The sequence below is a fragment of the Lagopus leucura genome, unplaced genomic scaffold, assembly GCF_019238085.1.
Source record: "Lagopus leucura isolate 7727_CA_CO unplaced genomic scaffold, USGS_WTPT01 Super-Scaffold_100004, whole genome shotgun sequence".
NCBI classification, from domain to species: domain Eukaryota; kingdom Metazoa; phylum Chordata; class Aves; order Galliformes; family Phasianidae; genus Lagopus; species Lagopus leucura.
Genome location: NW_024962264.1, coordinates 32,576,126 through 32,648,214, shown reverse-complemented (window position 1 = coordinate 32,648,214; position 72,089 = coordinate 32,576,126). Strand labels below are relative to the sequence as shown.

General features: G+C 39.1%; 1 protein-coding gene across 1 annotated transcript; it reads right to left on the bottom strand.

The window, feature by feature from the left end:
• Positions 1-25,581: 25,581 nt before the first annotated feature.
• Positions 25,582-66,799, bottom strand: ANKRD50 (ankyrin repeat domain 50). Its single transcript, XM_042871179.1, has 5 exons — positions 66,721-66,799; positions 64,689-65,967; positions 42,195-42,424; positions 30,932-34,479; positions 25,582-28,686 (listed from the first exon to the last, which is right to left on the bottom strand). Exons 2-4 carry the CDS (start codon positions 65,165-65,167, stop codon positions 30,935-30,937), a joined length of 4,254 nt encoding a protein of 1,417 aa, XP_042727113.1. The 5' UTR covers positions 65,168-65,967; positions 66,721-66,799; the 3' UTR covers positions 25,582-28,686; positions 30,932-30,934.
• Positions 66,800-72,089: the final 5,290 nt, after the last annotated feature.

The following is a 72,089-nucleotide window of genomic DNA, read 5'->3' as shown; positions in this document are numbered from 1 at the left end:
CACAGCTCCAAGGTACTCCAGCAGAGTTGATGATTCACTCAGTATACCCAGCTGTACTTTGAATGAGGCAGATGCCAAGTGGTGTATCCTAAAAATTAACATAAACAAAACCCCAAACAATAACAAAATATCTGCAGATTTCCTTTGGGATCCCACGAAAGCTCAGAAACATGATCAGGATTTTGCCTGATTTCCTGCTTTAGGCAGACATCTCTATGATGTGCTGGGCTGTAGTGATGAAGGTCAATTCTGAAGTAAATCTAGGAATTTTCATATGATAAATTATATTTAGTTTCTGCTCTGCATATGTGTGTGGGAGCTTATTTACAACTTTCAAACCACACTAAGTTGTATTTTGAGATTCTTTACTTCAGACATTTGTTTTTTCTACCCCTGCCCTCTAACTTCTGATAAGAACAAAGATGACAGAAATTCACACTTCCCAGCACACATGCTCAGTAATTAAATAGTCTGTTAAGGTTTTTCAGCAAATATTTTTGCACTTTAATGCAAATAAATATATATATATATGCAGAGGTTTCCAAAGCCAGTTACCTAATGATTAACTTGTTATCAGATGAAAATACTTAATGTGAGTCCATATCCATTTATAAATATGAGTTTCTCACTTTCTAAAGTTTCTCACCTTGTGACCTCAGAAAAAAAAAATTGAGTTTCACTGAGATGAACTCTAAGTCATAGCAGAATATTTCCACAGTGTAACATAGCTCTTGCTACCATTTTCTCTCTTGGCATTTCCTGGTTAGTATGGATTAAGAAGCGGTGAAACAACACTATTTTTACAGGTTTGGTTGTCTGGCACATTCACTATTTATTTAAGCTGGCAATTTACGAGAAAGCAATTTCTCTCTCTCTCTCTCACCACCTTGAAGTGTTACTCCCATCATCCCACATCTTTAAAAAATATGTGCATTTCTGAAGCAAGAGATTGTGCTAGTTTAAACTCTAAACACAACTTAATACCCATACTAGAGCGCAATGACAGCAAAATCTCTTCTTTTGGGCACACTTTATCCCCTTGAACATTCAGCCCCAATGATCTTGAGGAAGAATGCCATGCTTCCAGCTTGACCAGGACAACTGCAGTTTTCCTTTCCAGGAAAGACCAGAAACCTTGCTCTACATTAGGAAGGCTTCACCGCATGGGGAAGTTAAGGCTAGCCTCTAGTGAGCCTTTATAAGGGCAAAACTGCTTCCAGGGCCAGGTGGCAAGCGCAAATGGAGAGGGACAAAAGCTCTCAAGGTCTTTCCATCTCACTCTAAGTTCTGGAGAGGCTGGTTTGTTTTATAGTTGTTTTGTTTCTGCAGGAACAGACTTCAATATCCATGGAGATGACATTAGAATGCCAGGAAATCCTAACAATGATGACTATTGTGGTTTGCTCTGAAAAAAAACAGATGTTTACTGAAATGTCAGCCAAATGACTGGTGTGCCACTGAGTCTGAGGACAGTACAGCAGTTCTGCTATGTTTAAAAAGTAATAATTATGAAAAAAAATGGCCACACATTGCTGTGGAATGGTGGCTAGTGGATCCTTACAAGAATGGTCAGTTTTGTTCAAATTTAGACAGTGGAGATATAGCTGGAATCTCAGTAGCTGGAGACTCCTATTTGTTTTAAGTGTTTAGATCCATAGGTCAAAGTGGTTATTTGGACGGGACTGAAATTGATACAGGCTACTTTATAGTTCTGACATTTCTATTTCCCCAATGAATTTCCATTAGAGGTTATTGCACTGCTTAGGGCTGAGTAAGCCTGTAGAGAATGCGCTCTCAGAGACTTTGGCACTAAAATCTGTAGCGTTTCTTAATTTTAGCAACCTTTATCAGATAATTCCAATTACTCGTTGTTTTTGCAGTTTCAGATGGAAAGGGATTTACATCTACAACTCAATTCCCATCATGCTTTACAGTAGAGCATTGCCTTTATTATTTGTCATGTGTCCTTCGCTCTCTCCCTCCACGCTGTCAGATTGATAGTGCTCAGTAAATCACAGTTTTGCAGCCTGACTCCATAAATTTTAGCCACACCAGCTTTGTCCAAATGTCACAGAAGTGCTGAAAGTGCTCTCTGAACCATGAAGAATCAATGTTTAAGCCACAGCCTGATGCAATTATGTATTCAGTAAATAAGACTAAACTGGAATGCACTGGTCAACTCAGTTCCAATTTCAAGAACTGTAGGTGCATGGCTTCATGAATCCACTCTTGTGGATGAAGCACGCATATGTGATTTGGGAGATAAAAGAGAAAGGAACACAAAGAAACAGATTCTTCCCTGCTCATTAGTGAGTAGTGATAGCACCTAAGGAGCCACCTGTCACAACATACTGCTGGAGGAAAGGGCCTTGTCAGAAATACTACATTGCTTACACACCACTTTAAACTTCTCAGATTTGAATTGAATCAGTTGGGCTCCCAACAGTGTATTGGATGCTAATCCCAGACAACTTCCCCAATTGTTTCTCATGTCTCATATAAATATATTCATAGTGATATAATTTCCACCTATAAGTTATCTGGAAAATTAATATACTAAGCTAATACCCCTATTTTTAAATAAAATAGACTAAACAGTCTAACAATCTCAGAGTATTCTTGAGAAATTTCTAAACAGTGATTGACTGGTCCGTTCATCCTTCCCTGGTTAATGCTCTTTGGAGGATCGGTTAATTATGCAAGGCTTTAATGGTCAATGAAGTTTATAGATGGGTACCTTACTCTTATGCCTCACTGATTTGTTTAGAAGCCCCAACAAAAAGAATGCAACTAATATGGTTTTATACTTGTGGAGGAACAAATCAGCAATTACCAAAAGGCAAATATATCCAGATGTGTTTGCCTGACATTCATCTGAGTATTAATGCATAAATAGCTTGCTTGAAGTTACATTTCTAACTTTTGCCAGGAATTACATCGGCAAACAGAGGAATCTTTACAAGTTTGCAATGGATATGGAAAACTGCATTTGCTCTCTATAAGCATCCAAAGAAGTTACACAAAATTGTGCTTATTTCGTTTCTGTATTTTTATAAGCTGGTGTATAAAAACAGGAAAAAAAAGGTCCTGAATAACTATAATAAAGTACAAAAAACTAAGTATGTCTCTGGATAAAGACCCAAAGGCATTTGCAATATAACTAGTTAACAATGAACTTCAGGTGGTCAGTGCATTTGCATGTGATTAAATAGGATTAATTCCAACCCATTCATTGCTTTCTGGTTACAAACTCTTAATTTCCTATAACTAAGTGACTGAGAGCTGCATTGCCAGAAGTCCACAACACAAAGTGTTAAAAATGTATTTTATTACACTTGCGTGGGCTAAAATGACAACTCTGATGAGAGATTTATGTCTGGTGCACTATTCTCCAGAATTCAGGCCAGTTATTAATAACACTAAGTAGACAAGCTTTAGTAGGATTCCAGACTTGATGATTGCTAGAGGTCCCTTCCAACACCTACAGTTCTGTGATTCTGTATGACTCCTTACAAACAAGGGTCAGGCTCCAGCAACTGAGGTGTGTGCAGGTAAGGCTTTCACATTTACTTCTACAAACCTAAAGAGGGTACATTTAGACTAAATATGAGAAAGAAGTTCTTTGCTGTGACTGTGACCTGGTGAAACACTGGAACAGGTTGCCCAGAGAAGCACACTGGAGTCATTCAAGGCCAGGCTGGATGGGGCTTTTAACAGCCTAGTCTAGTGGGAAGTCTCCCTGCCTGTAGCAAAGGGGTTGGAACTAGATGATCTTAAAGGTCCCTTCCAACCCAAACCATTCTATGATTCTATGACAAATTAATGCTCGCTTTCAAAGACTGTCAGAAATGAAACTGTCAAAACAACATTTTCCTTCTCCTTTTCCAAGCTTTCCTGTACCCCATCTGTCAATAGAATTGGGAAGCTCTATTCTCAAGGTCTTGGAAATAGCATAAATCCCAAGAAAAAGCTCAAAATCAATGTTGTGTTCTGTGTTTTTTTTAAAGACAAAATCCTCAATTTTGCAATTTGTCACACAGACACCCAATTATGTGATTACCTTTAACACTCAAACTCATTGGTTTTTAAAAAATCCAAAAAATTCAACTCTAAAAGTCTGTATTTCCGATATCTAGATATATTCAAATACATTAAAAAACATTGTCCCTATCATGGTTTTCTTAACTCTGAAGAACTTGAACAGGTAACTAAGTAGAGGAAAAAAAAATACACCAGTAATGGATTTATACTGAAATTTGAAAGTGTAATAGATAAAGAACCACTGCATGTAAGCACGATTGTATGATATGAATGACACTGCTAGATGATCAGATATTTTAAGGTACCACCTAGGAGGATATTTTAAGAGCCCAACTAGTTGTCATGAGGCTAAGTAGCAATCACAGTTCATAGCAAGATATGTAATTCACATTTATGTCTGATGAAAACGCTAGTTTACAAGTTCTGAGAAGTTCTTCATTATCTTTCATCTACAATATCCCAGGCTCTCCTCAAAATCGAACACCAAAGCAAAAGCTTGTGATTACTACCATCAGTTCCTAATCCTTCGGTTGGTGACTTGGGTCATAATAAAGAAGATGCTCTGCTTTGCAGAGAGAACGAGAGGAAGGGTTAGGACATGGCACCAAGCCAGCATTGCCAATAAAGAAAAGACTATACTAACTAATTTCTTTCCTTTATACCTGTTGTAAAAGTGCAAACTTTACCAGGATAAATCAGAAGAGTGGAGTATGAGAACAGGGCATCATATTTCTTGCAAAATTTAGCCAGGATTCGTTACAGTGCTATTGAGCATTCTCCTGAAAACAAGACATGCCCCTCCTTGTATTTTGTTGTGGCTTTTGAAAAAGAGCACCCTTAGTTTTAGTAATTAACTTGAGAGAAAGGTTCACAGCTATAATTTCGTTTTGGGGTTAAATGCCATACTGTTGCCAGGAATTATTTTTCTAGCTGTCTTTGAAAGATGGATTTCAAGGAAAAATTCTCCTCTCAACCTTTCCTGCTATTGCTTTGGAGACTCCTGGCTTAATGTGCTATCTTTTCTGAATTTACTTGTCAGATATTTAACTGTTCTCACACCTAATACTCAGCACTCAGGAGCTGAGTCCAAGTAGTGGGAGCTCCATGTGTTCCTGCTGCTAATACAGGATGTGTTACATCCCTATGCCTACAGCCTACAGATTTAATGAAATTCTCTGTGTGAATTGGGCCCATTTAGGCCAAAGTTTCTTGATAAGACAACTGCCTCCAGCAACCTAAGTGCTGTGAAAATCTGGGCTCACAGTATGACTGCTGAAAGCTTCTGTGTTTTGAGTCACTAAGCTCCTAATATTCTTCAAGGGAATCGAGGCACTATTCCTGTAGCATGTGTTGCTTTCTTATGAAAAAGTCAGCATGAGCTCCCTCAGAAATCAGTAGAAACTTTTCAAGTAGGATGGGCAATGCCTATTCAGCTAATCTTGTTGCAGCCTGTGCTCAGGGAACAGAATTACTGTTCCCTCTTGTCTCCATTTGCCCTGAATCAGGCACATCAGATTCACTCCTGAAATCCTTCATCCACCTTAGAATATGGATGAATAAAACTTAAAATGGGGTTTTAAAAATTTATGTTAATTTCATGCAAGTGTGCAAAAGCTTACCCATAGGAAAAATGTTTCTGGAGGAAAATTCGTATCCTCCTTTTATTTTATGTGATTTAAAACATAAAAAAGATACGCCATAAAGTCCATTTCTAACAAAAGAAGAGGACATGTATTCAAGTCTCCTTGTATACCTTACACATAGAATGAAATTACATTAGTCCTAAGAGAGAATTACACCTAGTTTATGGTGTTGAGATTGGAATTTGATACATGCATGGCTCAGCAGATGTGTTTTGTGGTCCCAGATCTAAAAGAAAGACACAGATGCTATTATTTTCTAGAACCCATGATTTGGTGAGGAGGCGCCTGATAACATCACTGCAGGAGAGAAATGAATTTGCTTGGGTTCAGTGATTGTTCACTGCAGTGATACATCTTGATTCCTTGTCAAATCATCCTTGACACCAAATATCCAACATCTGCAAGCGTTCTATGCAGAAGAAAGCTGTGACCTAATAGTTAGATAAATATTCAGTCTTAAGAACAATTTGTTTTAATAAAATATTCCCTTATAGATCAGGACTTAAAATTAGGGAAAACTTCAAAACCATTAATATAAGCTTTCCATTTTAGTAATACGACCTGTGTATTTTATTTCAATTTGAAAAAACTTTTCAATCCTCCAAATAATGCAAAGACTTTCAGACTTCCTCAGTCTTTAAGATCACTAAAAGTCACTGAGTGCTCTTCTAGCTGCTACATGCAACGTGATGCCAGCAAAAACAATAGCTGTATTTACGAAATATATTACTGTTTCCAGTTCACAATTCAGAGACTTCATGGCAGAATCTAAATAATGTGCCAGCATGCATTCAGTTGCTATTAATCCATAGTTTGAAATGCAGGACAGTTTTTAGTATGATGTATTCTTCTTTGTAAAGTAGTGAACTATTTTTGTAGATATAAACTAACCTAACAATTTACCAATCCACTAATTTCATTGGCAAATGAGATTGTCTAATCTTAGACTTTGTCTTAGAGCTTATAAACATTACTTCAGGTAAGCTTTTAGCAGTACGTGTATGTACTGGTCTCAGAATTTCTTCCCTCCCACAAATCTCATCTGATAATTAATCTTTCAGCAACATGGCATCTTCCAAAACTTCCTCAGATGTACGACAAAACGATTCTCAGCCTGTCTTCCTGGCTACAGTTTGTTCACTTGCACACAGATTGCACTAGTTTTCATTCTTTACAGACATAATGATTCTGCTCATTAAGTCATGGTTTTGCTGGGGAATAACAGCTTTTTGGCCAGAGTGTGACCTGCAGCATCTCCCAGAGGTGCTCTATTTTGAAAGGCTCTCAGGTAGCCTGTGCAATACCTTGGAAGGAGCCATTTGAGAATACACCAACCTCAGAAGAGAAAAGCAAGAACTGATGACCCAAACTTGTTATCTTATTCTTGTTCTGCCAATAAACATAAGCATCCTGTATCTTTTCTACCAGTACAGCCACCAAATCCTGGAAGGTTTCTGTTTTGAATCAAGGCCCGAAATCCTTTCACTATGGTAACCACTGATAATAAGTTGTTCCTTCAAATGCAATAGTCATACAAACCTCAAAAAATGTGAGAAGTAAATTTTCCAGATCCATTAAGCTATTTCAGTAGTATTACTAATGTACTTCAGTGCTACAAGAAAGCTGTCATTACACTTTTCACTACAAGGAGAAATATCTAAGAAAAAACCACTGAGTATTGCTGCCTTTAAGATCTACAACATTGGTGGTTCACATCAAGAAAACTGAATTCCCAGAGCATTGCTAATGACTGCTTTCTTTTTCCATCTCCTTATCATTATGGTAGAAGTCTCTGTAGGAAAGCCTTAAGTTCAGTGAATGGCAAGTTTAATTGGATATGTACCACTCCAATATTTCTATTTTTGATTCTCTAATTAGGATAGGCAAAAGATGGATCACTTTTCTACTCAGATTGTTTTGAGGACTGCAGTGTTTTTCTTCTATTCTAAAAATCACGTGTCTATTTTAAGATCTTCTTCCTAAGATATTCTGTCCTGGACTCTGACAGAAGCTTTGTGAAGAAAATATACAAATAGTAATTTGAGGTTTTAGGTCATTTATAATCAACAATTCAAAGCAAGACACTAAAGACAGCTGAAACAATAGATGTGCTGAGGAAAAACGCACAAAATGGTATCACTGCTAAGATTTCACTGGAACAGCATGCTGACACTTCCACATTCAAGGTGGGGTTCCAGTATCACAGAGATACTCATCTAGCACCTCCACCTCACTGATCTGAAATATACATGAAATATGCTCTTTAGCTTCCAGTCTTCCCTGGTCTGGGGTGAAAAGAGGCTGTTTCAATTGTTAACAAATCCTTCATCCCATTATACATCAACTAACTTCAGACAACAAGCAGACACTGTCATACAATTTCTTGAGGTCTTGTCAGCCTATTATGATTTGGAAATTTGGCATGCTGTCTACTCCATAAATCTGTGGACATTTGCATTTATTTTTTGTCCAGGTAAGGCTAAAATGCACAGAGAACATATCTTGCTTCTTTCTCACAAATGGGTTATAAGTTTGAAAGTACAGGAGTGTATTGTAAAGTAAGGAATTAATGCCAAAAGTTTGCTCATAGTGAGATACCAAGAACAAAATTTAAAATAGCTTATGTTAAAGAAGGAAAGATAAACAGCCTATTTGATTGTGTGTGTTGCTTTTCCTGGAGGGAGCAGGATGTGTCAACATGATCCTAGTGAGAAATAGCAAATGCATTTGCTCTTCCTTGTGCAGACTGATTTGCCACTGTTCTTCCTCACAAGCCATCATTTGTATTTGCACCTGTGCCTCTGTATAGCCGTTGCTACCCTGAGAGCATGGGCTTGCATGTATGCTTGCTGACAGCACATGAGGGCAAAGGAGGGATCTCGAGAACTATAGCACATAGGAAAGTTACCACTCTGCCAAGATCTCACATTCTTACAACCGAAGATAAATTCCTCATTTACCCTAAAAATCATAATGATGTTACAACCCCTTTCAACTGGGAAGTATGTTGTGTGTGCAGCTGCTGCAGCAAGAAGGAGCTAGCCAGGGTGAGGATCTCAGGACTTTCCATTAAACTATTTGCTGCTTTGGTACAATGAACACCTCATCAAATCTTGCTGCTAAATTACTTGGCTATCCAGTGAGAAAGCTGAACAGCTAATTAACGTGCAAAAATATGGGTTCACTCATTCCTGATTTTGTGGAGTTCCTGGTCTCAGAAAAGCAGTTTTGTATTTCAGTACTGACTCTGAGATAATAAAGAGAATAATAAAAGTATTGGTAATAATTAATGAACCTAAAGATGTTTTATGATAGTGAAAACAAACCTGAGATAACATCAGGCAAAACACTATCCTTGTGTGCCTTATGAAGTCCAGTTGTCCTTTAAAGTACTTTGGGTGAAATCGTGTAGTATCATATCCTGAGTGAGTCTGAAAGAGCATCAGGAATTTTTAAATGGCCGTAATAAAACATGATAGTATCCTTGGCTTGGAATAATTAGACAGATGGAAAGAATCTCGTTAATGCTCAATACTGTACCAAGCAATGCAATTATGTCCTGTAGCTAGGATGCAGTTACTAATGCTTTGCAAAATATAAAGGTATACATAATCAACAGTTTTTACAGCTGTCATAAAACTGTGTTCTTAATATTCCTGCACCTTTTCTAAGATGCTTTGTCCATTTCAGAAAGTAAAAGTTCTAGATACTAGTAAAGAAAAAAATTGAAATAAGACAAAATCTGTTTTAAACCCAAAGCAGACAGCACTGTACTGAGGCCATATGGTATGAAACCCCTAACCTAGCCCACTAAACTGCATTTACAAATGAGAAGAAAATTCTTGGAAGTCTAGGGTTGACATAGTACCACTTTAGAAACTAGAGGTCTTTTGCTAACAGTCATAAGGCCAGCAGAAATCCCATAGCCAGACAGACAGCACCCTGCACAGCCTGGCCAGTGCCTCCCTGTGTGGCGTGCCCCCGTCTTCCTCATTGCAAGTCTATTTTTGTAAAGATACAACCAGCATTTTCTGAGGAGATCCTACAGTTGAAGCACTGAGCTCTGCTTAACCAAGGACTGAAGGCCTATCCTCATTCCTGCCCTCCAGGCCCACATGGGTCTCACTAACAGATGGCCATCCCAAACCAATACAGACATTGAGACAGAGGGATATCTGTTGGGAATAATACTTTATGCACACAGCCAGCAAAATTGGAAACAGATTCAGAGATTACACGCTAGAAAAATAGCTGTGATTATGAAACAAATACATTTGTTGGCTGTGTCATTGACTCCAGATTACAGATACGAATCTGCTGTGTACAACACGCAATATCACAACAGTTCAGTTATGAAAGAAAACTGCATAACTGGCATTTTGACTTGTTGTACATCCGCATGTAAATACAGGTTTGCTTTTTTGCAAAGCATATTGAATTATAATTGTTCTATTTTTCTGTGTTTTAACTGTATTTTTTTTACATCCATACACTTTAAAAGAATATTTTCTCTCAAAGCTCTCATTTGCTTACCACTTGAATTTCATTAATTCAAAAGATCTGCTTTAGAGAAGAGGAAGTCAAGGAAGAGATTAGAAGCTAGGGCTGAATACTCTATTGCACGTGGTAGCATTATTTTTCTGGAAGATTTCACATTTTACTCGTAGTAGTTTTTCCATTAGTTTCAATCTCATAATTGGTAAGCTACAAACTGCTACTTGCCAGAACCTCAGTTACTATGTATTTAAGTATATAACGATTCGTTGTGTAAATTTAACAAATCATTACATACCAAATGTACTACTAGCTATTTAGAATTATCATCTTCCTACATTTCAGTATGCTGATATAATTCAGTTCATAGTGATATAAACCATATTGTCTAAAGACTGTTGCTCAAGAAGTCATTGAACTTGCTCGGATGGCTTTTCTTGGCCATATTAGTTAAAAACTCAAGATCTTAGGTGAGCAAGAATCATTCATATACCTTGCTGTTCTGAATATATTCTGACTGACATTGTCTACCAGTTTATTTAAACAATAGTTTTCCTGATTCATGTTTTGCCTTCCTGTGCTGCCAGAATTCTTGCCTTGAGCAAGCTAAGAGATACAATCAACATGATTTGAGAGGGCAAAGAAATCAGAATACCTCTAGTATCTTCTTGCACTGAACTCTAGCAGCATCTTTATTAAATAATTTTCTAATTGAATCCATGCTGCATTTGTTCTCTTGTAAGAGAATGTCTTTTTTTTTTTTTTTTTTTTTTTTTTTTTTTTTTTTTTTTTTTTTTTGAATTTGTTCTCTTGTAAGAAGATGTCAGATAATTGTGCGCTTCATTCCAGGATGGAAGTGATTAGATAATTATATATTATCAAAAGCAGAATCTTCTGGAGAAATTGTTTCTGTGGGTACTTTATCAGTTGTCCCTTTCTTTTCAGAGTTTTTACTTGGTAGAAATATGTCCTTGGGCTTTTCTTTAACGAGCTAACTGAATATTGCTATTGGAGAGCTGTGTTCCACGCATACCAAGAAGAAATTAAATACAAACCAAAATACAAGGGGGGGGGGGGGGGAAGGGAAAGAAAAGAGAGAAAGATCGCATGTGATGATAAACCAGTAGCACTTTTGCTTATAGTACAAAGCACACCCTGCATTAATGCAATTGCCAAACAGAGCAATTTCTATCATCCTTCAGGCATCTTTATTACAGTTTTTCTTTTTTTGGACGACCTAGAATTAGCTTAGATATCAACAAAAATCAGAGGTTTTAAGTCAATTTCATTTGCAGAGATTAAAGCAAAAAGATTAAATGAATGGCAAACATCACCAAAATTAAAGCTAGGATATTAACATTGTCATTCTTGCAAACTTTTCCAGTACTATAAATCTTCCTAAATTACACTCAAAGGCATTTTCTTTCTTTATTTTTATCATTGGCTTGATGAAAGTTATCAGTACTTTCTAGATATTATAAATTGTGTAAAATAATTGCTAGCCTTGGGAATTCTCATCTCTTTGAATGACATTTAAAATCTATGAAATTTAATTAAAAATACATATATCATAATTGCTTTGCTTAATTTTCTTCAAGACTTGGCTTTCAGATCTAAGCCATCTCATTTTCTGTTTTTCCTACACAACATTTCTCAATTGGCTGGCTTGCATAAACTATTATATTTAAGTCAGAAATAGCCAGTCCAGCATCACAGTTTTTTTCTCTGCTAAATTAAGTCACAAGCTTTTTAGCACAGTACAACTGAGAATTCACATATTTTCAAAACAAAAAAAAAGTGTGACTTTGTATAAAATGCACATCTTCATTATGATGAAGAACATGTTTTGTAGCATTGGAATTAGACAATCTCTAAGGTCCCTTCCAACCCAAACCATTCTAAGATTTATTCTGTGTTTTGGAGAAAGCATGCAATATCAGCACCGCTTTCTCTGTTCAAGGAACACTGACTTCACTGCAGCAAAAAAAATCCAAAGATTGTAGTGTTATTGAGCAGTATAGATAACAAATCTGAAATATATTTGAAAATCTAACCTAGATTTCAGTTTCTGATCCACAAATATCATTTCTTTCCTTGTTTTAGACTTAGAAACCTTCTCAGCAATATTAGCCATAATCCACTTTCTTAGGTTACTATGAAGTCTCTTGCATACATATCAGAAAACCTAGTAATCCTTAGGGTTGTAAAGACTCCATGGATGCAAAATGGGTAGAAATCACACTAATATCATCCTTCCTTTCATACCAACCCAGTGAGAACTAGGTTGATTGCTCTTACTTTTTCTCTTGCTCCTTTAGCCTTATCATGTCTGTGATGGATGCTGTCCCACAGCAGGGAGGGAGCCCAGGCTGCCACGTGGAATGCCTGGTGGACTTCTTTTCCTGGGTTGCTGGAGCAGTTCTCAGTATCTCACCTCCTCCTCTGTGCCTTGGGTTTCCTCCCTACAACACAAGAATTTCAGCGCTGACCTCCTCTAAGACTGGTGTTGAAATCAAGCAATGCAGTTACAGCTACTGGCAGAACCTCTTCAAAGCTGAAACGACTTTGCAATTTAGTTGATTTTTAAAAGATTTTTGGAAACAAAAGAATCTTTCCCTTTTTTAGCAACACACACTCAAACTCTTATGAGTTACTCTAGCTTAAGTTGTCAAAGTTATTGCATCCCTTTCTTAGCAAGCCTTGAAATGGTTAAGATATTTGTTAGGCATTACAATGCAACTAATTAGGTCTGCTTTTTAAACAGCTATCTACTGAGATGAAAATTGTTTGATCTCCTAGTCGGGCATCAAGCATATCACTGTTCAAATTACATACAAGATCAGGTTTATTTTACATTAAATGTCTCTATTTTTATATAAACTGTTTCCAACTAACCATTACAAAGGAGCTCATATTATCTCAAGCTTTTATTTAAGACATAATCAAAAGACTCTTCCTTCAAATGAAATCTGAGCCTAGCTATAATCGGAACACTTCCCAACTTTGTTTTTGTTATATTAGTAAATACTTGTTAAGAAGTTGCCTTCAAAAAGACTCCCTCTGGAATATCGTGTGTATATTTAAAACGAGGGTTGTTTTCATTCTTGAGGAAAAAGGCTCCGTACTTGTTAGCTTAAGGCACAAGCTAAAGCATATTACTTCTCTGAGAGATGTCCTAATTAAAAATATCCTCTCAGAACAACTTAATCAGGAGAGGACTCCTGTTCTTTAAAAATATACTCTATTGGTTAATTGTTTTGTTGTTGTTTTTAAAAGGCTGCCTTAATTACAGTCTGCAGTAGCTTCTCCCCAAATTAAAGGTTATTGTAGAACAGTCTCTGCAAGACTGTTCTAAGGCAAACTGAAAGGTATAAAAATACACCCCAGAGTTCACGCAATTGAGACCCAGAGGCAACAGGCCCAGTGCTATTGTGAAGAAGAAATCACTCTCATTAACACTTATTGTGCCTGCCACTTTCTGAATGAAGCCAGTAATGGCCCTGGCGTCTGTATAATTAGCTTCAACATCTTCTTTAGTGAGACAAAGAACCAGGGGGAGCTATAACGGTTTTTTGGGTCCTACATGCTTAAGAGGCCGATAAATACCTAGACACTAGTACAAGAACAAATTCATTACTAACAAAGACGGTCATAATACAACATTACAACGTTGATAGCCACCAGGCTTGCATTGGTAGAGAAATTTGTCCCTTGGGAAGTGAGCCACAGCTCAGTACACTGGAACAGACTTCTTAGCGAGGTAGTTGGTACCAGAAGCGTTCAAGAGGTATTTGGACAATGCCCTTGGTTATATGCTTTATGTTTTGGTTAGTTCTGAAGTGGTCAGGCACTTGGATCAAACGACATCTTTAGGTCTACTACAACTAAACTGTTCTGTATTATTATATTAATTCCATTCTACTCCATCCTATTCTGCTCTGTGAGATAAAGAAATGATTCTATGATTCTATGAAATGAAAGAAAGGGTCTGTTCTCTACACCCTTCTTATTGTAGCTGTGCTGTATACAGAAGATAGATTAAGATTCACCCATCTGAAGAGACCTCCAGGAAGAAGCATTCCTCTCTAGCTTAGGGTCAGGTGCCTTTGCTTGCAGCAAACTAGGTGTGTTTTTAAGGACTCCCACCCTAGAACATATCTGGTGCAACTCCACTTGATTGTGAAAACTGATCACAGTGCAAGATGATATGACTTCAGGCAGTCACGGCTCTAAGTCATAAAGTAAAAAAGATCATAGTGCCATAAATAACAGTACTGGAAGATCCGTGTAACAACTTCCAGTCAGATTAAAGCTGCACTAGGTTCTGAATTTGTATGATCTTCTACCAGTTACTTTAACTATTTGGAATCTAGTATTTATGGAGTCTGTACAACAAAAGACTAGTCATCATACATACTAAGATCATAAACTAATTGTTTGATCTTCTGAAATTAGCTCTGAACAGATTACTGTGATTGTACAAATAATTATGTTTATTTTAGAGAAGCAAAGACATTATTTTCCATCATACTAAATCCAATCAGTGGAGTTCACTATAACATTTGCCAAGAACATGAGATTACCCGATCTGGTGCCTAATTTAGTGGTTGGCAAGTCTGCCCACAGTAGGAGGTGGGAACTAGATGGTCTTTAAGGTCATTTTCAAACCATTTTGTTCTATGACTTTATTATTCTGTGACTTATTCTATGAAATTATGAGCTAATCTATTCTGTGGAAGAACACATATTTCATTTTACGTGGAGCAGAAGCTCTGAAACTTTATACATGAGTAGATAAAGGACCCATGCTCAGAGTTGATATCTACAGAGTCTTTGGAATGATTAAATCAAGAGAAAAATATGCAGGAGGAGGAAATGTGTTTCCTCACCCACGTTCTTTTTCCCTTTGGTCCTGTCTCAGTAGTTTCTGAAACCCCACCTCTGCTTCCTTAGAGCCACATTGCATCTGTGGTTTTTTAATTCTCTCTAATGGAAAGCAGCCAAAGGAAAGTCAGAGAGCAGAATGATGAAAGACTGGAATATGCTTGCTCATACTTCTGAGTGATTTTCACAAAAGAAAAAAAGCAAACTGAAAGGAGGCAAAAGCCTATATTGGCTTATACTTTAGGGTCAGCACCTGAGTGCTAATGTGACCTAGAATCTAAAGAAGAAACCACCTCAGACCAGCTAAAAAGTCCTGTCTGCTTATTTTAGCATTTTACACAATTTGCTCTCTTTTACTTCTGTTTTTACTGTGAATTTTACTTTAAAAAGGAGAGGTAGTCAAACTACCAAAGAAAATGCTCCAGTGATTTCGAACTACGGAGAAAACTAAAATAGGGTGTTTCTCTAAATATACGCCTTTGACTGTACAGTTTCAATTCAGATAAATTGCCATTTCCAGGGGAATTGTTTAAAGAAAACAGACCTTCCCTGGGTTTCCCAGCAACAAAACCTGTGTGATATGTGAAGCCTTCCAAACCTTCCTAACTATTCTTGAATCAATAGAATATGAGGGACAAGGGAGCTAGTCACTTCTATGGAGAGGTACCATTTAATTGTCAGAGTTAAAATGCGTTACCTTAACATTGCTTGTTGCTGAATACAGACCAGGAAGAGAAATGACATTTATCTTGGCTGGTCATAAGCATCTCCTCAGAGCATAGCATTTTCCAGAGCTTTTCAGGGAGGTTGCAATGTGTTGTGCCATCAGTGCAACAAGGAAGAGCTGATCTGTTCTGCAGTGCCCCAGCGTCTGCATGGGATACTTGTCAAGCTAATGTGGAACATGCTCAGAAGCGAGCTTGTATCACAACAAACAAATTAATCACCATTTGTTGGCATGAATTTGAAAACAATTTCTTTGGGTTTGCATTGACTGCACGTTATATTTGGCTTTGAGTCTCATCAGTACTTAGAGCACTCAAAATACTGTAATAAAAACATAATTTAATTGGGACAAACTTTCATTAGATCTAAGTTCCATGGAAATAAAGCATGTTTATCATTGAAGTAGACTCCAGATTAAAGCAGCAGTAGTTTCCCATACCTTGTTGTTTCAGAAAGTTTGCAAAGCAAGTGGAGCAACACCAGAGTGAAAACGGAATGCAATACTGATTCAGCCTGTAATCACACCCCAGGACTGGAGCACACCGCAAATTAAGCACTGCACCATGGGCGGGAGTAACTAATGAGTACAGTGTGAACATACTTCATCTCTTACACACAAGCATCTTCTCTTTTTAAACGCAGCTTGAGCAGAGGATGGGCCCAACTGCGTGAAAGGACAGCAGCACAAAAGTCTGCAATCAGTTTTGCATCTGTCCCTTGGGATAAAAGTGGAATATGTGAGTCATTTTCTTTTACAATGGAGAAAAATGAATCTGACTCTATCTGGTTAATACCAAGGACTGTCCAAACCCCCTGTAATTTGTCACAGACTAAAATGCAATTGTGTTTCTCGAGGTGCTTTGCCATGGCTTCTGAACTCAGCAATAAAATATCTTTCTTTCAGTGGAATTTCAGTTTCTGAACTGACACTAGTGACTAGTAATAAAGCAATTTCATCACTAAGTGATAAACAGTTGTCATTCTTTCTGTGCCTATACATAGAACAACAGCACATAGAAGCACAGGAACAGAGCCATTCAGACAGGTTCCAAGTTTATAATTTTTTTGCCTTTTCACATTCACGTTTCAGAAGCCACTATTGCAACAATAAAAACAGAACGAGGGAAAACATTTGGGAGTCAAGCCCATGTTTAAACAAATCATATTGCATTGCTCTTTCTGACAGCCATGCAACCTGGTGGGAGAAAAGGGCTCTGGGCCTCGCTATGTGAACAGCTTTCCTTTTTTTGTCAGCCTGTTCCATGCCTGTGCAGATGTTTTGCCCCTTGCCGGCTGGTTGGTGCACAAGCAGTTGGCTATGTCGTTTTCAATCATGCTCCATTTAGAATGCTTTAAAAGTAAACTAATTCTCACTTTGCAGTAGACTTGAGCCTGAGCAGATATTTTGGGATTAAAGTGGTACTTAAAATGAACAGATATATTGTTCTGGTTTCCTCTAAACAACCTAATGATAGAGAGAAAGCTGTGCCAGCAAGCTGATAGCTACCTACCTCAGAAAGCAAGCATGGACCGTACTAATCACAGCACTCCCTATGGCTGGAAGCTAATTTTACTTGTGAACCACAAAAAATGGGCGCAGCTAAGACAGAAAGGCCCAGTGCAAAGCTCATGAGATGTGGGCCACACGGCCTCACTCTTCACAGGCCCACCGGGCCTACAAGGGGCCCAGTAATTGCAGGGTCACTCAGGGCACCCCACAATGCTCTCATCTCAAGATCAGTGCAGCCAGGTCTCAGGTGTAAATTTGGTCACAGGACTGGGGCTGGCTGGCAGGGGGGTGCAGATGTGATAGGGCATGCTCGCTCAGGAGGGCAGAGCACAGGTGGTCTCCTTATGGCAGGGTCTGTGCCCCATATCAGGAGAAGAGTGCAAGGGTGCTAAGAAACAGCGAGATCCCACAGGCTTACTAGCCCTGCATGGATGCCTCTTCATGGTGGCAATGCCAAGTGGGAGCAGTGAGTAATAGGGAATGGCTAAGCCTGTGGCCAGGAGGCTGCAGGCAAGAGAAAGCCAGCATTGCCTCAGGGCTAACAAACGTGCCCAGATGATGTGTGTACACTGCAATTCCCAAGTACAGGCCACAGCATGCCAACTCAGTCTTTTATTAATCTCAGCTAATAGAGAATTGATTGGGGTATAAACAGCATTTTGTATGCAGAACTAGGCTCAAGCTCTTTGAATAAGCCCTGAACAAACGGACTTAGCCCTGTGCAGTTAACCTTCCCCACAGCCATGAGTACAGGAGGTGTGCTGGGAGTAACCTGTAGGCAGACAGAACATACACCTGGAAAGCTGCCTTGCTCTGGCAGAAGCAGCTTTGGATGCAGTGACCCTGCTACAGAGCCAGTCACATCACATAGAATAGGCTAATTTCAGTTGCACAACGGATTTAGCCTTAATACAGAAGAAACCCACTTAAATAGTTTTGTGCAATTTCAGACTAATGAAAGCGGGGACTAAAGCCCACATCCCAAGGGAGCAGTCACAGTATGCTAACCTGCTTTCCCCTTGAACCCTTCAACTCAGACTTTTCTTTTTTAGGTTCCTACTTTGTGACTCTCAACAAACTCTTGGATACAAGACCTTCTCTCAGGACGTAGAGTGCCTCTGTCTTGCACCTTCTACTATTTCCATTTGCAGTAATTGTTCAATGACAGTTTTTCTAACGTAGCTCTTGCTATGCCATGAATTTGTTAGAAGGCATCCCTTCCTCTGCCATATTAAAAATAATCTTAAATCTTCAGCTCATTCTTCTGTCCAGACTGTACCGCCCACTGTGGTGCTGGATGTTCAAACAAGCTATTCTCTCATAGTTGGGAAAGTAATAAACATCCACATTTAAAAAAAAAAAAAAAGACTTCTTCCCTCCACAAGCCTTCTTAATAATTATTTTTTACACTGAAGAATTCAAAATTTGATAAAACTTCAGCTTAGAGAAAAGAAAAAAAAAAAAAAACAAGACAAAAAAAAACAAAAACAACAAAAACAAAAAAAAAAAAAAAAAAAAAACAGACATCAGTTCTGTTGGCTCACTGTTTCCTAGCCTAGGAAATGCATATGTGTTGCCTGAGGTTGGTACTTGCTGTTGTGGTGAGCGACAGCGTGCTGCTTTGCTTGTCCAGCTCCAAGTGCAGCAGCACTTTGCCTCATAATTGGTATGTCTAAATGAAGAACAGAGCAGATTTAACAGAGAGGAGGAAGAAAGCTTGGAGCAGCCATGGAATACTTTGACCAAGACATTATTTACATTGTAGAAATTTGTTCTATTTCAAAAGGAGTGAATTGCAAGCATTAATGTACTGTAAAAGGCAGAGGATACTGCTGCCATTGACCAGTTTTCAGATCATCCAAGAAAAATATTTGTCACAATTCAGTAATAAAGAAGGAATATCTTACCCCTTTCCACGGATACCAGGTTCAGTAGTAAACTCACAGAGGCAATCTCCAAGTAGAGATCCTTCCCTTTCAGCTGCCAGCTGTGGTTAGGATCCCCCAGTGAATTGCTTGCACCTGTGCTCCCAGGGCTGGCTATGCCCCTTCACCAGGTGCTCAATCATTGTTTCAGCCTGTGGACCTAACCGTCCCAGTATTCCAGTACAATGAGGGAACATCAACTTTAAATCAGCTTGACAATACTTGTCAACTTCTAGTCACTGTTCTTATAATCTGCAAAAATCAGAGTCAAGTGAAAACAGAGCGATAAAACAGTCATTATTTCTGCTGGATAGCAGCTTGATCCTGGCAAAAAGGCTTGCAAACTGGCAGCTCAGGAAATGCAGGAGGGAATAAGCCTGCTAGATTCCTCTTCATCCAATTACTATTGGGTAGCAAGGTCACACGGAAGAGAAGCATTTCAGCAATGTTTTCTTGCACCTGTGTTTCCCTTTGTGCCCAGGACTGCTGCTTTATGGCAGTCACAGGCTTGACTTGTCACAGTGACTCTGCTCACTGCTGGCTGGGAAGTGAAGCAAGCACAACTGGTGCGTGTCTCTGCTGTTCCCTAGAAGATCTGCACTTCATTTCATGGTATTCAGCTCAGCTTTCATGCACTGGTGTTTCACTTGCATTGCTCAAACCATAGGGCAAAATACAGAGAAACTCATCCTTGATGGTTGAGGTATTTATAAAACCTGGTGAAATTAGATAGTCTCCCAGTAAGAGTATAGCAGACTAATGGTCTTGTGAGAACTATTAAAGAGTGGTGGAAAGAGCACACCAAACAAATCTGTGGACAGCAGATGAGATTTCAGATTACTGTTTGAAACTGAGAGCACTCCTGCAGCTGGCTTAAGCTTGACCAGCTTCTTCCTGCTGCCAACCCCACTAAGTGAGGTTGCAGGGCCAATGAAGGGCCAACATTCTCAAGTGTGCCAGCAATGCTGGGCTGCAGCTTAAGAATACTGGATCATTACTTAAAAAGCATTCTGCTCCCATTTTTTGACTACAAATAGCGCTATGTTTCTACCAAACGCAGTTCCAGAATGGGACATCATTAAGTAATGTTAAAGCTGAGCTATGGGTATTTTTTTCACTTTTAATTTTGGAAATACTCATTTCACTGATGTGTTTGACTAAGAGGTGGAGAAACAATATTGAAACTTGTTCTTGTTGCTAACAGGTAATAAGGATACAATAACTGATGTTTTCACTCTTGGGTCTGTCTTGTCTCCATGCAGAAAAACCTCTTGGCTTCCCTACAAGGATCCATGGTAATGTTTTTTCTCGCTTCTTGCAAGAAAACACTTTCTGAAAGTGTTTTGAGACATTCTTTTGTCTCAAATAGTATCTTTAGTTTGTTTGTATAATGTTAATATGAATTGCTACTAATATGAACTACATTTAGTCCATACTAAATGTTTTTCTTTTCTTTTCTTTTCTTTTCTTTTCTTTTCTTTTCTTTTCTTTTCTTTTCTTTTCTTTTCTTTTCTTTTCTTTTCTCAATATAGAGCTCTGATATCAATCTACCTAGGGCTTTAATCTTATCTTTTGTGGCTGATTGTTCAGCAATCTTACTCTTAAAGAACAAACATTACATACTTCTTAACAAAAAATAGTGTTCTTTTTCCTTCTTTGCTTCTCTGATTTGCTTAATATTGACCAACATATAAAATATTATAGATAAAGACACAGCCTCCCCGTTTGGAAATCCTCAAACCACGGATTGCTGGAGGGCGCTCAGGACAAAAATCATTAGAAGTTTACCCTGTTCTTACATTCTTTGCTTTATAACTAGTATTGGTCATTGCTTAAAACAGATTGCTGGGCTGGAGAGATCTCTGATGTCCCAAAGCAACCCTTCTTAAATTCATCATTCCATCTTGGCAAAGAGAGACTCACCCTTTATAAAAATAGGCTTCATGTAAATGAGCTGGTAGCACAAGCCAAAAAGCACTGCAACAGCAATCGAGGAGCAGATCCTCCTACCTCTCTGGCGAATGTGTGTGCCCGTCAAGTTCTGCGACAGAATCAGCAAAACTAAGTGTAACTCCAGGAAGGAGTTTCTATGCCATGTAATTAAGAATGCCCTTGAATAATTTTCTTCATTAATTGCACATGTAAAAAAACTAATTAACAGAATCTTTTAAAAAGCAACTTAATCCCACCCTCTCTCAGGAAATCTCAACCAAAGGCAAGCAGACCGAATTAGCAGTAGGTTACCGCTGGGCTAACACCGTAACAGAGCCAGAGGGAAGGCATTTCTGCCCTGTATCTCATCTGCAGTGATCACCTTTGGTGGACAAGTGGGGACTCTTGCTCTTAATTACTCCCCCACTAATAATCCCAAGGTTTGTATTAATAAGGAAGTTACTGGATGTGGCAACAAGTGAATTGTTGTTTTGAAGACTTCTGAGATATCTGTCTTGCCCTCAGCTTTTCTCCCATGTAACCAAAGCTTGTACCTCAATACTTCTTTTGCTTTCTGCTCCCCACCTTTCAAAAAAAGTGCAACTGGAAAGACACGCAGACAGCTTGGTCCTATCAGGCTTGTGAAAAGAACTCTTTGGATGTTGTACACACAAAAGATCTCAACTAGAGTCAAGATGATGACCTTCAGAAATAAACTGACCCATTAGTTTGTCGAAAGACTGACAGTTGCCCAAGGGAGACATCAAGTTAGCAGACACAGAATCATTCACGGTGCGTTATATTCAATTCAGAACATTACATCAGAGAGGAAAAAAACAAAAACAGTACCAAATATGAAAGCTGGGATGCATGCCGACTATTGCTTCTCACAGCATTTGAAAAGTCTGGATGTTCCTACAACTGTCAGTCATGTTCCTGGCTAAGTCTGATTTTTTTAAGAGGGATTTCTGAAAGAATTGCTTGTAGCAGCATAATGAATGCAACTACATACAGAGCTCTCTCATGTGCTGTGTTTCTCAAGCGCATGCCAGATCTGACCTCAATGTCCCATAGCTGCAGCAATGCATCAGAGTGCCCAACCTAATACAGATCTGCTGTCTGAGAGGCTCCAAATCTGAGCTGACTCATCTCTGATGGCTGGCCAGAGTGTTAGAGCTGGCTGTACCCAGCTGTGTGGATAGCCTCCAGTGGGTTATGCTTCAAACACAAAGAAAGCAAATAAAAAAAGGAGATGAGTTAATGCTAGACAACAGGTTATTCAAGGCAACAGATCTGCCTAGTGCTGGGAGAGACCCAGCAGTTTTTCCTGGCTTTGTTTCTGGTCTGAGAGAGCAGGAATTTCTTTACCTCAATACTGCTCTTTTCTGCAAAGTGTTTTGAGATTTACTGGTAAAAAGTAACATCTTATAGAAGAGCAATATAGAAAATCACCGGTGTAATTATTACACCATGCTTATTAGAGCAATCTCAAGCACCAGCATGGCATTTTATCTAGATAAAACTGCTGAACAGGCCTGGACTCTTCTTTAGTTGGGGAACACAAAAGAGCAAACTGAATGTCCAGTATAATGAAAAATGACAGAATAAATCATAATAAAAGTCCACTTTATCCTTAGCATATATGAACAAAGCATAGAATTTTAAATAGTCTCCCTGAGAGGTTGCTTATTGTTTGTCAAGACACAGCAAGCACAAAACAGCTGTGCATGAACCAAAACAGAAAGGAAAATAATAACTATATTACTTGATTTGTATTATTATTATTTTCTTTCCCTCTGGGAGATGCTGACTGAAAACAGGATGCATTAAAGAAAGTAAAACAAACAAGCAGCCCTCCCCACTCAAGAGCTTATTCTGTTTTGTCCCCAGCTCTCTCCTCTGTGGAATTTCGCTATTTTCAACTTCATGGAGAAACCTTTAATTTCATTGGGAACTAAGTTGTTTGTTTTGCTTGCACACTCCTTAATAAATACACCAAACAACTTCCAAAGGATTGTCCCCAAATCTCCTGCTCCCTTGGCAGTTCCAAACGTTGCCTTCTCCGTACTTATCTGACAGTACATCATCACCAACCTAGCAATTTAAAAATGGAAACTCTCACTCTGACAATATTGCATTACAACCCTCACCAGCTTATTTGACCACCACTTCTCTGTGATATTTTTCCTTGAGAAAACTAGCCTTGCACACAGAAATGACCATGTACAAAACAAAGTGTCTACAGTCTGCCCTACGTCTGTAAGTAACAAGATTTAACTAGAAATACAATTAATTTTAAATTCAATCCTAATTAAATTCAATCCTAATTTTAAATTCAATCCTAACTCAACTGCCAGGTTCTGAATGGACAAGCTGCAATAAGCGCCCAGGAGAGCAAATTAGTTTGTTCCTAAAGTAACTTGAAAATAAAATATTTCTATCCATAAACACCTTACTTTATTTAGCTGGAACTTCAGAGTTGTGGCTTTCTGATTTGCAAATGCCTAAGGCAGGTTCCCTTATGAGCGTGATTCTTCTTTATCATCTTTTTATGGACCACTAAAATTCAGTCATGAATCACGAGAATTTTGCAGACCAGTTTGAAAATCACTGTTGATGAGGCTGCACCTTACCCACAATAAGCAAGCCAGACTTCTCATGTCAACTCTGAACCATCACCCTTTCAAAAAGCACAGGGACAGTAAACAGTGTACCAAGGGTTTCCTCACCAATTTAGCATAGGCCATCAGCAAGGAAAACTGAAGAATGTCCGTAAGAGACTGCCAAGTCAAGTTTTTTAATGGTATGCACTATAAATGGCTGAAACCTATTGTGGCTCTGTTACCCCCTGCACAAATACTGGACTTTGGGAAAAAGCCCCCAAACGAAAGTACAGAACAGATTGGAAAGTCAAAGATGAATTGATGAGACAGAGAAGAAATAAAGGTCCCGAACTACAAGATCCTTTATTGCATTCTTAATCCATGTGAAAGGGTTTCAGAACACAAATCAAATTCCTCAAGATTATATCACAGGAGACTGTTAGAAGTTGTCTTTCTCTAGGTTAAAATCTGCCTGTATCTATAGTTCTATAACTTGGCTGGTCTAATACAAACTTAGTAACTGTTAAGCATAAATGTGAAAACAGAGGGTCTTTCTGGGACACCAGTAAATTAAATTTTCACCATAAAGGTCAATTTGTTTGTATTATTTCCATATAACTTCAGAGACTTTTTTCAAAAAGATGATGTGCCAAGTAGATTTCTCAGTCCCTTGCCCTACTACTGTGACTCTTTGTAGTGTACAATAGTCAGGATTTAGACCAATGCCAAATTCTCATTGCTGTCTACAGGGCCTCTGACTGCAAAGCCATGCTCTTGTTCGCTGTGCCAACTAATCCCAGATTTCTTTTGGAAAATATATATAATACACAAGCCAAACTGTTACAAAGATTCTCACAGAAGATTTGAAGGATTATTCAGCCTGACTGCTTATATTTCATAGGATTAGAGATTAAAAAGAGGTGTTGAATAATCATTTACATATTATTCCTGTGATTATCTGAAGAAAATGTCTCTGAAACATAATATAGTACATATTTGTCTCTGCCTCTGCGAAAAACAGCCACTGAACAAATGCATCTCATACTTTGCCATTTCAGACATAAAGAACTTAACAGAAGTGTGTCAATAGATACAGTGGGAAACCACAAAAATACAATACAGAAAATAAGTGAGCAGTCACCGACATTTTCATGTCACTCTCCTAATCTTACAAACCAGTCTGCTGCTGGTGAGCGGCAGCAGCTACAGTCAGTTCGAACCAGCATGTGTGGAGATAAACCTGAACCGTTCCCTCAGAAAGTACAGGCAGACTCTTACTCCACACTCCAAACTCTGCAGAGAGATCACCATCAGTATATGATCTGAAGTAAGATGGGTAAATGAGATTACAGCAGTGAGTGGAAAATCTCTCCCTTCTCCAAGTATTTCTACTACTTCTTAGTTACAAGTTCAAGAAAAGATGGTGCTGGCAGAAATCCTGCAAGTTTTTGCTAAAAGTGACAGTACTACAGACAGACGCTGAACAAACAGATGATTAATAAATATCATTTGAGGTGGTAAAGAACTAAGAGCAAATGAAATAGTTAATTTATTGGCCCTTCTGCTACAGCTGGCATAAGTTGTCATTTTAACCAAAAGAATTGCTGCAAATGTTGACTCGCTTTTAATGGGGAAAAGAGAAAGGTCAGTAGGGTGATAAGCAGGGCTGTAGGAACTAATCTTGGTCTCTGAGTCCTGCTAGTCCAGACAGCCTGACGCATACATTGTGTTTTACTAAGTACCACACAAATGTTAATCAAGTTTAATAGCCTTTTCTTGAGATATCCCAGGAAATGAGGTAGTAAAATTAAAACAGTTAGATGTCTGCTGAAAAGCAAATATATTTATTATGCACTTTCATATACACAGGGATTTTCACTTAATATAATACAAGGAATAAAATAAAAATTTTACAATGTGAAATTCGTTCAATGTACATTAAAGGCTATTTACAACCCACTCCAGGAAAAAGTCTATCTGCAAACCAAGTTAACTGAGGAGTTCAGATGGGGAATATTAAGTATAACAGACGTTTGCATAGCAGAGTAACTGAGGAGGGAAAATACCTTTTTATTTTTAAATAAATGGTAATGTTTTCAATACTGATCACAGAGAGGACAAAAATGCATCATTGTGCCTCTATACTTCTTAATAAATTTCTCTTTTGAAGAGTTTTTCCACATGCATGCAGTATTGACATCACTGTCCACAAAACAGTCTTTTCCCTAGCTTTCCCACCACTAGGAGTTTCAGATGTTTTGTGGAGATGACCTTGGAGGGAGCAGTGAAATGTGACGAAGAGAAAGAGGATTCATGTTTTATTCGTTTGTTTTTTGTTTTTTTGGGGGGTTGGGAGGACCGTCACACTGTCAGAAGAAAACGTGCTGAGTCACAGCTATGCAACTCCACTCACCTCTGCCGGACTGTACAGATATAAAGGAGCAGAGCAGAACAGAGAGAACAACGGGGGAACAGCAACTTGCCTTTGGACGCAGAAACCTCACAAGCAATAAGATTAAAAAACTCACACACAACAGCAATGTGGAATTACACAGACCTTCTGAGAAAGTAGATGCTTTAAAGCAATTCATGCTCTGTTCCAAAGCTAATGTTCAAAATCTGTAAGAACCGTTATTTTCTTTCTAAAAACATTTTCAAGAGGTCTGCTTTCTGCTGATTTGGATACAGGATTTCTTCAACAGCTGTTTCAAATGTAAATATTATTCACACAAAAACCATCAGGCTATCTATAAATGGTGGCCCCTTGTGAAACTGACCACATTTTTATGTCCTCTGTCCACAAGGTGCAATTAATAACACAATAAAATTAAATAAATATAATCCCAATGACAGCCAAGGTCAGTAGAAAAATGACAGCATTCCGGGATCCCTTTCTACAGAACAAAACATACACCTAACAACCAAAAAAAGTTTTATTCTTGACAGCATTGCAAATGCACTGTACTTGAGGTTCAGAACAATTGTTGAGAACATTTTGGTACTCTCCCTTTACTGAGCCACTAACTCTCTCAAGTTTTTTTTTCCAAGACTCCTGTTATGTTTATGTTATAATTGTCCCACAGGGACAAGAGATTTAATGCCTGAAACATACAGAATAATCAATATTGCTGTGTGTCAACTTTCAACATTTAATCTTACTATGCACTGAATGCCTGACTATAAAAGAGTTTTTTTTTACATTTAGTAACAAGCGAATAATGGAGGTGCAAGATATAAAAAACCAAAAGCAACAAAAACAACCCACAAAAAACTTCGGAAAATGTTCTGACATGAGAACTGACATGGAAATGTTAATTATGATAACAAAACACAATGACCTTTAGTGCTTCATAATATGCACTACATATATGCACTACATATACATCAAGGGCCACTGAGCAAAGTTCAACAATAGCCACACATCTAATTAATCCTCTATGAAAAAATAACGCCAGGTTTGTACCATCTTCTTTGTGGAATGATCAGAATCAGAGTATGAAAAAGACAAATCTCAAGCCTTTAGAAGAAATACTGACTTACAAAAATAGGCTTATTTTCTAAAGAGCAGGACCATGTCAAGGTGAATAGCAGAATATAGATTACATTTTTAGGAGAAAATAATCACTTGTTTCACTCTATCACTCAGAGCTGTGCAAGTAAGATACACACATTCAAGGGAAAAATTCAAAGTGTTTGCTTTCACGACGACCGTCTTCTTGACTTTGCTCTCCCTTATATTTGTAATGCTTTTCAGCTGTGAGAGCAATGAACCAGGTCTCCATTACTTGTAGAGGGACTAGGCACGCTGCTGATTAACCATGCTCTGTGTCCAGAGAAGCACACTGTCTCTACCTAATCCATCAGAAGCAGTAACCACATTCATACAAGTTTGTGCTTTAAAGAGTTACTGTCTCAGGACAGGGATAACTCAGTAATCTTTCTAGTCCACAGACAACGGTATTCCTAACCTTTTCTTTCTCCTTTATACTCTCATTGTGTATTCTTTCAGCCTAACAAAGCTTCTGTGTTTTCCACATTGGTTTTATTGACATTTTCAATGCAGTCCTTTACCTTGGAAAAATAAAGAGCTGTTTCTAATGTATAAAGACATACAGGAAAGCAGGATCAGACCTTTTACTTTAGCACCTAAGAAATACCCATATTCAGTTACCTCATTATTGTAACAATAACTGAGGCTATTGAAGACCAGGAGTCCAAGACCAAATTCACCTATCACTTTCAGTGGTCACAGTCTGCCATCCAGATTTGGTGCTGTAGTACCAGACACTGGATTTTGTTTCTCGAAAATCCCAAGGACACTGCAGAGGGCTGCAGTCCAACTCCTTTGCTACCACTGACCAGCTATTACATAGACAGAACATACAAGTACAGCATTTATAAAATCCCACTACAAGGTTTGTATTTCTCGAGAGAACTTTTTGAAGCACACAGAAAAGACTGACCATACACTACATCAATGCAAATGTGACAAAGCGTTTGCATTTCTTTCCTTTAGCCACAGGAAAATAAATACAGAAAGCATGGCCTTCTCATATACAGTTCACTCTGGCACAAGCACCTTTGCCAAGCATTCTGGAAGAGGAAATCACAATTCCTCGTTCTTACTATTTTCAGCTGTTTTCAGGGAAATATCGCATGTATCTTTCTGCAATTAAAAAAAAAAAAAGTGCTCATTCTGTGTATTAAATATGAAGTACACAAAATAAACTTTTGAAGCACAGAGGGTAATATGGTGGAAGGCAGCCCGAAAATGTAGGCACGTTACAGTAATTAAGGTAACTGTACTGTAGTATTCACATTCTTGAGTTTTTTAGGTGGACTAAACAAGAACTGTTTGCTTCCATCCCAGCCCGCTGACAAATCACTTGGAGCAGAAGCGCTTCTGTTCACGGCATCATGAAACTGACCTAGAAGTATAAAACAAACACACCAAGTTTTGAAATATTCCATAATACATGCAGTGCTGTCAGCAAGACAGCTGTGTAACTTCTAATTAGAGTTAAAAGCACACAACAGCATGCCAATGACGGAAAGCATTTCCTGACTAACTCAAATCACATGACGGATTTCCTGTGCTTGCAGACATCCAAAGCAGCAACAAGGTCCCTGCAGCAAGAAAGCTTCTGAATACAGCTTAGAGGCAACAACAGGGGAAGGAAAGCTGTTTCTCAAGGTGCTCTGGCAGAATATTGCTGATGTGATTCTGCACAGGTGACTAACATACTCAGGGGTCAAGGAAATAACTGCCTTTTTGCTCAAGACTGGGCAAAAGAGGAGGTAAATTACAGCCTGCACCAAGCAATCCATAATGCATACAATTGTTTTACACTTCTAGATTTAAAATTATGTGAAATCATTAGAAAAAAAGCAAAAGAAACAATTCAGTTATCCATTATATCACCTGTTTCTTGCAGAAACAAGTGCTTCATGCAGGAAAACTGGCCTTTTTAAAGAAGTACTATTTGCTACTGAAAAAAAAAAAAAAAAAAAAAAGCCCAGCTTGAGTTGTAGAATTGTATATAGAGTGTTAAAAACTCCCCACGCTTTCTGTTGTAAAATCTAGAGAGGAAAAATGCATCAAAACTAGTATTTTGATGACAGGTCAGGTCAAATCAATACATCTTAGGTCAGAAGTATAAAGAGTATGTCCACATGAGTGCCTGCACTGAGTATCAGGTGCAGGTATGTAGAAGGGGGAAAAATGACACATTTAAATGCTGGTTTAGACATGATGTAGAACTGCATGAATCTGAAGTTCTTTTTACTTTTCCTAATATCCAGGGCCTGTCTCCTCTTGCTTACTCCTCTCTCTGCTTCCATAGTTCTGCCTCTTTGCTATTTTCTGCTTCACAGTTCATCTGACCTTTTGGAAAACAACACTAGCATTTGCATGTTAGACTGCAGTATATACCTTCTTGAAACACTGCATTGTTTCAAATATTTTCATTTAACCAAGATACCAGCCTCACAGTCCAGCACTCTGCAGTTCACAAGAGACTGCTGGTACATCTAGAGAGATGAGTTCCATTAAAGTGAATTCTATTCACCAGATACTTTTTTGGGGAAAAAAAAACCCAACCCAAACCAAAAAACCTGCCAATACATTTTTCCACAACTCAAAATCTCCCATCTGTGGATTCTGCACCATCTGCAAATGACTTATAAAAATGTAGCCTTCAATGACCAGCAGCAGAACAGAGTTGGCTACCAAGAACATTCTGGTTCTAAGTAGCAGCTGTCTGGTCTGGAAAAATGGCAGCATTTACACAAACAAAAAAACTGTTTTCAAAATAAGCAAATAAGCAAAGAGAGCTGCATACATTTCATAAAGATGCTGCTTGTTTGAAATTCAAATAGTGCATATTAATTATGAATAATCCAAATACGCTGAGATAAACAAACTTCATCAGGATAAGGCAGAAAAATAGCCCAGTTTTTGCTGACTTGCTGACAACTTATGTTTGAAAATGGTACACAACACTTCTTTCTCAGCATATAATTCAGTAAAAGAGAGAGCGAAAAACCAAAGTGAACTCTGCTGATTTTCAGCTCATACTACAGAATGGCGAGGAAATTGATAATAAGAGAGACTCTCATTTTGCTATCAGGAACGTCATCTCTTTCATAGGAGATTACTTTGCGGTAACAGAAATATAAATTTAAAGCCTTATGGTACTATGCAAATTTGTAGATACATCTGAGATTTCCCATTCCAAATCCAAATTCACAGAAGCATAATGCTTGTAACTTGTGAGAACCTTTACAAGCTTCCTGAAAAGCATCTTTACAAATATTAATAGTTACTCAATATAGGTGGAACTACACGAAATAATGACTATACCTGAAAATACCACACATTAAGACTCCCAGCTATTCTTACCTTGGAGAATTCCGGATTTATGCTACTTGAAACTTTGCATTTTGTTCTGTTGCATATCAAGAACAGCGGGGCAAGATTTGAGCAATCACTACTGAACAGAAAATATAGCCCTGAACCAATCCTTCCAAAGTTGGTGCTTTAAATTACAGCAAAACAGATACTTCATTAAGAAAACAATTACAATGTTAAGCTAAAATGAAGTGCATTTTCAGCTTATTTAAAACACATGTGACGAAATACACATTTTACTCCTTTGTGAATGGACTGATTACCTTTTATAATGGTGTTTCTTTCTTGTAGTTGAAGCTTGGGTCACCACCTTCAATCTGCAGTTTTAAGGCTTGCTTAAGGCTGAGTTCTGTCTCTGCAGAAGGGTAGCCTTCCAGCACCTCCTGATGCCCCCGATCCTGCACTGTTCGTGGGACAGAAACCCTACCAAGAAAAACCTGATTGCTTTGAAGATGATAATTGGGATTTGTCATGATTCCATTCCTCTTCTTCTGTTCTCCACTCTGTTGGTGAATTAGGAACTGCTGCTGAGATCGACCGACCTCTTGCTGAGCTGGTGGCACCAAGATTTTGCACTGTGGGTCTGGTGGCATGGATTTGAGTGGCACGCTTGTCCCAGATTTGGCAATAGGTACTCTTTTATCAAACTGAGTCATTTCATACTCTAACACTTTTGGTTGGGAGGAAATATTTTGTTTGATTTTTTTCCCAGCTGATCCAGACTTGCTGGAATTATCTGTTTTCCCCCCCTTGTTAGCTTTTGTTGATTTCAAACTAGGTTTCACTTGGCTCCATTCAAATTCACTACTTGGAGAATTATGATTTTGACTTAGGGAGTGGGTTGTGGAAGAAGGAGAAACAATAGATTGCCTGCTTCTGCTGCGTGGCAGGGAATGCTGCTGTATTTGTTCCGTAAAGGAGAGGCTGTGGAAACTATCAATGGGCACAGTCTGAGCAGTTGCTGTCGACGACGTGGTACGGAGAGAAGAGTTTTTGGAACTTTTCAGGGAATTATTTGATAAAGATGACTTCTGACGGTCAACCGTAGAATCGGGCGACTCTGAAGGAGAACTGAAGGCATGAGCAGGCCCATTAGATAAGCCCCGCATGCTAGGCTGCATATCTCCACCAGTACTCCCTGAACTATTTGACTTCATTGTTAAGGACTGCATTTTAGAGGAGACTGACTGTAAGGGTTTTTGCTCCATTGTGTGGACTGGAGACGGAGTGCAGCCATTCAGAGTAGATGCACCATATTTTTCCAGTAATTTAATAATCTGAGTGTGCCCATTTTTAGCTGCAACACGCATTGCAGTGCGCCCAAACTGATCGGCGTGATTTGGATCAGCACCATGCTCAAGTAATATCTGGACAACATCAATGTGCCCTTCTTGGGCTGCGATGCAGAGTCCAGTAGCACCTTGGTTACATGTATGATCAACCAGAGCTCCATGCTCAATGAGAAGCTGCACTACCTTCATGTGACCTTGCCATGCAGCAGACTGCAAAGCAGACCTCTTCTCATTATCTGCAGCGTTCACATCAGCATGGTATGTTATCAGCACCTGTACCATCTCCAAGTGGCCCTGCCAGCAGGAAACATGGAGTGCTGTTCTTCCTTCAGCATCACTAGCTTCTACATTTGCACCATTTTCTAAAAAATACTCAGCCATTGTAAGCTGGTTTTCTAATGCTAAAATATAGAGTGTTGGCCGGCCATCAGCATCTTTATAGTTTACATCTGCTCCATGGCTGAGCAGTAGTTCAACTATCTCTCTGTGACCTTCTAAAGCAGCAACACGGAGAGCATTTCTCCCATCATAGCCTCTCTGATCAATGTTGGATTTATTTTCCAGCAATATCTGCACACAATCATAGTGACCTTCTTGTGCAGCTAATATGAAAGGTATACGTCCATCGTTATCAATCTCATTTGTTCTAGCACCTTGTTCTATAAGAGCTTCACATATCAACCTGTGACCTTCAAAAGCTGCCATATGCAAAGGTGTCCAGCCTGCATCATCCCTGTGATTTTCATCCAGCCCCCTGTCCAGCAGAGTCCGTACTACTTCAACATTGCCTTGTGCCGAGGCTATGCTCAAAACTGTTCTCCCTTCACTATCAATGCTATCAACAGCTGCACCCCAAAATAAGAGAGTATTTACAACCGAGGCATGGCCCATGGAGGCTGCAGCCAGGAGCGGTGTACGACCATTGTTATCTGTGTGATCCACATCTGCTCCTCCCTCCAGGAGCAGGTCAACAACGTCCACATGTCCTTCGTAAGCAGCCACCAGCAGCGGCGTCATGCCATCCTTATCGCAGTGGTCAACTTCAGCACCTCGGTCAATGAGAAGGCTTACCACTGACGCGTGCCCTTTGCTGGCTGGAACACAAAGTGCAGCAACTGACAGTGCCGTCCTTCCATCCACATCCTCGTGGTTCACCTCTGCACCATGGTCCAGCAGGTGCTCCACAATCTCTTTGTGCCCCATATATGCTGCTGCGATTAATGCTGTTCTGCCTTCATTATCAGCCTTATTCACTTCAGCCCCATGCTGAAGCAGATTCAGCACAATATCTTCATGTCCTCCCCAGGCTGCTGCTCTCAATGCAGTTCGGCTGTCAGCATCTGCACAGTCCACTTTGACTCCGGCATAAAGGAGAGCAGAAACTACCTCAGTGTGCCCACCCCATGCTGCGGATCTCAATGCTGTCCAGCCATCATGATCCGTGTGATTTACATTGGCCCCGCACCCTATCAAGCAATTCACCACTTTGGTGTGCCCCTGCCGTGCAGCTAAGGTAAGTGCTGTTTGACCATGAGTGTCTTCTACCTCTAAATCTGCTCCTCTGGAAACCAGCAAATTAACCACATCGAGGTTGCCGCTGTAGGCAGCGTTGGCCAGGAGCGTTCTCCCGTTTGAGTCACACTGGTTGACTGATGCCCCATTGTCCAGCAAAGTACGGATGGAGTCCTCTCTTTCCAGAGCCTGCCTCACAATGCAGGATGTACGGTCATCCTCACTGTTGACATGAGCACCAGCTTTCACTAGGAGCTGTAACACTTCCTGTTCTTTGGGAATTAAGGTTGACAGGGATTCTTTGACAGGTGTGCCATTCCATATCATCCACAAGGCCAGCTCAGAAGTCTCTAACTGTAAATTGGAATTAATTAAATGCAATGCAAATTCTTGAGCTTCCAATGGTGTTAAATCCTTTGCTCGGCAGGTGTAGCTCATGGCTAGCATTCTGTGCCCCTCAGCTGCATTACACAGGTATTTCTGCGTGCAGTGCTTCACATCCAACAACCATTCAGCAAAACTATAATGAAACAATATTTTTGTATTCCCAAGTCCATCAATAAGAACTTTGGACAGGACATCCAATTTGCGCTGAAAGTCTTCCATAGTCAATGTCATGTTTTTGGTCCACACCGCATGATACAGCTCCGTCGTGGTTAGCGGCCTACAGGCTGCAAGAATCACATTAAGAATAGGCTGCACCTTTGCAAATTGTTTTCTCACGAAAAGTCTCTGGCAGAGCCAAAGGTATAGGCCGTTCAATGTTCCCGGAATGTCACGGATCTCTCGTAACATAATAAAATTCTCCACGACTCCATCTAGGACACGTTCCAGATACAAAAAGCAGCCGCTGCTTTTGATGTGAAGCTGATTCAGCATTTCGGCAGTTTCTTTTGTTAGATGTTGTCTCAGTGCTTCCTCCTGATCCAAACGATGCAGAATATATTGCTGCACGTCCTTCACAATGTATGCCTTCCGCAGATCATCTAGACTTATTTTTCTAAAACCTATTGGAAGAGAAGAAAGTCATTAGCAAAAAGACACATTTTGAGGTAGGAAACACCCACTTATATTTTGTATGCAAACATACTGAACGTAAATCATTATTAATAACGGCAGAACACTTTGATACAAAACAAACACATTTTTTAATCATAATCTGCTATAATGCAAAATACACAGTAATAAACAAGAACATTTAAAAAAAAAAAAAAAAAACTTGAGTCAGACACTTTGTGTCTGCCATGGATAATACTGAACACCTAAGTAAGACCAAAAATAAAGTATAAAGTAAAATCAAAACTGCAACTTAAGATTAGTAAATCTTACTATATTATTACGGAATAATCATTTACCCAACATGGTCAACAGTGGAATTCCAAATAATTTTCAGCTACTGAGATTAAGACAATCATTATGTTAATATAATTACAGAAGATATTATCCACGTGTGGTACACATTCATGAAGAAATGAACATAAATCACTTTAACATGATTACCTTTGCTTCTTTCCAAAACTCTTATGATCTAGGAGAGAGAGACACACTCAAAACTACTTTAAAATACCTATATATCTGTGTGTTATGACTAGTACATATCTTTTCAAATAAGGGCTGATTTTTAGATAAACAGCCCAGTTCTCTGACAGCTGGCACACTGCATTAAGGAAACAGTTTTTCTGAGATTCATACGGTCCCATTGTTCTTTCAGCCTGTTTACTTCTAAGAGGAAAAAGGGAAATTATTTCATCTGTGTATGCTGTGTACATCTCCTCCCTGCATACACACTCCCACAACTCACAAAGTACAAGCTCTTGAGACCAAGCAGGAATGGTATTTACGAACGATGTTACTGTGCCATGTTATACACAGCTATATAATTTAAAACATTGGAGTTCGATGGAGACCTACTTTCTATGTTTAATGAAATATTATGTTATTTGAATGCTGCTTTTCTGGAAGCTAGAGGAAAACTGCAGAGGATGCAGTCATAGTGTCTGGAATGACCAGGTTTGTAACTATTTTAGGCCAGAATTGCACCTCGCTTCTCCAAGGACAAGCTCTCATCTCTTCCTCTAGCATAGCAGTTTGCATAAAGTTTCTTTAGAGTCAGCTCATCTAGTCCAAAAAAGCTTTGCTTTGCAAACCAAAGCAGTTACAAATCCCCAAATTATCCTGAAGGAAAAGAAACCATAGTGCAGCCCAGTCAATGCGATCTTGGCCTTAGCTTCATGGAACAAATAATTGGAAGTGACACCCTGAAGAATGTCATTTTCAGTTCTCTGTTTTTATTATATTTGAACATTCTGTGGATCAAACTGCTCAGTCTGGAAGTTTGCTCCAATAACTGAGCTTTGTTTTTTGTTCCCAAATGTCTTCAGCAGAGATTCTGAACAGGATATTCAACAACTTCTGCTAATAGTTTAGAGCGATATTACTAAAAATATATATTTCTTTTTCCTTTATTAATTATGGTAGCATGACAAATCTGACCAGACTAAATCAATAGAGCATTTAAAAGTATGCTTCTCAAAATAAAATCAGCAGACAGAATATTTTTGGCGCAGTTATTTTTCATGTTAGAAGAACAATAAGACTTTCTACTTGTAGGTATTTGCATTTAATGTCAAGAAGGTAGAAAACAAGATCTGGGAGGATCTCACCGTTCTACAGGTGCATTTCCTTTTTTTCTGGCTTTCCAAAATACAGAACTATCTTTATCCACTGCAATTTGTCACCACAACTTTGAGCAATGTACTAACTTGACCCACACAGCACAGCATAATTCACTGATTGACTGTGCATTTCATTAAAATATTCTGTGCGCAATTCTGCAGAGCCCATAATTCACACAAGCCAATTCACATAAGCCAAGAGATGTTGCTGAGTAAGGATAGCTGGTGCCCTCCAATTTTGCAGGTGCCAAGACTTCTTTTTGAGCTCCCAGACTATGAGCATTCAGAAGACAGAAAAGCAAACAGTGAAGTTAAAAAGAGAACAATGCTTGATGTATGCATTCACAGCCATACCTATGTGCAGGCTGCCCTCAGACAAGCATCACTTAGATTAGCCCATGTCACGCTAAGGGAACAGCTCAGATTTGCTCAATTCAGTGCAAATGCCACTGTCATTCACTCACCTGCTAGTTTCTTACACCTCTCTCATATGAGACAAGTAAACATTCCTGATAGTCAGATCTACACCTGAAGAAAAGCAGGCATAGAGCTCTGCAAAGTTCTTCCCAGTGTATTTAGCCCTAGGACTCCTCACACCAGATCCCCATCTCTCACAGCCATCCCATGCCCAAGTCTTTCCTTCCAATACATACGCACCTAAATTACTTTTATTTTTTAAATAACTGCTGCTTTTGCAATTTGTAGAGCAGCTGATATCATTTCAGCCATGCCAGAAAGCCTCTGACAGACCCATTGGACAGCAATGCAGATACATCAGCCAGTGCTCAGGGCTGGCTAATGACTGTTCCTCACACCCCTCATCTCCCAGCCTTCACATGTCCCAAGGACAGTACGTTCCTTAAGGGCTGGGATTAATACACTTCTTTTGTAACAGCCTTTTGAACAGAAGTAGACTGTTATACTAAACCACTGTACCATGCCATAGTACAGTAAGTAATCCAAAGAGAAGTTTTACAGATAGAAGATATTTAAAAAATACAAAACCCTGATATTCTTCTTGTGAAGGAGCAAAATAAAACTGTGGGTTTTTTTTTTTTTTTTTTTTTGAAGCTTTTGTCTAAATAAGTCATTTTACATTTCCGAACAAAGATTATGCAAACTTGCTTTCCCACCCTACCAACCACAATAATTTATTTTCAAGGACAAGAAGCATCAAAACACTAGGAGAAAGCTCATTTGTTTCAGATGCATTCCCATGAACTACTTCAGCTCAGCAGAACAGCAGCATAGCAGACAGAACTCGCAGTCCCATGACACTGCCTTTTGCATTGTTAAGATTTTTCTTCCAACACATCACTTTCAACCCAATGGGTGCTCCAGTATGGGTCTTCCTGATTTATTAAATTCCTGGCACTTCTGTAAACAAATCAGTTCCAAATGTGTTTCTTGGCAAGGTCTGTGGTCATTTAAAGGGAAAAAAAGTATCTAGGCTATATAAATACTTTTGCACTATATCAACCTTTTCAAACTTTAACAATAAAAAAATAAACTATTAGCAACCAGGTTCCACTAAATAATTGTAAATCTCTTTCAATTTCTGTATCTTTAATTAAATACATCTAATTGCCCTGAAGGTTTAAGTACTTTGATATACCCCATTTTAACTAAACTGATAACTTTGAAATAACCTAAATGATTAAAAACATGGCAATGTTTTGACATTATTGATTTACACTGGTGATCTAAACATATATTAAGTTAGGTATTTCTACGGCCATTTACGCACACCCACTCAAAAAGAATAACATATCCAGAAAAGTAAAAAGCACTTGAAAACTGAAGCAGCATGCTTAGTCTGTAGTGTATTTGCAGTGTACAGTCCATTACAAATTATATCATATCCATCACAGACACTAAGAGACACAGGACCAGCCTTGGCGCTGAATCCTGCTGCTGTCATTGGTCCACTTTGCTGTATAGAAAATTTACATGAAACCTTTTTTTACGAAATAATAAAATCCCTAGCATCACATTCTTGAAGTGGTAATCCAAAGAGTAAGAAGAGAGGAAATCTTAAGTAGACATGGCCACAACAACAACAAATTATTTCACAGCTTTAATAACATTGAAGTAAAATGTACAACTACATAAGCATATTTAAATGTATCTAAATAACCTTTTATTGTCAAAATTCAAACTCCTACAAAGACTTTAAAGTATGTGAAACTGCCTACATAAATTCTAAAGCATGGTGAAACTTAAGATTTTCTTTATTTAAAGCAATCTCTCCTAAAGCAGTCTCGTGCTATTTATTCTCTGGAATGGGAAGGCTGAAAAAAAAGGTGCAGTTCCAAATTTGGCAAGCAATACAACTAACCAAGCAGCTTGTATTTTCTGGTGCAGAAACCGAGTTGTTGTTTTAGTACATTTTTCTTAGCTTTTCACATTTTTGCTCATTATTTAATTTTAAGAAAGGCTAAAAGAACAATCCTCTATATTTATTCCAACCAGAGCTGGCAAACTAAAAACATCACAGAAAGACTGATGCTCTCAAGATTGTTAATTCGGAGTAAATCTGGATGAATATCTTAATATCTGTGCACTTAGAACTGAATGATAGGCAAATGCAAGAGTGAAAAAGGACAAACGGTCTGCTTCTGCCTGTGGATAAGTGGGTGAATGGAGTATAAGCTGCCCTGAAGCTGCAGTGAATGCCTGCATGTCCATTTTTCATTCTTTTTATTCTAGTTTCTAGTATCTAACTTTATACTAACTACAGCTCCCTAAGACATGCCATTCACCTGGGCTGCACAACTCTGGTGCACGCACGTCTTAGGTGTGAAAAGGAACTATTGTGATCAAGAACGGCAGTGCTTAATTGAGTGGTATAACCAAGCCAGATGCAAAAGACAATTTCTTCTTTTGAGCGACATTCATGAAACAAATAAGTGACTATTAAAATGCCTCTTCAGACCAATTAATAGAGCACTTGTACATATGCAATTCTGTTTGCCTTTATGCTATCAAATGAGGAAATACCTCATTTTTACTCTAGTTTACCTAAGTAAAATTTCCAGAATTTAAAATGCCTAATATCTTTAACTTTTATGATAGAACTTAGAAAAAGAATTTAGAATTTAGTTTTGCAAGAATAACTGATACGCTTTTAATATTTAACCTCATTTTGGAGGAAACATTTCTATTTGCTAGTTAGCTGAAACATAAAACCTAAACAAGTTGCATGCCTATGCAACTTACAAAAGTTTTCTGAAGTTATTTAGAAAAATAAAATTTCTTCTAACAAATAATGAAAAGGTTGGAAAGACTGTGCTTAATGCAGCTGCCTGACTGCTCACACGTGTGAGTAAATGATGTCGCAGAGGACTATCAAGATAACACGGACACAAAAAAAAAGAACAGCAACCTTCAAAACAGATGTCTGTAAGAAAAGTAAATAGGCGTGATGTGACAGTTGGTGAAGTGCATACAAGAGGAGGCAGGAGGACATGTATTATCTGTTCTCTTCCTTTTCTCCCCAGCTGGCTGGCTTTTGCTCATTGTGGAGGGTGACCGCAGACTCATGCAGGCATCAATTTACATTTGGTTCATATTTTTGAGGTTGTCTTTGCAACCACAAGAGGTAAAAAACATTTTATTTTAAATTATTGAAAACTTAGAATCTGGTATGAGAGGAAAAAAATTTGTAGTGCTCTGTGCTACTACAGAAACTCTCAATACACCCTTGAACACGGGGCTGCAACAGATGCAAGCACAGCTATTCAGCTTGCATAAATAAGTCACCTGCAAAAGGAAAGAAATGGACTAGAATAAATCTGTTCCTTTGCTTGGTATCTGGTAGTGGGGATGATGGATTCACCGCTGGCAGCAGCAAGATGACAGTAGATGAGAAAGGCTGCACTCTTTCTTCCATGTCCGTGACTATTTTTGGCTGGAGAGATGCATGCAGAACTTGTCCGTATTCAACACCCAAAAAAGAACATTGTCAAGGCCACACTACTGCAGCAACCCTGCTCCCAATCACTCACACCACATGCTGACTAATGGGTTTAGCTCTTATTTCAGCACATTTCTGGAAGATTTCACACATCAAAATTTTAAGTGAAAGCCAATAAAAAACAAATTATTAAATAAATACCGGCTAGTACATACATCACATCTTATTCTAAAACTTTTAGCACAAAAGCCTACAGATGGACTTGTTTTCCTAAAGTAATGCTAAAAATATTCCAGCCTATCTTACTAAGCATAAAACCAATTTCTTTGTTCCAAATGGAAGAAACACATTTGAAGACGTGCAGTGATTATGATGTTACACTTGTGACCATTTGCTGAGAAATAAGAAAGCATTAGAAATTCAGTATAATGGTGTTCCAGAGTACACTGCACATTATTGTACACATCATCTCTTCAGCCACGAGTGCAAAAAAACGCTTCTCATCAATCTTGAATTCTGCATATTCATCAAATAAATAACTTTAAAAAGAAATTTACTTGGCTAAAAGTAAACATCCACATTGTGCAAAGGGGAAGAAAAGCGTACCCCAAAAGAAGTGTTAACAACAGCCTATCCTTTGCAGGTTAAAAAAAAAAAAAAAAAAGAAAACTAATATTATTTCAAGTTTTACAACACAAAGTTCCAATGTATCTGAAGTTGACAGAAGCTTCAATCGTACTCCTCACATACTTGAAATTTTCCTTCTTATGTTGGCTATAAGGAAGAAAATCATCCAGTAGTGTACCGTGGGATGTAACATCACAGTTTGCTATTTGAAAAACAAAACAAAACCAAAAAAAAAAAACAACCACCACCACCACAGCAGCAACAACACCCCTCACCACAAGTAGGCCCTATAACTTAATCTCATTTTGAGTTCAATTACTTTGGTAATAATTTTTTTTCTTTTTGCACCTTTTCTCACAGCGAAGATAGCAATATAACATCACAAGCCAACTCTCTTTATGCTATTCATCAAATCATTCACTGTGTAAATGAGAAATTTAGTCTTTCAAATTAAATTTATTTTAAAGGCATACCATTAATTCTGCTGAGTTTTGCTGTCAAGAATTCCATCTGGAAGCATACTTAAAAGACAACAACAGTTTTTTAGGACTAGTCTGAAACATTATATGATTCAGTGGAAAGGAAATAAAGCTGCTGTGAAAAAAGTTTTGTCAGTATTTTTGGCAGTGACAACCTATCTAATCAGCCAAGCTCTGATGAAACTATTCCCATACGAACATCCAAAAGAGCCCTTATGAAACTACTCCAAAGCTTCCTTTAGTTCTCACATACCCCTAAATACCAACGTTCATGTCTGCTGCTGATTAATACAGGACTACATTCCAGAATGCAATTATCACATTGACCTTTTGCCACAGTGGAAACGAGCAAGCCTATGGGTCTATGTTCTATAATCACATTTTTGTCCTAATCATTGCCTTAATGCACACAGGCTTTATACATAGGCCTGAAATCCAGTCTAGATATTGGCCTTTATTAAATTTCAGACAACATCCAGAAACAATGTGATTATAGTGAAGAAATGTTCTCATGACACTGTAAAGACTGGATGAAGAAGTTGTAAAGAATTCTTTACCGAGTAACCTTTGCCAAAAGTATACGCTAAGAATCCACATGGACAGCATTACCCTCTCAAGTTCCACCTTCAAAGGTTATTCACTGCTTTCTGAATATAAGGGGAAAAATTTTAATAGGAGATGAAAAAAAATCTTTTGAGGTTGTGAAGAATGGGCATATACAGCCAACATACTTATGTACTTACGCATTACCTACATGTTTTCATAGCTTTTTAGAAGCAGCAAGGCAAAAAGAGAACTGAAAGCCACCAACAGCTCTATTGCAGAGACATAATTTACCTCTAAATGCCACTTCAGGCTTTTGATAGGTAAACTGGAACGTGAGGTTTTTAGAATTACCATTTTTGCCATTATCATTTTTTAGAACTATGCACACATTAGTTCTTTCAACCATCACCAAGGGTTTTGTAAATACCAGTTCCTCATTGTAGACAGAGTTAATGATGCTTCCCAGGGTTTGCACTTACCTGTAAACATTTTTGTAACAGCTTTACTCTGCTTGCGGGCAGAACACAGAAGGAGCAACCAGGGAGGGAAGAACTCAAAGTGGCCAGCTAACAGTTCTGCTATCGTTCCAGATAGACTCGTAGAGGTCTGTTCACCCTCAGAGATGTTGCAGCCCTCATCCACTGAGTCTACGAGCAAGAAGAGGCTCTGCTGAGGGGGCTTCATTCCCAGAAGAGGAAGCAGAATGCACCTGCAAGGAAGGAGGAACAAATTCAATCTTGTAAATGGAACAATATATCAAATGCTTGAATAAGCAGTGATGCAATTTTTGCTTAGGCAAAATTACATTTTAATGAACTTGATATTTCTAACAGTGCTTTAAAACAGTGTAACATAGTTCAATGTTCATAAGAATACTTAGAAAAATCGTAGTTTAGTATGCCAGAATTTACTTGGCCTAAAATGTAAAAAGTACATTACTCTTTTTTTTTTTTTCTGTCAAACTTGTTATTATTGCTTATCAGAAGCTGGTCATGATATCAAATTAAGTAAAAAGACATCTGAAGTATCAGAGCTCAAAAGTTTAACCCCAAGTGAGCAAATTTTACAAAGATCTGAATTTCTGCACTTGTACCACACTTAAACAAAATGCAAATTAATTTCTTAGCAAACAGGCTGGTGAGGTACTGCTTTATATTTATATTGGAGTTGCCATGTCCCCGTAACTGAAAAAAATATTATTTGCATTCTCAGAACAAGGAGCTGAATAAATGCATTGGCACAGCTAATATCCAGAGTTTGTCTCATATTTGCATGAACAGTTATTATTTTTAGTAGTACTCGTTAAAAGATATCTAACTCTGTGCTTATATGTAACTGCCACATGCCTTCTAGTATTTCGATGCAACACTATTTTTTTGTGGACAAGTTTCATTTAGGCCCTTAAGTTCCACTGAATACATTTCCCATCTCCCATTGCTGGAGGCATGCAAGGCCGTGGCTGGATGTGGCAGCCTGGTCTGGTGGTTGGCGACCCTGCATGTAGCAGGGGGGTTGAAACTAGATGATCATTGTGGTACTTTTCAACCCAGGGCATTCTATGATCTTTAAATACATTTGACAAGTAATGTTTGCCTTTAAAGCAATAAGACTCAGAAAATTAAGCATGGTGTGAAATATATTCATTTTCTGAGTGTATAAATACACACATGCACATGATAGTTCCCTCTTTTTGCAGACTTTATGCTTGTGTCCAGATGGCACAGACATAACAACTACTTTTGACTTAAGGCCATAATAATAATAATCTTTCATTTGTTTTACTGAACAAATTTATCTTCAGAACACTTTGGCTGATGACTTAATTATTACCTATCAAGCATGCAAATTAGAACAACGGCAAATCTTGCCTGTTGATGGAAAGACACACCCAGAGTCAAAAACGATTTGCAAGCATCACTAGTACAATGTTGCTTTCTGGTTTTCTGCCTGAGAAAAGCGCAAAATAGAAATGTAAAGTGGTGCGCTGTTGACAATAACAGCAGGATCTAGCAGAGCCAGCTAGGCAATCTATTGCAGTTGGTGACATTTTCCCAAAGGAATAGAAAGGATGAGTTCTGAAAGCTTTCAGTATTAGTTGCATTTAAATACTTAACTCTGGCCCCTCACATTTCCAGAAAAGCAAAACTATTTTGGATTCTTTGTTACTTCCCAAAGCTGCTCCCTCTTTCAGAAGATGCTTGCAGCACAGCTAGAATCTCTGCTCTCTAAGCTAGGAAGTTAAGCAGCTACTAACTTACACAGCAGGAAATTAGTGTAGCCATAAGGCTAAAATTACTTTCCAAAGTGATATCAACCCCACAATGAAAGGAGGCAGCCTGAAATTGCATCATTTTCCATTTTCCACCTCTTTCCCCAGCAGAATGCAGTGTTGTAGCCTCAGCTATTTACTTTGCTTTGAGATGTGAATAAATAATATCTTAATGCAAAATCACACCTAAAATCTGAGTGACTGTCACAAAACACCTATGCAATACCTTAGGTGAATCTGACAATGTTCTCGTGTGTTAGTATTTACCTGGGGGAAATACCAAGAGAAGCTATCAGGTACATCTGGGAAAGAATCTCAAGTTATTCTGCTGAATTATTCTACAGTATGCAATAGTTGGCCACAGTAGGTCAAACCAAAAGCTCATCCTGCCTCCAAACAGGGTTGGAAGAAAATGTCCAAAGAATAATGTATTAAAAATAAGTGGCGCAAGTACTAAATCACATTTTTCCATATCTGAGACTGCAGTGGTTGCAGGAGCTTTGAGGAACAGAGATTTAGTTTTCCACTTGGCATCCCTTCCACTTCACAATACTTTCATTTCTGAGTGGTAGCATAACTTCCATTCCATTGGGGAAAAGACCCCTATGTATATAAACATACACATACAAGAACATATTCAATGAGACATGACGACATCTTCTAGCTCACAGCTATATTACTCAAAGTGTGGCACTGACAAGACACTGATACAGCTTTCTCTGAAAGTGCTCACAGGAACCACTTGATAACCTCACTTCTGTCTAGACTTTTCTATCTCTGAATTCAGAGTAGTGCCAGATAATATAATAGGGAAATTTTTCAGACGTTCAAGACCTAGTAATTCCCACTCTCCCATAACATCTTTCTTGCATATGGAAATCACATCAATCAACATGGAACAAATGTCTCAAATGGACTTCTGTAAATGGTGATTCTTCTACAGGGCACTGTAATAGATTGCTTAATTTGCAGTGTACCTTTCAAAAGATGAGGAGTTTTCTTTACCTTCTGAAAGGATAATAGCAAACAGCCTTATCTTCAGTACTTTTACAGCCAATACAGATATAAAAGTGGTTCTCATTACATAGCAGTTCCCTGTTACAAAATAGTTCTGAAATAGAAATTGCTAAGTAAATTACAATATCTTTAGAAAAAGCAGCACAATTAGGTATCTTAAATAATAGAATTTGCTAAACAGGAATGTAATGTAATGACTTATTTATGCAGAGCTATGTTGTGTATGCTCTCAAGCAAATAGAGAGTCCTTAGAACAATGAACCCTCCCACAAAATTCTTCAGACTGCTACCGAGTTGACTGAACCCATGCAAATATGATTTTCCACATATGGAAGAGATATATAACAGCAAGGCTGAAGTTCTGCAAATGATTATCCCTGAGATTTTTAGATTGGATCCACAAAAATGCTGAAACACAACAGAAGAAAGTAGAGGGATAGCAGCAGTGTCCACAAAGACCAAAAGTCACAGTGGAATGCACATACTTGTTAAAAAAAAAAAAAGCAAACATGCCATGTAACAATGAATGAGCAGTTCTAGAAGCAGAAGGGTGATAAAGCCTACTTTGTTATAAACGCCCTTAATGTGACGATTCTGGTGTACAGGAAAGTCAGAGTTACATCCCCACTTAAATTCTCTGACATCTGTTAGAGCACAAATAAAGCTTATCCCTCAAAAGGGTCCCTTTCCTCTAGCCAGCTTCTAGTGCTCACTACTGGCAAGCACACAGAAAAATAGTATAAAACTCACCTCCTAGACAAAGTAGCAGGAGAAAACAAGAAGGAACAGAAATCCAATACCTGTCCAAGTCTAAGCACTGCTACTTTTAGGAAAATGCAAAATATTTCAAATTTCATAATGATACAAATGAATTTGGAAACTGTTTAACTGCTACTACTGTTCTTGCATTTCGTTTTCTGTATCAGTATGACATTTCTTTTACAAATTGCCTTTCAAGCCACTTTCTTGCCTATATATTAGGGTTCAGCACTTGCATTTCAGTTACAGTCACTGCTGTCACAAAGAACTACCACATCAATACGTGTGACATATATAGTATACATTACATAATATGCCCATTATACGTTTACAATGTTTGTTCTTTTAGAAAAGAGTTGTTTTAAGAAGCAGGTAATAGACTTATCTTTCAAAGAGAGCAATGACTGGGCACACACACTGCCTCCCCAGCATTATAAATTTACTTCTATACAGGCTAACCAAACCGACTTCTCATGAGGGTTAGAGAGCCTCCTGCTTTCTCCCAGGCTTTGCTGCTACTTTTGCCAAGTGTGCAATGAGTCTCCAAGATGGTGCAAACAACATTAGCATAGCACTGGGCATCTTTTGCTCGGGTAGAACAGCAGGGACATAGAGGAACACATATATACACACACGTACACAAAATGACACTACAGGAAAAGAGTACAAAAAAAGCAATTCTTCTCCAAGTGATGCGGAGCTAAATGCTCAGCAGTGATGTTTACTGTCACCTGGCAGGTAAGGCTGTTATCCACTCCTTTAGCAAATCTGTCTCCTCCATTCAGTTAGGAGTTGTAGAATTTTTGTAAATTGTTATTCTCCTACTTGAAACCACCAGCACCTCACTACAGAGATCTCTGCATATTTTCTTCTTTTCCAAAGATATCTGACATTTCAAAAAGGAAGACAATAGTCATTGTCACTGAGGTGGTTTATACGTGGTACTTACAATTAATTTAACACCAATGCCACATTGCTTGCAACTATTCTGAACTGCAAGAAACCACACTCCCAGTTAGTGATCCCACTAAGTACTGGAAAATACCAGCCAACTTCAGATAAACAACTTTGAGAACTGCATTCATTGAAGAAAAAAAAAACAAAAAAAAAACACACACACAAAAAAAAACATTTAATCATAATACCACAGAAAACTAAGTTTAGTAACTACAAGCAACATAATGGAGCTGATCATCTGGTATCGGCAATCAATATCACACTGAATTTCACCTGAATTTATTGTTACATTGGCAAAAAACTTACCAATAGAACCCCATAAAACGTTCTCCTAACATGAAAGAGACTACACAGTGTTGTCCTTGGCAAGAGATAAGACTGCCTTGCATATTTCCTACAAAACTGCACATTTGCACATTTTATCTAAAGACTTACTGAAGACTGAAATAATTGTAAAGGATGCCTATATATAAACTGGATGGATAAATACCTCCCTATATACTCACGTACACACATTTCAATAGCTAAGTAGACATTTCTTCAAACATCAGCGTTCATCTCTGGAAAAACAAAGAATCATCATTCTTCTTATGGATGACTTACTACTTGATATACCACAGCAGCCTGCTATGCTACTTTTAAGACGCTCATTTTCATTTACGCCATATCAGAAAATTCAGGAAGACAAAAATACATAAACAAAACTTTAAGTAAGCCAATTATGCTTACTAAGTTAATGCTGTAACAATTTTTGCCAGCAACGTAAGAATTACTGGAATTTTTGCCTAAAAATCACATGCAGAAGCCTAGTAGGCATCCCAACTCAGCTCCTGGTGGCTCTATCTGGTGGAAGATAAACTCCATCCTCTCCAGCTCACAGCTGGAAGGAATTATTTTATAAAATCATTTCAGGGAGAATCCCAGGTCAATGCACAATACCGAAGGACACAAGTGCCAAAGGATATAAAGCTCTAGGCAATTAGATTTTTATTAGTTCCATTGGAACTGGAATAATCATGCTTTAAAGTGCACTGATCCACAGTTTCAGAATAGAAGGCAAAATTCAGAATTCCAGATCACTATTCTTTAAATCTCTACTTAAAAAATTTTCACATGTGACAGCAAGTGGCCCACCTCTCTTCCCACTGCCTCCTGTACCCATTTGTATACTATATTTCAGTGGTCAACTAGCAGAATGTAAACTTGTGAGGTTGTCAGTATTCTGGTTTCTAATTTGCAGACTGAAGATAGGGAGGACAAAGCTGTTAAATATTGCTAGACATCTCAGCATATGCATCCATAAAGCCAGGTGCTGAATTTTTCTCTTGTTTTCCAAACCGTATAGGGGACATGGGTCACAATGAAAGAGGCAAAGGGAAATTTCACTTCTAATTAAACAGACAGTTTTAGCTGGTCAGTTGGTGAAATATTAACCCCTTCCTGAGAATACTTGCAGCAGCTGAACTCACTCAGAAGAAAAAGAGCATCTTCACAAATCACCTATGGTGTTATTTCTAGATCAGCGCACATTTTCCTCTAGGTCCTATGGATCACAACCAGCAGCAGCTTACTCATCTGGATCATCACACTTCCTGACTAGTTGTTATATGGTTTCTGAATTACAGATTGAGGCTCAATCTAATGGTAAAGTTCAACAGATGCCTTCTGTGAAAGTAAAATTACCTGGCTTGATTTTGTGTGCACACCTGTGTACATACTCAGACATGTGGTCAAGTTATTGAGGTGGCTGTTCAGCCATATTTCAACATGATAAAAGCATGCCTGCAACTGATTATGACTTTCCTGACAAAGCACAATACTGAAACTATACACACCAAAGAACGATAGTATAATACCTGTGATTGTTTCAAGTGAATTGGTAATTCACAGACTGCACAGAAAGATAAACCAGCCCTAGCGGTTCTAACCAACTGAAGGGAGATTTAAAAAGGAAGTCAGTCTTATGAAGCAGAAAGAAGGAAAAAAAAACTGCAGAGAATCACCCATTAAGTAAGCTCCAACGTTTGCATGTAAATTTCAGGTCCAGGCTTTTCAGACTGGCAAATTAGAAACGGCAGGCAAGGCATGCTGTGCAATTCAGCACCTGATCCTGCAGCGCCTTGGTGTAACCTGAGTTTTATCTGCCATTGTAAAGCAGAGCTGCAATCCCACAAGGAGAGCACAAAAGCTAGCTCCAGGGTATAGAGCCAGACAAAAGCAGAGTTTATCATACAGCCAGCACCATCACTCACACAAACACAGCATGCTGGACCCCTGCTTATTGATTAGAGATCTCCCACTGTCTCATACAAATATATAAGTAATTTTCTTCTACACAGCTCTGCAGGTGGATCTACTGGTAGATTTACTCAGAAAAAGAAGCCTTAAGAGCAAATATTTTGGTTCTAATAGTTGGACTGCCTAGAACAGTTTGCAAACAACTCAGCTGTATTAAGGAAAGACTAGTGTGGCTGAAACCCACTCACACCTGCTGCTAGGAGCAGGTTGAGTCTTTGCACACTTTTTTTATCTGAAGGTATTTGCCTTATGTTCTTACTTACACAATATGTTCTAACTTCTCAGAGTCTAAATACAAAAATCTGTGTCTCTATCAAAGGGAAAGAGGAGGAGAGCATGAGAACCCCTATAAAGAATTTCCTGAATAAACAGTATAGAATTGTTATTTATCCTACACAAATTCTCCCAGACAATGCTTCAATGGCTGAGGTCACTGAGCTCACTGAAGGGACAGATGCAGGACAGACAGCAGCGATGCCCAACATGACGTGCAGTGTCACTGTGAACTGCTCCTAGTTACTCCCAAGGTACCCAAATCCCTCCGAGTGGAGCCAAACGCCAGTCTACCTAGAGCACTGCCTGTTTGCAGCAGAATCATATAAACATCCCCAATGCCTATCTGAAGTAAAAATGTCATTCATGGTTATCCCTTACCCACAAGTACTATTATTGTCCTGTACAACAAGAAATTAGTTAGATTTGTAAAAAACAAACCATGTCATGCCACGTTGGCTGTCATTTCGACTCTTATCTTCCAGCCACTTGCAGATAGCTTATTTGTTCCAGCATTTTTTATTCAACTGACAAGCCTACAATTCTCTAATGTCTTTTTATCCCTTTATAAAGCAAAACATTAAGTATCTTTTTCTTTCAAGACCACATTTTCTGCCATCTTGAAAAAGATAACCTGTCCTTTGAAGACAATAGTGACAACTCATAGACTGTTAAAGATCATCTCACCTACTCTATATTTTTTGTTGTTGCTGTTTCTTCCAGGATGTTTTTCTGCAATCTTAAATTCATATTCAGTAGCTGATCTACTTTCCTGATTTTGTTCTTAGGTTTAACATATGATGAGGAGCTTGGTCTCACTAAACTGCTATTTAATACACTGGGATTTGAGACCTTAGTATTCTTTCCAGCTAATTCCTTCCTTTCTTTATACTTGCAGTCACAAGACCTCACCCACAAATTACCTGAGAGCAAAGTCCACTGCTTTTAGTTTGTTCTTTCTCTTCTAAAAATCACGCAATTAAGATCATTTCACAGTCACCTTCAACAAAAGCTGCTCTTCATCTTCTCATCTGATTCTTTCCAATCTGCTGGAAGCAGATTTCTGTCCTTCTATTCATTATTTTCTCCTCTCTCACACTAGAAATCTATCACTGACAGACTCTTGTTTCCCAGATGATGTTCATCTCCTACCTATTGTGACAATTCAATATTTTCTGCCACATAGACATTCTCACCCAAAGCCTATGCTATGGACAACTCATTTGTTCTCTTAAAGAAAGTCAGTTTACTTGATCTTGTTGGTTTGATAGAGTAAAACATTCAGGTCTTAGAAAAACACAGTTGAGAGGTAAGGGAATTTCTCAGTTACTGACCACAACTATAATCTGCCAATACAGATAATCTTAAAAATAGACAAGATCGTCTAATAGGGTAGGTCTATTTTTTCCAATGAAAGTGCTACCTTCATCCTTTGCATAGATATACATATGTACAAAACTATCCCCACATGAAATGCATTTCTTCATTGACAGACTTTACAGTAATTTTAAATTTAGTTTATTCTAGAACTCAAAGCAAGTTTACAATATAGAAAGCAACTCCTAAACAAGCTGGTTTTTTTTAAACACCAGTCACACAAGTTATCCTGAGAGATCTTTAAAAGCATTTAAATCAACCTTGACTCTGTGTACTAAGATTTCCAGTTCTGTCTCTTTATACCCCATACCTTTTTTTCTATTAAAGATATTCATGACAGTTGATTAACTGCCTCATCTTCTTTGTCTGTCCTATGACCCTACCTGAATACCCTTCATTTCTCCCCTCCTCCACCTCCAGTTTTTGAGCTACTGTCCATGTTACTCTTATTTATATTTATCCCCAGGATTCGTCATCAATTGTGTGTGGCTTAAAAGATGCCTCTTGTTAGGCTAGAAAATCATTGCTTTTCTTCCTGAAAAATCAATTATATTCTCACTGTCTATATGAATAACTTACTTTTTTTTTTTTAAAGTCAAAGAAACTGCGTTTTACATCAAATGCATGAGAAGAAAGTATCAAATCAGGCTCACTGTAACTTACAAGTTGAAATGAGAGAATTACCCATAAGGCACATTATTTTTTTTTTACACCTGTGAAGTTATGATAATACATTTGTATATACTCAGAAGTCTCCAGTTGAAATGCAAAAGGTAACTATAGGGTACCATAATAACAAAAACTAACAAGCTCATATATGCAAGAGAATATATTAAAATTGCAAAGTAAGATTTAAATCATTTATGAAATGAAAGGTACAGCAAACTAAAAATATAGTCTTCACAGTTTTTCTCATCAATCATTTGGTCCTTTAGTTCTTTCATATAAAAATTAACCTCTATTTGTTAATCAAATCTAGCTTCAACTAGAAGTAGCGTTATCTATAGAGGTTAATGTACAGCTGAATACAAATTCTTGTAGCCTAACAGGCATTTTAATTTGTTGGCATTATTCTGTGTTTTGGAGGCAGACAAAATCCATTTCTTCCTTGTACCTCAACTTATGCAGAACATAAATAAACAGCTGAAGAGATAGACTTTGCTTTCCATGTATACAATTTTATTTGTTGACATGAGAGAAGTGTTATCCCTAAAAACTAAAACAAAGAAAACAACAGAGGATACAATTAGAAAACTACACTGGATACACTCAACTGAGTGGCTTCTGTTAGGCTACATCCTAGTTTACCTCCAGCCACATTTATTTTCTGCTACCCCATAACTGTGTGACAAAAAACAACAGCTTAGCGTGGACAACACAAAACCAGTCAGTTACTACAATAGCTAACAGTCACCCCGACAATCACAATGTTATTTTTCCTACACACCTGATTTCAGATGAAAAATGCATTATTAATCAGGATGCACAAAGAAGAGGTGCTGCAAGGGCTGTAGGGATGAACTTCTTCAAGTGGGGATCCTGAAATGGTGGAAACTGAACAGTGAAAACTCTGAAGTCTCTGCCATTCCCTGGTGAGCTTGCTATATACCCACCGTTCTCATTTCTTGCACCCCCTACTTCGGATCATTGTACTGATCACCGGATAATACTGACCTCATTCTCAGAAAATCCTCTGCACAAATACTAGATGAAAAGCTGTTAAGATTTTACCTTATGAGTCATGCACTTAAGACAGCTTTCCTTCTATATTTGCATTACCATGCATCTTTTTTCCAAATTATTTTCTCAAGTTGAAGGGATTGTCCTAACCCTTAATTGCAGTGTCTTATCTGAAGAGGCACCAGATGGAGCAGCTTTCATGTGCCCCAGTCAAAATTACTCTACCACACTCCCAAAAGTAGAATACAAAGCAGATGTACCTCCTATATCACTCAGAGTCCATATTAATAACCTTGTAAAGTTGTTGGGCTTTTTTTTTTTTTTTTTTCTTTTGCCCTTTCTCACCCACCATCCTCCAAAAGATACAGCTTCTCTTGACTTTATGCCTCCTATGGATCCCTTTTAGCTCTTTGTAATTTGCTTTAAAAACACACTGCCAGATTAGCGCCACGTTCACCTGATTCTATTACCTCACAGCAGTGGTGCATTTAACTTTGGAACCAATTCTGGAGCTATATATTTAATTAGATCTATTTTTGGTCTTAACTACAAAAGGTAATGCAGTTTATTTCACTTGATCTTCTTTTATCCGTAACACTCTATACACCAAAAAGAGCTTACTGTCAAAAGCATCTTTAACACAAATTAAAATACAGGGCACTAAGAAAAAAATAAAGTACACCTGAAGTTTTAAAAATTGAGCTTAATATTAACATGCAGTACATGCTATAAATCCACTGGAAGAAAAAATTCTCTTTTTAAAAACAACAAATTAAATGGATCAAAGCCAAAGCAAAGAACACAGCAGCACTATCCAATACAAAGTAAAACTACTGAAACCAAACAATTGGCAAAGGAATGCTGTAAAAGTTGGGAAAGTTCACCCAAGCTTCGGCAGGTCTGTCAAAGCTAGGATGTGTTGGTACAATTCCTATAACTTACACCAAGACAACTGTAAGGCAACTTAACATTTTTTGCTTTGCTGACTACTTAAGCACATATCTGGTAGAGAAGACAGTGTTAATACTCCTTCACTTATACAGCATAACATATAGTCATAGGACAATTCCTCTCACCTCACCTGACCCACAAATACACCTTTTTTCCACTGTCCTGCTGAACGGCACTTCTTGAAAGCACAGAAAAAGGATAGACAGACTAATGATTTATATCACTACAGGAGAGTTAATGCAGTTGATCCAAGATTTGTTAATTAGCTGGTTTAAGACTGAAATCATGTTGTAATCCTTTTCTCAGCAGTTTTCCCTTGTGAGGTTCATTAATATCCACTTGTTAAAGCCACCTCTACACAGCCACTATTTTCACTAACAAGTTTTCTTTTTCCAAGACAAATCCATGTCCTGGATGCTGCTTCCTACAAACTTTTCATTTAAGACAACCACAGAACTTTAGCACACAAACTTGCTTCTGTGCAAGGTGGTTGGCATTTTTTTTGTCCTCTACATGTGCACCACTATAACCAACTCTCTTTAGCATGAGACAAAAGTGAGAGGAAAAAAAAAAAAAGGAAAAGATGCCACGATGACCGCTGACCTGGAAGTCCACTCACGTACAATCCTTAATTCCCACTCCTGTCCACTGAAACAACAGCAACCAAAACTGAGCCAAGAGTAATCACCTTCTATCAAAGATACTTTGGTCCTTCCTTTGTGTGAAGGCATTTGCAAATGCACTATGGAGAGAACTCTGATTGCAAGTGTTCTGCACCATTTGCTCCATCAGCTACGTAAAATTTCCCTGTTGGTTCTCTCCACAATTTCATTTTCAGTTCTTTCATGCTATTCTACTACATTCTGATGTCATTCAAATGTACCAGGAACTCACCCACCTACATTCTTTACAATGTTTCCCCCACAACACCTTTGAAATAAGGAGATATACATATATATATATATATATATATATATAGGTGTTCAATCATTATTATTTTTAAATCACTTTTTTTCCTTAATTATTTCTTTCCGACTGGTGATTCATCAGTCCTGGAGTCTTTCTGCATTAAATATTTAAAACACACCTTCTCTTAGCATTTGGAAGGTTTCTGAACATTCCCAGTGCATTGTACACATCATCACATAGAAGAAACTAAAACCTCTTCAATGCACTGCTTCACTAACACTTTCAAAAAGAGATATTTCAATGCTAACTTTTCCCAGTATCTTAGACACTAAATCCCTTCTGCTCCACAATCCTCCAAATCCTTTTCATTTTTTTCATTAGAAAGGAACAAAAAAGAAACTTAAACCCTTGCACAAGCTATGAACATGTGCATAGAAAACTGGAGGGAAGGGAAATAATTAACAAGTGAGAATTGCTATGAAGGTCCATCTAACTAAACGGCTTATAGGGAAACCTGCAAGATTTAAGACTGAGCCACATAGATTAAAGGCAAAATGTTAATGCCTATAGAAGTAGAAGACAAAAAGGCCTATGTAAGTTGTCATTATTAAAATGCCTCAGGGAAACTTTCTTATGTTAATTCAAACTGAAAAGGTTAAAACCTTAAATGGTATTACTTTCACCTTGTATGCTGTGCTTCCATACAGTGAAAGAACAACATACAACTTACTCTTGCAGAAACACCAGCTGTTGCTATGTGACCCACTAACTCCACAGATTTAAGGGAAAAGCCTAAAGAGAAACATGCCGCAAAGTACTTAAGCTTCATGCAATGCTCAACTTTCTAATAGTGTAGAGCATGTGAACACAGAATCTCCTATGAAACCCAGCAACAGCAAAAGCCCAAAGCATCAGTTAAACACTACATGGACTACAGGAATCAGAAATACTTTCAACAGACTGAGCTTCCAAAACACCAATTAACCTTCCAGAACATCAATTTCAACACGGTGGAAATACAAGCTGAGTTAGCAGACTGTTTTAACCTCTTGTGCAAGTTCTTAGAAAAACCTCATTTCTCCCTATACCCATAAATTGCTAAGAACTTCTGTTAGTGTTCTGCTCCTACAGCATTTCTGAGCATAAAGTTGTGCTACTGAGTAATTGAAATATAGACAGATTTTTTTATCTTTACTGTAAGTCTCCATAAGGTACACAACGAAAGTATGTAAATACTTCTAAATTAACAGATTCATACTACACAAAACTGAAAATTGGCACAGAAATTAGTAATTACTTGAACTGCTGTAATTGGTAAGCCACACACTGAAGACCAGCAGCATTTTACCACACATTTAGTATTCATTCATTGTAGTTGCTTACATCTTCAAAGCACACCACCACACAGGAGATTGTACTAAAGTTCTGTGTAAGATTTTCTTATGCTGTTCCTTACTTCTTTCATACAAACTGTCTTGTACACCATTTTTCTTCATTAGATCTCAAAAGATCTTTTGATCTTGCAGATATCAGCTTACACGCAGCTGCTTCCTATGAAGAGTAGTAAAAGACTTTGGGCTGTGAAAGCTGTCTGCTGTTTTTAATACTTTACATCTCCCCCTACACAATCACTAAGTTTAAGCCCCACAATATGAACAATACCCTACTAGGGAGCTAAAGTCAGAAAAAACATCCAGACTTTCTGATGAAACCCGCAGAACTTGTGCTGTTTAAGCAGATCTTTAGTAAATATTTTAATTAAAGAGTCCCTTAGCCACTTGATTTTGAAGATAGACACTTCTGACGTTAAGTTCCTTCATCAGAAATCAAGTATTAAAAGCAAGATCTAATTAAAGAATCATAGAATTGCTCAGGTTGGAAAAGACCTTAAACATCATCAAGTCCACCACAATCTAACTATAATATCCTAACCCTAACAACCCTCCACTGGGATGGTGACTCAACCGCCTCCCTGGGGAGCCTATTCCAGTGCTTAACAACGCTTTCTGTAAAGAAGTGTTTCCTGATATCCAACCTCAACTTACTCTGGTGCAACTTCAGGCCACTTCCCCTCATCCTGTCCCCTGTCACCAGAGAGAAGAGAACAACCCCACTCTTGCTGTAAGCGCCTTTCAGATACTGGAAGAGAGCAATAAGGTCTCCCTCCCCTCAGCCTCCTTTTCCCCAGACCAAACAGCCCCAGATCCTTCAGTCGCTCCTCATACTCTCCAAGCACATATTCTTCAAGCCCTTCACCAGCTCTGTTGCCCTTCCTTGGACCTGCTCCAGCACCTCAATGTCCTTTCTGGTATTTATTCCATTATGGTTGAGTACAAAATACCAGCAGCGGTAGTCTCATAATTTTCAAAAAGTAGAAAGACTGAAGTATTTTCACTAATTCAGCCTGTAGTCACAGAGTGGAGAACCTGTCATTCCAACACCCAATTTCCACAGAACTTCAAAATTAGACTACATGGGACAAACCACCAAATTTAAATTTTAAAAAAGGATAGGATTCAGAAGGCTACTCCAGCTACCTTCTGCATATGCTTTGCAAATTAGGAATTCTTTGCCTAGAACTCTTTTCCAGCCTTTAAGACCCAATATCTATATTCTGAAATACATAGGGTGAGGAAGATGTAACAACAATAGTGATTTTTTTTTTTTTCTGAAAAAAAAAAAAAAAAAAAAAAAAAAAAAAGAGTAGGAAAAAGCTTTCTAAAATGCTGGAGGGGACAGCAAGGGAATACATGGCTTTCTACAAAGTCTCAATGATTAGCTGTAATCAGAATCAATGCAATGACAGCAGAAAGGTTTCAGAAGACAATTTTTTCCATCATATTTATAAACTTTATCACCATTAATTAAAAAGTCTATATCCCTCATGGCAGCAATCAAAATTAATTCTCCTCCAAATTCTCTGAAAAGTAGATAGAAGCAGTGCCATATTGTTTCCCCTAGTTGAGTAAGGGAAAAAGGTACAATTTCAAAAGAAATAAGTTTGTTGAGCTCCACAACTCTTACAATCACTGAATCACCAAGGTCGGAAAAGGCCAAAATCATGTAGTCTGATTATTCATCTACCACCAATATTTCCCTACGTCTCTTAAGAACCACATCTCCACATTTCTTGAGCACCTCCAGGGACGGTGACTCCACCACCTCCCTGGGCAGCCTGTACCAATGAATCACTACTCTTTCTGACAAAGAATGATTCCTACTATTCAACCTGAACCTCCCCTGGTTATTGCTAGTTATGAGGGAGAAGAGATTGACCCCCACCTCACTGCAACTTCCTTTCAGGTAGTTGCAAAGAACAATAAGGTCTCCCTTGAGCCTCCTCTTCTCCAGACCGTACAATCCCAGCTCTCTCACAGACTCCCCATAAGACTCATGCTCCAGACCCCTTGCCAGCTTTGTTGACCTTCTTTGGGCATGCTCCAAGGCCTTGATGTCTTTCTTATAATGAGGGGCCCAAAACTAAACAAAGTACTCAAGGCGCTCTTCTTCCACTACCTCTTGGAAAGCAAAAACATAGTAGGAGGGCATGTAGCGACAGCACAAGGAGAAACAGTTTTAAACTGGATGAGAATAGATTTAGATATCAGGAAGAAATCCTTCACTATGAGGTGGTAAGACATTGGAAAAGGCTGCCCAGTGAGATTGTGAATGCACCCTCCCTGGAAGCATTCAAGGCCAGGTTGGATGGAGCTTCGAGCAACCTGGTCTAGAGGTGCGCCTGCCTATAGAATGGGGGTTGGAACTAGATGAGTTTAAAGGTCCCTTCCAACGCAAAACATTCTATGGTTCTGTGACTCTTAAGAAACCTGCTTCTCCTTTGGCAAGTTACAGGTGCTAAGATCTTGAACAATTCACAGATGTATCAATCCTTGGATGATTACAAAAGGTACCCAGGACAAAACAAATCATCTCTGAGATTGCTTTTAACTGAAAAGGTTATGGCCACTATTTTAAGCAGAATTCAATCTTGTACCAGTTCAAGCTTCTCTGGGCTAGGATCCAACTCACTTCAGGATTCCAGTCAAGCATAAGGGAATGATATAGGAACAGACACAATTCTGAGAATGTATAGAAGTAAAATGATATACACGTACACATCTAAAATTTTGTTAATGACATTTCCATCTAGATACAAAAAAAAAAAAAACCCTTAATTTAGCCAAGGAATTTTTTTTAGTGTCACATTCTTAGGTGTGACCTTTGAGGAAGCTCTAACCCATGAGCACTATAGAACTTAATTATGAGATAAAAGAAATTAGATGGTATTCATATAGGTAAAAAGCTGTCACAAGAAGAAGGAAGAAGGAATCTATTCTCCACATCTCTGGAGAATACCATAATTAGTAACATTAGTAACAAGCTCAGATTAGAGCAAAAAAAGCTTAAGTTAGGCATATGGGAATTTTTCTCAGAGTAGATGAAACAAGCATATCTCTCAGACTTGGCTGCTTCTGCCTGGAACAAGGACATGGACTTCATTTTCTGAGGTAACCTCCAACCCTCCCTTTTCTATCTAGGTGGAAGTCAGTTACTTGTATGTTTGAACTTTACATGTGGTAAATGAATAAACACACTGTGAAGTTCTTAAAAGGATCCTGTAAATTAATTCATTATGCCTTCAGATTTTCCACTGAAACAGGACACAGGTTTTGGCTTCATTTCTATTGTTTATAGCTACATGAAATTAGAGTCTGACAAGATCCACGTTCATGGTACCTTGCAATTGGGGCAAAGCTATAGCTACAAAACTGTACTGGTGCTGCAGAGGCAGCAGGAAGGCCTGTGCAGTCCCTTGCAGCCAGCAGGTGATCAGAGCTAAAACACAGATCACCTCCAGAGAGTCTGAGACTTGGATGAAAAAAGTCAAGCAACTCTTTTATATAGAAAGATTAAGACTGAATTACTAATGTTTTACAGAATAAATTAGCAGAAATTCCAATAGGTTCAAGTCTCCCAAAAAAACGAGCCCAGGCACCTGTAACTGTTTCTAGTACGCTGCCTCTCCACGTACTTCCTAAGGTCACGGTAGAAACATATTTTTACTAAATGCATTTACAAAAAAACCCCACAAAGTAAATACCACACTACCCCCTCACTACCTTCAGAGTAAAACAAATACTGCTTATTTGAACAGGCTGCCCAGAGAAGCTGTAGATGCCCCATCCCTGCAGGCGCTCAAGACCAAGCTGAATGGGGCCCTGGGCAGCCTGATCCAGTGGGGGCAACCAGCCCACAGCAAGGGGTTGGGACTAGATGATCTTCTCCAAACCAAGCCATTCTATGATGCTATGACTACTTTCGCAGCAATCACAAATTTTGTTGTCAATAAAACTACAATAAATTACCAGCTACAGACAGCAGCAGAAGCATATACTTGCCACTAGCGAGAAAACACAAAGTTAAATACTTTACAAAGAGCAACTCCTCTTGCTCTCATGAAAGTTGGGATGCTCTAATTAACCTCTTGCCTCAGCCATCAAGGTGGGTTTGAAACTTACTAGCTAAAGGCAATGTGAAAATAAATTGATACAAGACAAAAAAAAAAAAAAAAAGAGAAAGTAAAGGAAAGGAGCTGGCCCCCACCTTTTTATATTTATTAAAAAAAAAAAAAAAAAAAAAAAAAGAAGTTTTCACAACTATGAATAAGCTACTCTGGCAAAGTGAAGAGGCCCAGTAGTTAATTGCTCCATCAAGTCCACACAATCAATGATAATTTTAATTATATTACTGGCTTCAAGGATCATACAAGGAGTTTCAAAAAGAACAGCTTCAACACATTTCATCTTACCACATAAGACCCATTTTCTAAACCTTTACCTTCATCTATTCCAAACATATTGCAAGAAAAATGGCATTTCATATTGCAGATTTAAAGACCTTGGACAACTGTCACAGAATATTTGTGAAACAAACCTCTACAACAGCCTAGAATTTTCCCCTTATTGAAAACTCTCTTGTACACCTGAAATTTATACCCTTCCAACCATTCACAACTCTTGGCAGAGAACAGAGTGGTAGAAAGAAATAAAATTGCAAACACGGAAATCCAACACAGGTAAGGGAGTGGAGGGTGGATAAAAGTGCCTGTTAGCTTTGACTGAGAATTCCAGAATTTGGGTTGATACATGGTATAGGTGACTCTTGTCAGCTGCTTATTTCAGTTAACTCTTCACAGGAACTACTTTTCAAATAAGTAGAACAGATGAAGTGTAAGAAACACAGAGGAAGACATTACTATTGCGTTCTTTCTGCTACATTCATTTCTTGGTGAAGATATAACATGCACTTGCATATGCTACTGCATAAAAACTTCACAGAAGAGCACTCAACATTTTTGTTCTTTTCTTGGGTCCCTAGTGATCTAGGACAGCTAGCTACATGAGAATACAATTTCAGCAATGCAAACAAGTAAAGACCAGAATTTTCAGCTTCGCTTTTCTAGTACGTACATCCCTTTGATAAGTCCATCTTACATTAAAGTAGTTGTATAGATATCCCTTAATACTAAAAGTTCTAGGGCAAATAAAAAAATCATAACAGACCTGTAACGTGATAGAAAGTGCAGCAAGATCCCCTTGCCTCCATTGCCAATCCTCAAATGAGGGCTGGGAAGGGATGGATCCTGGCTCCACCTCTTCTGGTCACTCAGATACACTGCATGCAGCTGAGCTCCCCTGGGTTAGCCCTGCCTCTCTGCCAGGTGCTCAACCACTGTTTCAAGGCATCATTCAGCATTTGTGCAAAATCTCACAAGACTTGACTTGAAGCCTCTTAAAAAGAGATGCAGAAGACAGAAAGTAACTTCACTGTGAGAGGAAAGCAGCTCCATCCACACCAGCCTTCCAAGAGACATGGTAATTCACCATTTTGAGGTATTTATTCACTTCATCAATTCACCCAAACATTAGACAACATCCAGACTTTTCCTTAAGTTTGTACCAGACCAACACACACACACTACAAACTTAACAATGTGATGTTATTTAACAGACAGATGTTCTCTCTCTGAAATTGACTCATGAGCTCTGGTCCTGGATGTCTTTCAAACTCAGAGCAACAACAGTCTGGAAACGAAATCAGCTGTGTGGTGTAAACTGGTCCCACACCTCCAGCACAGTCCAGTTTTCTGGGCTGGGACCTAACCAACTCCATTCTTCTGTCCCTAATACCAGATGCAGCCCAACATGCAGCAGATGCACTCTTTCCCTCTTGCCTGGTATAATGCTATCGCTTTTTTTCTGAAAAACAAACTAGGATAAGAGTTATTTTACACCAAAGCTTAAACCATTTCAGTACTATCCATGGTTTGTATCTGACTTCCACTATTTCCTTATAGCTTTGAACAGACAGCTCCCTGTATCACTACCAGTTACTGGAAATGTAAGATTGCTCTAAAAGAACTGAAAATAACCCCCATTCACAACTCTAGATGCAGTCTGGCAAAATCTGGGGGTATTCTGGTTCTAATTTTTCTATTCATATGGGGAAGAAAAACTTAACAGCCCTTTTTTGATTAAATTTGTTCAGTTAAGCACATTGAATTTTGGAACATGCAATATTTTTTTCATTTTCTTTACGCTTTCGTCTTAATTTTCACTTAAAATTTGAACATGAGGTTTCGGCTTTCTCCCTCATGTTTTTAAGACCGCTTCATGCTCCAGAACCACATGCATGGAGAAATGCCTCAGAAGCAGTGCCATAAGTAGCTCTTCTTTCTCTCAGCTGTCAGGATAGCAACAAATGCCAAATACACTTGTACATAGCAAACCTTCCAGACCTGCAATTTGGTAAGATCCAATCCTGAAAGAATTTTTAGAGCACTTAAAGATTATAAATACATTAGATTTTTTTTTTTTTTTTTTTTTTTTTTTTTTATTAAAGAGCAGAGATTCAAATAAGGAAAAGACTTAGCTCTATGGGTAACCACTTGCATAGGGCACCATAAGGTTTTCTGGAAATCTGTTTAAAAATGCTCATCATGAGAAGATTTAGTAGTGGCTAAAGTGACTAAAGAATTACATTGTTTATAAACTGACACTTTACAAGGCACTGGCAAGTTATCTTTCTTTCTACTTCTAGGAAAATTAGCACAAAAATAGAAAAGCGTGAGCTTGCTTAGCACTTACAAAGAGAAGACTTTCCATTTTAGGCAATGAAGGCATAGCTGGGCTACAGCTGCTGTGCAAAGCAGAGAAAAAACTGACAGTAATTTTAAAGAAAGGTCTTTGCCATCTTCTACTGAAGAAAGAAAATTAAAATAATGTAAAGTCAATGGAGCATTGAGATGGAAGCTTTGTGTCATTTCAGGGCCATTATTCAATACGAAAGGCCATCAGCTGACTGTTAAGTCTTCTTCAAGCTCACATACAGCTTGCATTTAGCAGGAAGCATACATAAATGTACTGGACTGGGATATGTCTGGAATATTACATCTTGGAGCTTGTGAACAAAGCTTATATTTCTGATAAATATTTCTCCCACGCTTTATATATTAGCAAGTGATTGAGGTACGTCAGGGTGAGGAGGTATTGCCACGTTCCTTATGTCTGTGCACTGGGATTACACCATATGGGCAGCAGAACCAGCTCCTGGCACTGCTGTCAGCAGCCACCTGCTGGTCCCCTGCCATAGCAGTGAAAACGTACAGCACCTCAGCACTAACATCTCATCTCCCTTAAATCTGAAGATGAATATCAGCTACCACAGCTGCTTTTGGGAGTGGGAGACCAGGGTTGGTGGGCAGCAAGAGACAAAACAAAATTGTAATAAAAATAAAATTGTAATAAAAATAAACCCTTGACTGAAGCTGCTGCACTGTGTTCAGTATTTTTAGCTTAAGAGGGTACAATCACTGCTAAAAAAATTGAGACTGCTACTGAATGCTGTCACCTCATTTTTCCAATACAAAGCCAAGAATCCTGTAGAAACACCTAAATTCTCAAACAGCCCATCACTAAATCTTGCATTCATAAAGCAGTCTTATCTCAAAAGCTAAGTCTAGCTTACAATTATCTTTTATATTTCTGTGCTGCATTTTTGTCTAAGGACACTTACTTAGCCACAGTTTTTCTGAGCAAGCTAGTTGTGCTTAGAATAAAGGCAAGGTTCAGGTTCTTAGAATTTGCTCTAAATTAGTAAGATTTCTTGGTAATAGATGTTTAAATGTAAACAAGCTCTCATTCACCAGATTAATCCACTTCCATGTCTTTAAAAGACTGCTTAAAGCCAGACAGTCTGTTATTCTGTTTATAGACAATTTTCCCACTTTTTAGCCATTAGAGACCGAGAGGACTTAATAGTTGTGGAATTAGGACCTTAAGAGTTGCTAGAAGTTGCATCTTGAGTTAGCAAAAACAACAATAATTCAGAATTAGTCTTAGTTTAGTCTGCTTATTTCGAAGACACTACGCTGCAAACAACGTAGATTTGCATCCTGTTTATTAACCAGGCAAGGGTAGCACAGCCACCAGAGCTGGAAGGCTCTTCTCCAGCATCATGACATTAAGATCAAGCACTGTGTTCAACCTCGGTATCTGTTTGACCAGTCTCAGTCCTCGAAGAAGAAAAACAACAGTTAAACCACCATGTAACAGTAAGAAATTTCAGGTTAGCTAACAACCAGCAGAAATTCTACTGCTTAACCTTGCCGGATTTTCCTTCACTGTGATCCAAAGGAATACTGATGTGAATGCCATGCTCAAGATGGCAGACTACTTTAAGGGATATGGATACACCACAAGTACTCTCAGAGAAATACAATTCCCAACAACATGCTGGAAAAATCTTCGGTAAATTAATATTTTTATTCAGCTTAGCTGACACATGTTCTAAGAAGGAGGAAGGTAAACTCTCTTGATGAGTTTCTGATCCACCTACTACTTTAAAGCCTTTATTTTATAAATAGTGATAAAGATGACATAATTCATCCACACTGTGAGAAGTAACATCAGGAGTTAACTGACATTTTCCTACCACATGTTTTTAGACAAACATAAAACTGATGTGCTGGATCAGACCCAGAGATCCATTAGTCCAGTTTCCTCTCTGACAAAGAACAGTGTTGGAAGCTTTCACAAGGGTCCTAAAAGGTCTGTTTCACATCTGTGAATAACTACCCTACCTTTAAAAGAACATGAAGGCCACCGACTTTATCCTAGCTATTGTCCACCCTTAAGTCCATTACTTTAAAGTAATGTAAATAAACTCACTATCAATAGTAAATTTTATTTTAAAAGCAAATATTTATTTATATCAGCTATAAGGACAAACTTCATTTTTCCACAGTAGGTCCGAAAGCTCTAAGTAATCCGCAGAGATAACAAACCAAGAGACAGGCATGTAATAACCCTCTGTACTGTAGACTCTTTGGAAGCAAAACCTAAATAGAAACAAGGTTTTTTTTTTTTTAAATTATTATTTGGCTTTTGCTTTAGGCAAGGCTTTTTTGTTTATTAGTTTTTACCTTTTAAATGCTTCAGCAGGGTTCCTCTCACATTCCCCGGGTTGCAAGAGGCTTTGAATGGCAGGATCTCTTAGTTTGTCCTCATATCCCTGGATCAGTCCACTGCGGCAGATCTGTGCAACTAAACCTCTGATAAACCCTCCAACACACAGCGTGTCGGAGTCCTGGGCTCTGCAGAAATGGAAGGCTAGGGCTTGCCGATGTAAGCCTCTTTGTAGGTTCGCAGGTGAGCTTGGCCAGAGTAACTCAGTACAAAGGGCTGTCTTCCCACTACCGGGCCCTCCTACCAACAAGACACCCCAGGCAGCTCCTCTCCCAGAGACAACACCAGTATTATTCCCAGAACTCGCTGCAAGAGATGGTTTGTTGGCAGCACTACCGCTGCAGTTAGCTTTCTCCTGGAGGCAGTGCTGAAGTTTGTGGAAAACCCACTCCCTACAGTAAAACTGCTTTCCCTGCAGCAAGCTGGTTTGAGCCATTTTACAAAGCTTCTTCTCTTGGACTTGTCATAAGCAGTAGTACACCTTCAACATCTTAGCACAGGAAGGCAGGGGTTCATCTTGCAGAGGAAGATCTTCTGCTCAGAACTTGACAACGCATAACATGATCAGTTAACCTTCCACATAACACTTAACAGCATCTTCTCGCAAAGGGTGTTACTCCATTTGAATGCTGTTACAAGTAGCGAAACACAATCACTGCTTAGCTGACATCATGAAGCAGCATCTGATACCAACGCTCAACAATACTTCTCCTATGGCTCACAAGTCCACACAGCTCCATGGCTACATCTGTAGTTTATGCAGTTGTGCACGTTCCCAGCATACAGGGGAGACACTACATCTGGAAAAACTGAAGGGAAGCCAGCTTTTCAGTGTATACTAAATGCCTTTCAACTCTAGGCATTAATCTCTCCGGATATAAATCCAGAAAAAGCTGTCCATAACAAAATGTTACTGCTGGGAATTTTATACAGAAAGCAATTCTTCTTCAGAGTACTATATACATATCCCAACCATGTGGATATGCACAACTTACTGAGAAACGGTCAGTTTGGACAAGAAACTTTGCAGACTTCACGTATCTGGGCAAGCGTCTCAGAAGTGCTTTGGATTATGGTTTCTTAGGCAGTAGAGATGAAAGGGGAAAAAAGTGTTTACAACTTCTCATTTCAGTATATTCGCAAGCGTCTTCTTCAACAACCTGGATTCTTACTGAACCTGTTCTCAGGTATCTTAATCGAGAGACGTCAGAAGAGACAACATCTTCCCCTAGAGCTCTGAAATAAAGAAGACAGCACTTTTAACCCTGCATGCAAGTCGTAATTCAGTCAGCTGCAAAGCAGACAACAAAGAGTGAAGTCAATGGCTCTTATCTTTAGTTTTGCCCGTACTATTCACCTAAAAAGCTGCTTTAAAAGGAAAAAAAAAATGTTGTTTCAAGGTACAAAATCGGTTATATATAAAAACATAACAATAGACAGCTGTGACAGCGGCCTCAGAATCACAGCACAACGAGCCCCACACTTCCTCCCTACGAGAGCCGAACGCTCCCTTTATCTCTGCTCACTCTTTCTCCCACGGCTCCAGCGCCGAACCCTCCCTGCGCGCAGCCTTCCAGCCGCTGCCCACGGCTTTCTCGGGAACTTTATCCCACAGACGGGCTGTGCCCACGGCTCCTCGCACACCCCTTTGTTCACCGCCCGCCCGCAGCAGGACGGGGGCTGCCCCGGCTGCCGCTCCTGTCAGCCCCAGCGGCTCCCCGCCCGCGCCCTCAGCCCGGGCTGCGTCGCCCCGCACAGCGCGGCTCCCCGGCCGGGCACCCGACTCGCGCCGGCGATCCCGAAGCCGAGCGAACGGCCGTGTGCCCCCCCGCTCCCCTCCCCCAGCACGGCTCCGCACAAAGCCCCCGGCCGCAGCCGCCCGCCCGCCGCTGTCACTCCGTTGCCCACCTCCGCCAGGTACCGCCCAACGGCCGCCGACCGCCCCAACGGCCGCCGGGCTGGGGGCCTCCCCGCCGCCGCTCAGCTTACCTCCACCAGCGGCCGCTCCAGCCTCCCAGCGGCTCGGCTCGGCGCGCCCCTCCTCTTCCTCCGTGCCACTCGGCTCCCGCCCCCGGGCTCCGCCGTGCCAGGCCCACGGCCAGCCCGCTCCGCGGCGCCTCAGCCCGCCCGTGCTCTCCTCCGCGACTCCTTGACCCCTTCCGCCAGACCCCGCCTCCTCGCTTTGCCCCCGCCTCCGCCCGCCTCACGCCCCGCCCCCTGCCCGCCTGCCGGCCCGACATCTGGCGGCAAGTAGTCCTGGGCGGAGGGAGACACCGGGCGGGCGTTTTACCGCCCCTCCGCTTTGTCCCGCCGCCGCTGCTGAAGAGGGGGCGTCCAACGGCCGGAGCCCCCCGCCGGCGGGGCCCTGCAGGGGGCGGCAGCGCGGCTCCCGACGCCGGGGCGCGGTCGCGGGGTTTGCCCTGATGGGGCGGAGCGCCCTGAGGGGAACTGCGGGGGGCGGGAGCATCGAAACTTGAAAAATAAAGGTTCTCGGCGAACGGTTGGATCGATGGCCGTTTGTTTTACTTACGCGCAGAGCACGGTAATCGCACTGTGTAAATCATGTGTGCCATCTCTCTAGTGCACGACTTCAGCTTTCCTTACTTTTGTTAATGTAGAAAAGAGTAGGCCTAATAGCTGTTTTGCCTTTGCCTGACTGCTGCCTGTTCCTATTTCACCCGAACCAGCCCATCCCGGGCAGTGTTTTGCTACGTGCACTGAGGCAGTGCAGCTTCATAGAACGTATGTAGTGATTCCAAGCAATTTTCCCCTTGCTCCTTACACCTCACATACTGAAAAACACGTTTTTCCAAATTTGCCGCAGGTCTGAGTGTGGGCTTAGCGGCACTCCAGCCTGGGGCAGATGGACTGATACAGACCCATGTAACACAGCTGCCTTCCTGCGCCCTCCTTCAGTTTGTATACCCTTGAAAACTGCTGTGAGGTCCCTTTGACAGGGCTGGAAACATCACTGGGCTCAGCAACCTTTCACAGTGCAGCCTACGTGCAGGGAGAAAGTGGGAGTTCACCCCTTATTTGGCTGCCTGAGAGCAAGGAGGGAACGGTTTCCATTAAAATTTCACCTCTTGGGCTGGCCACATTATTTATACTAAGATCTTTCCTATTACTTTCTGATCAGGGGCTTTATGGTTGGTAAAGAGCCTTCCCTCTGTAGGGCTTTGAACACCAGGCAGTTAAAGCATTGCTTTACACCAAGTACATCCATGCAATATGGCACACTCATTTACTGCCCTTCAAGGAGTGTCCCAGGATTCTCTGTAGGAATAAAATGAAAAAATAAAGGATAAATTCATTTGGCATACTGAAGAGCTTAGAAAAACAAGTCTGCCTACTTCTGGAAACCAGTAGAACAAGTTTGAAGAACCTTTGGAAGCACTGAATTACGAATTTGCAAAGCAATGGGGAGTGGGGGAGAAACAAATAAGAATAGTAGTTAGAAAAAGTGTCGGTTTTGTTGGTTTTATATATACATCTGTATGTATGTATTTGTTTTCTAGACTACATACTTCAGGCAAATAGTCTTCTCTAAGCTTTTTTCTTTCCTAGCAGCACCTCCTCATGAGAGCCTTTGAACTGCTAAATCTCTCCCACTCCACCTCCCCTTTGTTTTTCTCTTAACAGCGAACGAATAGTGATAGATAACATTTAGAATGATGAAATTGTAGTTCTGGTCAGCTGAGTTGGCTGCAGACAAAACAGGTTGACAGAGTGAGAGTGCAAAAAAACCAACAAATAATAATCTACCAAAGACCCTCTCCCCAAACAAACAAACAAACAAACAAAAACCAAACACACAAACACACCAAAAAGATCAAGATGCTGAGAGTCACATCTTAGACACAAGTATTAGGCTGGTGGGTGTGCAGGGAAACAAAACAGAAAAAATGAGAATTTGGGCCATGATGAAACCCTAAGGGAAAGGCAGCTCCCCCTTTCCTGTTGACTGGGATGCAAAGACTGATTTACGTGACAAATTGCTGTTAGATTCCACAACATCCAACATGAACAGTAAGAATTATAGTGTAGTTTGCTAAAATTAGATATTTAAATGTAATCAAGGTTGCATTGTAGACAACGACTAGAAAATACTAATTTTTCCGTGCTAATATATAAATTCTGCAACTGAATAGATGACAGTAATTTGATTTTAGCATGGAACAGAAGACACACAATAAGCATCCCCTCAAAATCATGCATTTGAGCAGAACTTCCATTCAGATCAGTTCTACAACTAATGTGAATGGAAATTACTTGTGGGAATGGCAAAGGGAAAGAAGAAAGGAGGCTGATAGGACGGAATAAAACCCAGGAAAAATGCAGTTGGTCTAGAATGCAGTTATACCCTTCTCAGTGGGGGGATTTTTAGTTTTTCAAAAGATGACAAAATATTGCAAGGTGGGAAGTATGACCTGCATGCTTCTTTTCAAAAGGATGCATATATGACCTAAAGGTGAATTTTCGCAGTGGCCTTGCATTCCCTGCCTGAATTAGTTAGGAAGCAAAAAGCATATAGACACTGAAGGAGCAAGAAGCATGAAGACACTGAATAATTAAAATATAAATAAAAAATCCTAAAAAATGTTGGAAGTGTTAAAAAAAAAGAAGAGATTGCTGTGAAGTAGGAGGCACAGCTGCTGAGGTTGGGAGCTTTCATCTGTATGCTAAAGAGTAAGACCCCAAAGTCAACTTTCAAAAGCAAGGAAGGAATTTTGTTATCAAGTGTATTTGCATAGCACCTCCTATGTCTAATGCCACAGACTCCATGACATCATTCTGGTGAATTATTATAGCTAAGAGTCAGATATTGCTGATACAATTGTGCAATGCTGTAGTTAATGAGACAGGATAAGAACCAAACCTTATTTTGTGGTTTTGTATAACTCAACTTGACATAGATAGCAAACCAACCACGATATAATTGGGTTCACCTTGCAGACTCCAAGACTGACAGATAAGACCTCAAGCAGACACTAAGAAGATGAAACATATCAAAATCTCCAATCTGAAAAAAATATACTCTTCTTGTAGCTTCAGTGGTCTGAGGTGGTAATAACCTGGCTGCTTAAATGAAGACACATTTCATGTGTTCAGGAACCTGATCTTAAGGTACAGTGGGAGGTTTCTGCTCTGCATTTCCAGGCATAATTTTATGGTTATAAATACTAGCTAACACTGAGAAAATGAGATGAAACTTTAATAAAAAGATAAAACAAAAAAATTCTAACTTTATGAAATCTATACTTGGAAAATCTAAGGGACTGATTAAAAAAAAAAAAGCCATTACGCATTCTAAATAAATTGCAGCATCTTTTCCCAGAACGGTAGTAAAGACCACTAATGTGTTAGCAGTTAAAACATGATGCTATTCAGATAGGAAGGGTTGTTTTAAGATAAATCATCTCTGATAGGCCAGAGAATGTAATCAATTGTGATGGCGAAGGTAGGACTAAGGCTGATATTTAAAGTCATCAAAACCTGAGTAATCGCGTTCACATAAAAACATTTGCATTGTACATAGCTTGGAGCAGTGTTATCGGTTTGGCTGCTTTCTGTTTTGTGTATGACTCACACCCAGCCCTGGTCCTGCTGTCTAGATGCTGCATGTCCCGTCAAGTCAGTGCCACGTCTGTGCGAGAAGGGAGTGGAGCTGCAGATCCCAGGAGCTTGTAAGAGCTTTTGGTAAACATGCATTCACATCCCCAAATAAACAGTTTTTAGGGGTGGATCTGAAGCATCATTGCCAACTTGCAGCAGTCATTTTAACTATTTTTCTAACTGTAACTTACTGATTTTCATGCATAATTACGCATTATTAATTCAGGTACTTTCTCTGACAGGTGAAATTAGTGAATTTGATGGTAAAGAAAGATAGTGTAGACCTGATATAACACAGGAACATTGACATAAAAGCACATTATAATTTTCCAAGCAAACAGTGGAAGCTTTATCACATGAAACAATTAGGCAAAGGCGTGAGTGTCTAATTTCAGTGATACTAATATTTAGATCCCAGCTCAAAAAACCTGCCCAGGGTGAGATATTCTTTAGGCCTCATGGTATCATACAAAATTCCTCCACAGAGCAATCTGGAAGTCCTGTATGCAAAGGAGCTCATGCTCAACCTGACACCTACTGTCATGTTTGTGGATCCCCTTCAGTTTGTGCTGGCACAGCACGATTTCCCTGACTACATGGAAATTGACCCCAAGAGGTGCTTTATGAGGCCTCAGCCTGAATTGACACTGACCACACAGTTCCCTTGATGCTTCTTCTTGCCTTTTTTTTTTTTAAAAAAAAGCATAATGGAACATAATGCTATTCATAATGCTATTTTATTCTAGCTGAGTTTTCCTCAGCGGTGTGGGTTTTCAATAGATGAAGGCAATAGTGTTATTTTACATAAGAATATAGTTAGGAAGTATAATAGTTCCTTTCAGTTCCTTCCTCATTACCCAGTAATTTGGGTAGAGGTACTATCTATCCCATCTATTGAAGCGGGATCTCTGTGAACAAAGGATGCAAGAATGATGGAACTGAAGAAAAATTAAACGAAAGATCCTGGGTATGATAACGCAGTAGTTCAAACACTTGAATGGGAGAGGAAAGAGCTATATCCTCATTCCTCTTTAAAAAGAAATTGTTCCCACTTCCAGGCTGACAGCATTAATTTATAGGTTATTATAGAACTGCTGCTACAATATATGCCAGTTGCTGTTTGGTGGAAAAATGGCTACTATGCTTTGGATTACTGAAGATAACTTGCCTTTGATACATTCAGGTCAGCATTCTGGCAGACTCTGGCTCTTTAAAATACTGCATATATCCTGCAGCCACCAAAAGGGCAAGAGGGTAGCTCTCATATATGCATCCTTACCTTTTGGGCACGGTCATTTTGTAACTCAACAGAATCAGGATGAACTGAAATGCCATGCTGCCCATGCCTGTTGGACGAGATGATCTCCAGAAGTCCCTTCTGACCTCCATGATTCTGTGACACTATCATGCTACTAGTGCAATTGCTCATCGCTACTACACTGTCAGGAAAAAAAAATCAAAAAATGTGGTTTCTTCAGGTAGCTATTGCCGACAAGAACCCAGTTTAAATGCTCTGAAATGGTTCTGGAGAAGCTTTTCTCTTGACACGAGAGCACCATCCTTCCGTTTAGATTTGGAGATCGCTAAATTTAGTCAATGGGCAGAGTGACACTTTCATGCCCAGTACTTCAGGCAATAGCTTCCAGGGTTTGCTGCAACATTTTTTTAGTATCTGCATATGCATCTGCTCTATTTGCATAGAGGCAGATTTTATGTTTAAAAATTGACACTCAACCTGTGAT

Coding starts and splice junctions, on each gene's coding strand:
- ANKRD50 (XM_042871179.1), bottom strand. CDS start 65,167: ATGGCTCAAACCAGCTTGCTGCAGGGAAAGCAGTTTTACTGTAGGGAG. Junction 42,425..64,688: donor CCTGCTGAAGCATTTAAAAG/GTAAAAACTAAT, acceptor CCTTCCTTGCAG/GTGCATTCTGCTTCCTCTTC. Junction 34,480..42,194: donor TGTTACAAAAATGTTTACAG/GTAAGTGCAAAC, acceptor CTCTTCCAATAG/GTTTTAGAAAAATAAGTCTA.